The sequence below is a fragment of the Phocoena sinus genome, chromosome 3, assembly GCF_008692025.1.
Source record: "Phocoena sinus isolate mPhoSin1 chromosome 3, mPhoSin1.pri, whole genome shotgun sequence".
Taxonomy (NCBI): domain Eukaryota; kingdom Metazoa; phylum Chordata; class Mammalia; order Artiodactyla; family Phocoenidae; genus Phocoena; species Phocoena sinus.
In genome coordinates, this window is record NC_045765.1 from 824,862 (window position 1) to 884,998 (window position 60,137).

General features: G+C 64.3%; 5 protein-coding genes and 1 long non-coding RNA gene across 16 annotated transcripts; 3 read left to right on the plus strand and 3 right to left on the minus strand.

Annotated features, from left to right (window-relative positions):
• Positions 1-3,571: 3,571 nt before the first annotated feature.
• Positions 3,572-6,116, minus strand: LOC116750707. Its single transcript, XR_004349069.1, has 3 exons — positions 5,992-6,116; positions 5,595-5,671; positions 3,572-3,847 (listed from the first exon to the last, which is right to left on the minus strand). It is a non-coding gene; the product is annotated as an uncharacterized LOC116750707 (long non-coding RNA).
• A 271-nt stretch (positions 6,117-6,387) lies between these two features.
• Positions 6,388-25,471, plus strand: STK11 (serine/threonine kinase 11). Of its 3 annotated transcripts, none has more exons than XM_032625678.1 (10): positions 6,388-7,759; positions 15,870-15,953; positions 16,763-16,852; positions 17,543-17,675; positions 17,766-17,902; positions 18,657-18,784; positions 20,952-21,009; positions 21,232-21,425; positions 23,385-23,603; positions 24,405-25,471. In XM_032625678.1, exons 1-9 carry the CDS (start codon positions 7,470-7,472, stop codon positions 23,585-23,587), a joined length of 1,317 nt encoding a protein of 438 aa, XP_032481569.1. In that variant the 5' UTR covers positions 6,388-7,469; the 3' UTR covers positions 23,588-23,603; positions 24,405-25,471. The 3 variants fall into 3 exon arrangements, with proteins under 3 accessions (XP_032481569.1, XP_032481567.1, XP_032481570.1); XM_032625676.1 differs by having other exon boundaries at positions 7,434-7,759; positions 23,390-23,603; positions 24,405-24,946; XM_032625679.1 differs by lacking the exons at positions 23,385-23,603; positions 24,405-25,471 and adding an exon at positions 21,536-21,687 and having other exon boundaries at positions 7,434-7,759.
• On the minus strand, positions 25,312-34,203 carry CBARP (CACN subunit beta associated regulatory protein). Of its 5 annotated transcripts, XM_032625671.1 has the most exons (11): positions 34,077-34,203; positions 32,214-32,327; positions 31,995-32,134; positions 31,665-31,729; positions 31,180-31,324; positions 30,809-30,980; positions 30,453-30,590; positions 29,826-30,036; positions 29,426-29,455; positions 28,338-28,530; positions 25,312-27,333 (listed from the first exon to the last, which is right to left on the minus strand). In XM_032625671.1, the coding sequence occupies exons 2-11, from the start codon at positions 32,304-32,306 to the stop codon at positions 26,283-26,285; spliced, it is 2,238 nt and encodes a 745-aa protein (XP_032481562.1). In that variant the 5' UTR covers positions 32,307-32,327; positions 34,077-34,203; the 3' UTR covers positions 25,312-26,282. The 5 variants fall into 5 exon arrangements, with proteins under 5 accessions (XP_032481562.1, XP_032481564.1, XP_032481563.1 ...); XM_032625673.1 differs by lacking the exon at positions 34,077-34,203 and having other exon boundaries at positions 30,453-30,549; positions 30,809-30,904; positions 32,214-32,863; XM_032625674.1 differs by lacking the exon at positions 34,077-34,203 and having other exon boundaries at positions 27,115-27,333; positions 29,209-29,455; positions 32,214-32,863.
• A 2,242-nt stretch (positions 34,204-36,445) lies between these two features.
• ATP5F1D (ATP synthase F1 subunit delta) lies at positions 36,446-38,989 on the plus strand. The gene is made up of 4 exons (XM_032625680.1): positions 36,446-37,057; positions 37,548-37,701; positions 38,194-38,282; positions 38,402-38,989. Exons 1-4 carry the CDS (start codon positions 36,917-36,919, stop codon positions 38,522-38,524), a joined length of 507 nt encoding a protein of 168 aa, XP_032481571.1. The 5' UTR covers positions 36,446-36,916; the 3' UTR covers positions 38,525-38,989.
• A 3,119-nt stretch (positions 38,990-42,108) lies between these two features.
• Positions 42,109-51,495, plus strand: MIDN (midnolin). Of its 3 annotated transcripts, none has more exons than XM_032627549.1 (9): positions 42,109-42,219; positions 43,436-44,063; positions 45,109-45,196; positions 45,383-45,445; positions 47,394-47,522; positions 47,606-47,911; positions 48,065-48,212; positions 48,442-48,687; positions 49,425-51,495. In XM_032627549.1, the coding sequence occupies exons 2-9, from the start codon at positions 43,831-43,833 to the stop codon at positions 49,700-49,702; spliced, it is 1,491 nt and encodes a 496-aa protein (XP_032483440.1). In that variant the 5' UTR covers positions 42,109-42,219; positions 43,436-43,830; the 3' UTR covers positions 49,703-51,495. The 3 variants fall into 3 exon arrangements, with proteins under 3 accessions (XP_032483440.1, XP_032483441.1, XP_032483442.1); XM_032627550.1 differs by having other exon boundaries at positions 48,068-48,212; XM_032627551.1 differs by lacking the exon at positions 47,394-47,522.
• A 2,556-nt stretch (positions 51,496-54,051) lies between these two features.
• LOC116750473 (transcription initiation factor TFIID subunit 4-like) lies at positions 54,052-58,330 on the minus strand. Of its 3 annotated transcripts, none has more exons than XM_032625157.1 (3): positions 58,092-58,330; positions 56,489-56,769; positions 54,052-54,796 (listed from the first exon to the last, which is right to left on the minus strand). In XM_032625157.1, exons 2-3 carry the CDS (start codon positions 56,709-56,711, stop codon positions 54,204-54,206), a joined length of 816 nt encoding a protein of 271 aa, XP_032481048.1. In that variant the 5' UTR covers positions 56,712-56,769; positions 58,092-58,330; the 3' UTR covers positions 54,052-54,203. The 3 variants fall into 3 exon arrangements, with proteins under 3 accessions (XP_032481048.1, XP_032481049.1, XP_032481047.1); XM_032625158.1 differs by lacking the exon at positions 58,092-58,330 and adding an exon at positions 56,981-58,057 and having other exon boundaries at positions 56,489-56,580; XM_032625156.1 differs by lacking the exon at positions 58,092-58,330 and adding an exon at positions 56,981-58,057.
• Between the last annotated feature and the right edge of the window lie 1,807 nt (positions 58,331-60,137).

Genomic DNA, 60,137 nt, shown 5'->3' on the forward strand with positions numbered 1-60,137 from the left:
TCAGCATCTTAACCGTAAGGACCTCCTATGAGTGGAATCACACACTGTGTGTTCTTCTATGCCTTGCTTCTCTTACTCAGCGTTTGTGGTCTCAAGGTCCATCCACGTGGTAACGAGTATCAGTGCTTCTCTCCTTTTCATGGCTGAGGATGACCATGGATGGACCACGTGGTGTGGATGGACCACACTGTGTTTATCCATGATATGTCGATGGACACTAGGGTTGCTTTCACCTTTCAGCTGTTGTGAATCATGCTGCTGTGAACACGGGTGTGCAAATATCTCTTCGAGTCCCTGCTTTAAATTCTTTTGGGTATGTACGGATTTTGGGGTATGTGGGATTGCTGGGTCATATGGTGATTCTATGTTTAATTTTTTTGAGCAACCTCCAGGCAGTTTTCCATGGCAGCTGCACCCTCTTACGTTCCCTCCAGCTGTCCACAAGGCTTCCAAAAATTTCTCTACATCCTCACCAAAGCCTGTTATTTCTGTTTTTTTTTCCTTCATAGCCATCCTAAGGGGCGTGAGGTATGAGCCCCCTAACTCTCTGTTATGGAGTATTTCAAACACACAGGAGAGGAGGAAGTAGATGGACCCCCCCGCCCCCCCGCATCCAGCCTCAACCAGTATCCACCCCTTGTTTTTTCTCCAGTTCACCCTTGGATGATTATTATTTCTTTTATAAATTTATTTATTTATTTTTGGCTGCGTTGGGTCTTCATTGCTGCGCGCAGAGTTTCTCGAGTTGCGGCGAGCGGGGGCTACTCTTCGTTGCGGTGCGCGGGCTTCTCATTGCGGTGGCTTCTCTTGTTGCAGAGCACAGGCTCTAGGCGCGCGGGCTTCAGTAGTTGTGGCACGCGGGCTCAGCAGTTGTGGCTCGCAGGCTCTGGAGTGCAGGCTCAGTAGTTGTGGCACACGGGCTTAGTTGCTCCGCGACATATGGCATTTTCCCGTACCAGGGCTCGAACCCATGTCCCCTGCATTGGCAGGAGGATTCTTAAGCACTGCGCCACCATGGAAGTCCCTTGGATTATTTCTTCCAACTTTTTATTATGAATATTTTCAAGTGTGGAGAAGAGTTGGAAGGATTTTGTGGTGAAAAACTCAAAACCTACCTCCTACGATTAACATTCTACTATATTTATTTAGCACATAACTGAACATCCATCCTTTCCTCTATGTGGCCACATTTTTGTGCATGCCTGTGTGTTAACGTGCCACCTATTTGAATGGCAAAACCAAAACCAAAAAAATTTAGACAAAACGAAGTGCTGGCAAGGATGCAGAACCCTCAGATGTTGCCAGCGGGGATGCAGCCACTTTGGAAGACAGCTCAGCGGTTCCTCAAAATGTGAAATGCAGAATTGCCAGATGATCCAGCTGTTCCACTCCTGGGTGTTAACCCAAGAGAAATGAAGTCTTCTGTCCACAGAAAAAGCTGCACACACGTGTTCATAGTAGCATGACTTGTAATCACCAAAAACTGAAGACAACCCAAATGGTTCTCAACTGGTCAAAGGATGAGAAAAAACCCTACAGGAGGTCCGTACGAAGGAACATCATCCAGACCTAACAAGTAGTCAGTGCTCTCAAGAATGTTGATGCGGGCTTCCCTGGTGGCGCAGTGGTGGAGAGTCCTTCTGCTGAGGCAGGGGACGCGGGTTCGTGCCCCGGTCCGGGAAGATCCCACATGCCGCAGAGCGGCTGGGCCCGTGAGCCATGGCCGCTGAGCCTGCGCGTCCGGAGCCTGTGCTCCGCAACGGAGAGGCCACAACAGTGAGAGGCCCGCGTAACGCAAAAAAAAAAAAAAAAAAAAAAAAAGAATGCTGATGAATCGCAGATGAATTATGTGAGGTGAAAGAGAGCAGGCTCCTACTGTCTGATTCCACCGCGTGACATCCCAGAGAAGATCAAACTAAGAGGCCAAAACTTGATCCGCACTTGAGAAGGGCTGGGGGAGGGATGTAACTACAGGGGGGAACGGGGGCCTTTTTTTTTTTTTTCTTATTTTGATAAACATTTATTTAATTTTGTCTGCGTTGGGTCTTCATTGCTGCACAGGGGCTTTCTCTAGTTGCGGCGAGCGGGGGCTACTCTTCGTTGCGGTGCGCGGGCTTCTCACTGAGGTGGCTTTTTGTGTTGGCAACACACACACACACACACACACACACACACACACACACACACACACACTCACGCACACATGCACATGCTCACGCTCGTACCCGGCTAACCTCGGCCACGATCCCCACTCGCCCCCTGGCGGCCACGCTGGCCCACACAGACGCAGCCCCTAATCTAACCGTGGCTGGATTTCTGGCAGAGGCTGACCCCGTTTTTGAAACGACACCTCTGGCTCCTGGGAGCCCCACTCCGCAGGTGGGGGGCTTAGCTGGGCCTCTGGAGAGGGGTGGTCCTGGGGCCCAGGGCCCAACATTTAAGAGACCCGCCAAGTGGGAGGAGACCCAGGGTGGGGCAGCTGGCCAGGAGAGGGTCCAGGAGGACCTTTGCCTCCTCGGTCCTCACGGAAGGGGTGAAGGGGTCTTGCTCTCAGAGCTGAGGGAAGCAAGGGGGTCAGCGAGGGGGCTGCGAGGGAGCGAGCAAGTCTGGGGCCCTGCTGAGCATGACGTGTCTGTGTGCGACAGTTGTGCGGGATTGGGAGAAGTGAGAGGTGAGAGGGATGGGGTACACAGGAGGAGACAGGGGCAGAGGAAAGTCCTGAGCCCTAGAGGGCTCCATGTATAACCTGGGGCCCCCTGCTATGACCTGGGGCCCCAACATATAACCAGGAGTCCCCTACCTGTAATCTGGGGCTCCCATCTGTAACCTGGAGACTTCTATTTATAATCTGAGGCCACCCACCTATAACCTGGGGCCCCCTGCTATTACCTGGTGCTTCTACTTATAACCTGGGGTCCCACCTCAAACCTGGGGCCCCTCACTTGCAACATGAGCCCCCCTACCTATAACCTTGGGTCCCCCACTACAACCTGCGGCCCCCGTCTATAACCTGAGGCCTCCCATTGTAACCTGGGGCCCCTTACCTGTAATCTGGGGCTCCCATCTGTAACCTGGGCCCCACACCTAAACCTAGAGCCTCCACGCATAACCTGGGGACCCCACCTAGAAACTGGAGCCCCTCAATGGTAACCTGAGACCCCATCCTGGGGCCCCCCACCTATATAACCTGGGCCCCACCTGTAACCCAGGGTCCTTAACAGAACCCGAAGAATGGTGAGGGTGAGAGCATGCTGGCAAAGCATTTTTCCCAGGGCTCCCGTAAATATTTGTAACTATGACTTAGGCCTATTACTAATCCCATTTGTCACAGTTTACTGTCCCAGAGGTCATGCTGCCTCTCTAGGTCCAAAGTGTCATCCCTGGCCACTAAGTCTTTTCTTTTTGTGGTGATTCATAAAGTAAAAGTATATCTCACTTCCCATGGCTCTTATATTTGATGACATACGGTATTGTTACTCCCCCACTCAGAGAAATGGTATAGGAGAAGCCAGGAACACCCCCAGCACTCCACCACCCCCCACCCCGCCTCCCCCCACACCAGCTCCGCAGCTGAGGCTTAGAGCAGCCCTCACAGGGGTCTCAACCTCATCGTGCTTGGGAAGGTCCCCCAAAACTGGCTCTGTGCTAGCCTGGCTTGGGTTTGATGCTTGCTATGAACCTTACATAAGCACGACAGCTGGGCAGCTCCAAGGCCTGCATCACCCGCAGAGGATGAGGCTAGAATTCTTACTGGGCTCCTGGGGGCTCCCAGGCTGGGCACTGAGATGTGAGTGCCCGCTCCACCAGGCACCTGGTCGGGGGCTTCGCCTCTGCAAACCTCAGTCACCTGTAAGGAGGGTGGAAGGAGGATTCTAGAACATTCTATCACCTGGAAAGGAAACCCCGTCCTCATCAGCAGTCAAACACCCCCAGCCCCTCCCCCAGCCCTTGACAACCATGAATCCACTCTCTGTCTCTGCAGATTTGCCTGTTTTGGATGTTTCCCATCAACAGAATCACACTGGGTGGCCTTCTGTGTCTGGCTTCTCTCACTGAGCACCGTGTTTTCAAGTTCATCCATGTGTGTCAATGACTCATTCCTTTTCATGGCTGAATATTATTCCAGTGTGTGGATATGTCATATTCTGTCTATCTGTCATCTGTTGATGGACATTTGAGTTGTTTCCACTTTTGGACTACTGTGAATCATGCTCCTGCAAGTATCTGTGTACAAGTTTTTGTGTGGACATATGCTTCCATTTCTCTTGGGCAGACACCTAGGAGTGGAATTACTGGGCCACGTGGTCACTCAATGTCAAACTTTCAACTTTTTTTCCAAAGTGGCTGCACCAACTATATGAAAGTTCCAGTTTGTCCACATTCTTGCCAATACTTGTTATCATCCTTTCTTTTTTTTTTTTTTTGACCATAGTCATCCTAGTGGGTATGAAGTGGTTAACCTAATAGAATTTAATTAATTAATTTTTTTGCTGTGCCACACAGCTTGTGGGATCCCTGACCAGGGATCGAACCTGGGCTCCCAGCAGTGGAAGTGGAAAAGGTGGCGTCTGAACTGAGATGCACCTTCATGGATTCTTTCTGCAATGGTCACCAAACATTTCCCGAGTCCCTTCCATGTGTCCTGAACATCAGGAGAGGGGTGGAGTGAAGAAGAGTGAGGCCTACAGATGCCAAAATTATCAAATACCCCAGATTCCAAGAAATTTGGGCGTAAGCCAGCAGTCAAAAACGTAGAAAATACCAAAAGGAATTGGAGTTGGGCAATGTTCCTTCTTCTTCAGTTTTCTGGAAGAGATTGTTTGAAACCAATGTTATTTCTTCCCAAAATGTGTGATGGACATTCACGAATGAAACCATCTGGGCCTTAATTGTCTTTGTTCAAAGGTCTTTCCCAGGAATTCTCTGGCAGTCCAGTGGTTAGGACTCTGTGCTTTCACTGCTATGGGCCTGGGTTCAATCCCTGATGGGGGAACTAAGATCCTACAAGCTGTGCAGCCAAAATAAGAAAGGTTTTTCTCTACAGATTTAATTTCTCTAATAGATATAAAATGATGTAAATTGTCTATTTCTTCTTGAGTAAGCTTTCATTTTAGTGCCTTTTCAGGTGTCGGTCCATTCCATGTTGACTTCATGGGCATAGAGTTGTTCCTATATCTAATCCTTGTAATATCTGCAGGGTCTGTAGTGATACCCCCTCTTTAATTCCTGATACAGGTCATCCTTTTTTCTTGGTCAGTCTGGCTAGAGTTTTATCAATTGTTTTGATCTTTTCAAAGACCGATCTTTTGGCTTCATCAATTTTCGTTATTCTTTTTCTATTGTGTTTCAGTGGTTTCTGCTCTGATCTTTATGATTTAGAAATCTCGGGCTAATCCACGTGTTCTGATTAGGACTTGTTGGTATGTTGGTGTGACTTGTGGCCCCCACCCCCAAAGCCACAGCAATCCCTCTTCTGTGGGTCATTTGAGAATCTGATGAAACTCACGGATGTCCCCAAGAACAAGCACATGGGCACACTCAATTTTGCACATAGGTTTAGGTAGTTCACAGGTGTCAGGCTCAGAACCACCAACCTGGAGCTCAAATCCGATGGTGTCAGCTCCCAACGTTTCCACTCAAGACAAGCAGTTTGTTCCGGCAAAGTAAGAATCTAGTGATAAAAAACAGAAAGGTAAAAAAAAAAAAAAAAACAACACAGGCCTGGAGGTATTTTCAGTTTCATTAAGGCGTAGTATTTTGCCAACTGTTTGTTTTTCATCCAAAGCACTTTGCTGGCACCATCCCAGCTGGGTTCTGAATTTTAGCCCGTGAGTTTCTTTGGGCAGACTCCGCCCAGCGCACCTCTCTCCCGATCTGGGCCGAGAGATTCTTAAAGGCTTTTTGCCTCGAATTGGCCACTTTCGGCTACTTTTTGACCCTTGACCTAGTCTCAAACGGGGTTTCGGGGGAGAGGACCTGGTAGGCACCCACCAGGGTCCCCGAGCCGCGTCCCGGCCGCGAGGGCTGCGCTCCGACCCCGCCGGTTCCGAGGACGCCGTTGGCACTAGCGACCTCCACCTCCCAGCCCCCAACCCCTCCCAGGTCAGCGTTGTGGCCTCGCCTCCGCACGCCTGTTTCCCGCCCCCTCCCATTGACGGTCGCCCCCGCGGACCAGTGATCAAGGAGTATCCACCCCTGGGGCGGGGCCGGGCTCCAGCCAATCCCCGCTAGGGCGCCCGCCTGGGTCCAAACGGCCCAATGGGGGGCGGCGGCGGGGCTCGCTTAGGGGGCGGGGCAGGCCGGCTCGGCCAACGGGCGTGCACGTCGGTGCCGCGAGGGGCGGGCCCGCGGCGGGCGTGCGGCAGCGCGGCGGCCCAGGGCGGGGGAGGAGGTAAACAAGATGGCGGCGGCGTGTCGGGCGCGGAAGGGGGAGGCGGCCCGGGGCCCCCGCGAGTGAGGCGGGGCGCGGCGGCAGCGGCGGCGGGTGCCGGCCGGCAGTGCGGCCTCCTTGCATGGGCTGGGTCCCCGCGCCGCCCCGCCTGCTCCACGCGCGCGGCGGCCGCGGCGGGGGACGCGCCGCCCGGGCTCCGGCGGCCTCCGGAACCCCGGCCCGGGGCCTGCGGCCTGCGCCTCCTCGGCCGCCCGGAGCCCCGCGCGGCCCGCGGCCCGCGGCCGACGGCGTTCGGGCGGAGAGCGAGCGCGGGCTGCCGTTTGGGGAGGGGCGCCCGCCGGGCCCGCGCGGCCGCTCGGGGTCCCGGGCCGGTGTGCGGGCGCCCGGGCAGTGGGCGGCTCGGACGGGGCTTGTTCCCTGCGGCCGACGGGCCCCGGGCAGCCCCGGCGCTGGCGGGAGCCGGCTGGGCCGGACGGAGGTGCCCCGCGCGCTCAGGACACGCACCTGCCGGCGTCTTGTGCTCCCCGGACGGCGAGGCCGGCGGGAGACGCCCCCGAGAGGCGCGCCCGGCCCCCGGCTAAGCTCGCCTGCCCAGCTCTGGGGGCCCCGGGGCCGGCCTGTACGGGGCCCCCGGCGCGCGCCATGGGCCGCTGGTAATGGACGGCGCGGAGAAGACTCGACCCTGCCGCGTCCGTGTTCGTTCGAGGGTCTAAAGTCCCTGGAGAATGACCTAGCACTTCCCGGCCCCACCGGCCTCTCGAGGGCCCCCGTGGACGCGCCGGCCCGCCTCGAAGCTGCGAGGCCGGGCGGCCCCCAAACTTGGGACGCTGCGCACGCCCGGTTGCCCGGGCTCTGGACCAGGCGCGCCTCTTGAACTCACGTTCAGTACAATCGTTTCTTTTCCAAGAAGGGTTTTCCTTTTTTTTTTTTTTTTTCCTTTTTTTGAGATTTTGTTGACTTTTATTTTTGAAGAAGGGAATTTGAGGGGGGGGGGGTGACAAACGGAAGAACCGTCCACCGCGAAGCTCAGAAAGGCGATAAGGGACCGCCGGCGGGAGTCGGAGGCCTGGGGTCTAGGATGGAGGTGGCGGACCCGCAGCAGCTGGGCATGTTTACAGAGGGCGAGCTGATGTCGGTGGGGATGGACACGTTCATCCACCGCATCGACTCCACCGAGGTCATCTACCAGCCCCGCCGCAAGCGGGCCAAGCTCATCGGCAAGTACCTGATGGGGGACCTGCTGGGGGAGGGGTCGTACGGCAAGGTGAAGGAGGTACTGGACTCAGAGACGCTGTGCCGGAGAGCCGTTAAAATTCTCAAGAAGAAGAAGTTGCGGAGGATCCCCAACGGGGAGGCCAACGTAAAGAAGTAAGTGCGGGCTTCCTGGGTGGGGGCGCGGCCCGCTGGGAGGCCCCCTCCTTCCTCCTTTCCTCCCTTTCTTCTCCCTCCATTTCTCGCTTTCTTCCTTTCGTCCTCTCTTTCCTTAAGCACCCGAGTCGACCAGCCGGGGAAGGTCGTGGGCAACTCGCTAGGGTACTTTGGTGAAGTCAGGCTAGCTTGTTGCGGTTGGGCGTCCTGTGCTCTCGGCCGATGCGGAACCCTCCTCGGAAGGGGGCGCCCCTCACCCCCCTGCCCTCCCGGCTGTCCGGAGGGCTGAGGTGCCCGGCGGAAGCGGCCGGCGTTGGTTTGGCTGAGAGCAGTTGGGATCGGAAAGGGGCCTGCCCGCCGCCGGCAGGTTTCCGCGCAGCGCGCGTCTCTTAGTAGGGCAGGGGACACGCGGTTTGTTTATCCTGTTGGAGGGGGACCGTGCGGTTGCCAAAAATAATTGTTTGCACCGGCTTATCAGTCAGCAGGGGGGAACTTCGCCCTTTCTCACTTTCCTGGGATGTGACACAGGACACTTCGGCGATTCGCAGGCCCGGTGACTCCTGAGAAGGGGGTCGACTTGTGACCCCGCAAACTTTTTCACGTATTTTTTCAGGCACCCGTCTGCCCCTTGACATCCCAGAGATGGTGGGGTCTGTGTGCAGACCCCACCGCTGCCAGGACAGTGGGAGCCCTGCCTCCATCCCTCTTGCTGGTTTCAGGAGGGGCCACCCCTCCTTATCGCTGCTGCCCTGCCCGAGCCGAGGGGTTTATCTCACGGGCCAGGCGGCAGCGGGACTGGCTGGTGACCTTGGCCGGTACTGGGAGTGCTGCTCCCAGATCCACTTTCATTCCCTCCTCCTGGCCCCCCTGCTCTCATGTAGTGTGACAGCGCGCTGCCCAGCTGTTTTCGCCTGCTCTGGGCTGCCTAGGGTGGTCAAGTCGGGGAGCAGGGTGCTGAGACCTGATTGGCTGTGGTCAGTGCCCCAGCTATGGACCCCCAGCGAAGGTGGGGCCAGGTGCCCCAGGGCCAGTTGTTCAGTTCTCTGTGCCCGTCTCTTACCTGCAGGGTGGGGGTGGGGCAGGGGCCACCGGTGTCCTGGGGAGACAGGCCAGGGGACAGCAGATGCCCTCCTGTGGGCCAAGCGAGGCCACGCCTCTGATCAGATCCCCACTCCCTGTTTCTAAGTCACATTTTCTCATTAAGGCAGAAGCGTGTGGGGGAGACGTGGCCCTCGGGATGCCAGTTGGCCATTGCTCCAGGTTGGGCACCGCCCCCCGCTCTCCAGGGCTGGTCCTCGTCCTCCTGGCTCCTCTTAGGCCTCATCTCTGGATCTGTCCAGGGAACGCGGTGCTGTGCTCTTGCAGACTGGATGCACCCTCCCTCCGCCTGAGGTCAGCCTGGGTCCGTGGAGGTGTTCTGGTGCCGGTGCTTTATGCTGGGCTGCTTTGGCACCCCAGGCCCCAGCCTCTTGGGAGTAGCACCCCGAGGTAGGAGGGGTTCCCAGAGCCCGTCCCCAAGGGGCCAGGCTGCTTTCCAGCCCCAACTGATCTGTCTGGCTAGAGTCGCCCAAGCCCACCCTGCTGGCCATCCCTGGGGCTTCAGGGAGTGCACGCATCCAGGGGCGTGGACTGGGGGCAGCAGAGCTGAGTGGGTCCCAGCCCATCCGCAGACGCGATGGAGGTGTCGAGCGCCCACTTCTGCCAAAGCATGATGTACACATGATAAAGGCCCTCCCCACATGCAAATGCACATGCTCAAGGTCAAGTTAGGGGACGTTCGTTCACCACCCGAAGCGTACCCTCGCGCTCTGCTGCCCCACTGGAGGGTCACAGCCTGCTGGCTCCCAGTCCTCGTTTCCTGAGCGGTCAGCCATGGTCCCAGGAGCTGTGGAGACACAGTGTCCATCCGAAGAACCGGAGGGGAAACTGAGGCCCAGGAGGCAGAGTGGTTGGCGGTCCACAGCCGGCCTGGCAGTCAACACGAGGTGTCACAGCTGCAGGGCCTGGGCAGGTTCCTCCAGCTTAGCCCTAGAAGCGCAGGTCTTCACCTCTCTGAGGCCCCTTGGAGCGCAGCGCTGGCCCCGTGCGTTCGTCTCCCGTCTGCAGCGTGTGGCATGAGGACTTGCTGGGTATGCGGCTGCGGGTTAAAACCCACTGCGCCTCCTTCCTTGGGCGCTGTGAGGGGGCGCGCCCTGCTCGGAGGCACCCTGTCCCCTTGTTCTGAGTCTTGACAGAGTGCCCCGGGTTGGAGGCTGGAGGAGGTGAGGCCCTGGGCTCAAGCAAGGGCTGGGTGTCCACTCCCTGGCCCAGAGATCCAGGCTTCTGGGTCAGCCTTGCCGCCAGGCGGCTGCAGGGAAAAAAGGCTCCTTTGTCTTGGAGAGACTTAATGAACTCAACTCCAGACTCTTCTCTTGGAGTGAAGCATCCAGAATTTTCCAGACAAGCCTCAGGAGTCCTCCAGCTCCAGTTGGGATGGGAAGCTTTTCCTTAAAGAATGCACTTTGTGTTAAAGGAGGTCCTCCCCCCTTGTGGCTCCTCCCAGGAGGGCTGCTGTGGGTCTGTGCTTGTCCCCCTCTTGCTCACAAAGACTAATGTGCTCTTATTGTAAAACACGAAAGTTCTGAAAACCACCAAGAAGTAAAACAGAAATTACTCATCGTGTTAATACTAATGCCTTTGCCACACTCCCTTTGAGCCTTTCTTACCATGTTTTCGTTACCTATCCAAGCACTTTTTTTTTTTTTTTTTTTTTTTTTTTTTTTTATGCGTTACGCGGGCCTCTCACTGTTGTGGCCTCTCCCGTTGCGGAGGACAGGCTCCGGACGCGCAGGCTCAGCGGCCATGGCTCACGGGCCCAGCCGCTCCGCGGCATGTGGGATCCTCCCAGACCGGGGCACGAACCCGTGTCCCCTGCATCGGCAGGCGGACTCTCAACCACTGCGCCACCAGGGAAGCCCTCCAAGCACTTTTTAATGAAAAATTAAACTCCTCTAAAGATCATTTTCAACAGTAAGTTGTACCTGCTTGCTTTCCCGGTTGGCAGCAGAAGCCGCGCTGGCGCCTCCCTGGCTGGGGGCAGCCGTGGGGTTTTGCACCCATACAGACGGTGGGCACACGCCCCTCTGACGCAACCCCCCGGGGAAGTTGGGTGGCAGATGGGCCCCGCTCACGGGATTCTCACCTGTCCCAAGATACTGTTCTTTGTGGGTTTTCATCAGCTGTTTAGAAGCGTACAGTGGCCAGGGCAGTCTGTGTGCCCCACGGCCCGTCTGTGTGAGGGCAGGTCAGGGTCTGTACCCAGTGTATGCGGGGTGCGGGCACTTAGCCGTGCGGGGCCGGCGCTGGGCGGCTCGCAGCCCTGCCAGCCTCCTTCATCGGCGTCCCTGCCCGTGTGGCTGGGGCCCAGCAGGCCGACGCCAGTCTCTAGGCTGGGCCTCCCTCGGCCAGGCCAGTAGCGACTAGCAGGTACTTAAACCTGGGGGGTGAGTGGTTGGGATTTTAGCACGTGCAGCAGAGCCTGGACTTCCTGGCCTTTGTTCCCGTCCTGAGTGGCCTCTGCCAGGTCCTGGCATCTGCTGGGGCACCTGCCCCCCACCCCCCATTGGGAAGGATTCTGCCTTGAGGCCAGGCTGGCAGCGATAGGGCACAGCTGGTCCACTGAGGCGCCCCACACTGAACGTCCTCGCGGCCTCCCTGTCTGGTCCTTCCCTGGACAAGGTGGGTGACTGTGAGGTGCGGTGGGAGCTCAGGGGCTGTTGGGATACACCCCAGGCTGTGGCGCAGGGGGTGGGGGGGGGACCCTGGCTCCTCACTCAGGAGTGTGTTGGGAATCACAGCAAAGCTGCCCTTTATCCCATGTTGACCTCGTGCTGCACGGCGATTTGTTCTTTTAACGGCTTTAATGAGACATGATTTACGTGACGTAAAATTCAACTATTAGCGGGTAACTCGGTGTCATTTAGTATTTGCAGAGAGTGCGACCATAACCTCTAATTCCAGGACATCCCTCCCATCCCCTCAACAGGAACCCCGCCCCCATCAGCATTCACTCCCCCAGCCCCTGACAGCCAGGAACCCACTCCCTGTCTCTATGGATCTACCTGCTCTGGACGTTTCCCACCAGTGGAATCACACACCGTGGGTCCTTCTGTGTCTGGCTTCTCTCACTGAGCATCGTGTTCTCAGGGTCCATCCACGTGGTAGTGAGTGTCAGGGCTTCACCCCTTTTCAGGTGATGTTCGTGGGTGTGGAGGGACGTGGTGTATCCACTCAACTGTCAGTGGACATTCGGGTTGTCCCCACTTGGTGCCCGTTAGGAATTGTGCTTCTGGGAAGCTGCGTGAGCGAGTGTTTGTGTTGAACTTCACTTTTAGTGAATTCCTCCTCATTTTAGTCTCTCTCCCAGATCCCCGATGGCCTCTTGCCATATGATTAGAAGCATCAGCAGAGAGGCCAAGGGGTGGGGGGGGGGTCTTGCTCAGTGTCCCTCATCCAGAGCTGCCATCGTCCCCTCCCCTGCTGTCTGTGGACCCATGCCTGTCACCATCCCCGTCTGGAGGGAATGAGGTGGGTGCCTCCCCGGCGGCTGTGGGATGGGCGACCGTGGTGGCAGCTCCTTTGCATTCCTCTGTGAGCTCCAGGGGCTCTTCCGTTTCCCTCCTGGGTAGTCAGTGAGTCCATCCCCAGCGTCCGCTCTGCTCAGGCGGCCCTGCAGGCAGGTCCCTGTGACACCCGCCCTGAGCAGCTGCGGCCAGGCCGGAAGGCTCGGCTTCCTGTCACTTTACTTCCTGCATCCTGGCTGAGCGCCTGGCTTTTCCTCTTTCTTTAAATACTGCTTTTCTATTTTTCCAGTCAGTGGTGTGCCTTGTAGGAGACGGAGAACTCAGAGAAGGTATAGCAGCTCCTCCCTGGCCGGGTCTCTGCAGTGAATGTCTCGGGGGTCCTCCTGCACGCCCCTTTTACCCGCTCGGAGCGCACATCTCCATGCCGCCTGTGGGTGTGGTTCTCCTCTTTCGGAGGAGCTGGACACTGTAGCCACTTCTCTGGTATCCATACTGGAACTTACACATTTTCCTCCAGGAGGTTTCCATCACGGTTAACTGCCCACATGAGCGCTCGATGCACCCACAGCGCGGGGACCTCCCTTCAGGGCTGGCTTTGTCGGCGTCAGAGTAGGGGGTGAGCTGTTTAATAGTGGAGGGAGGGGTGCTGCCGTCCGCCTCCTCCCGCACAGAAGTTTGCCCCAAAGGCAGTGGGCGGATGGGGAGGCGCGGCCCGGAAGATGGTTCCAGGCCCAGGTATCTCACGGCACAGAAGGCAGAGCCGTGGGGCTTGTCCTCGCTTTGGAAGGCCTGGGGTGAGCTCCCCGGGGCCCCTGGACTAGCCGCGGGCCCCCCTCCCGGAGCTGCCACGTGTGTTTTTGGCAGCCTGTGTCTGCGTTCAGGCGGGTTCCCACACTTGGGTCGGCAGACGCTGCTTGAAGCCTGGCTGTAAGCGCTCCAGGTGGTGGCCACGTGTTGGCTCCAGGTACGAAGGGCCTTCTGGTGTCCACACGTGCGGTTTAGTTAGCCCCTGCAGCGCCTCTGGATGGAGACGAGAGGGAGAGTGCCCGGAGCCAGCTTCCTGGGGAGGCTGGCACAGGGTCAGAGTCTGCGCTGGGCCCTCCCTCAGCCCCCCCAGCTTGTAGCTCGTGACAGCTTGCTCCCCATGTGACACCCTTCCCTTCTGGGCCTCAGACCCCATGGCGGCTCTGGCCAGGTAGCTCAGCAGGTACTTGGCTGGCTGGGTGGACGGCAGGTGCCAAACACTGGTCTCTGAGGGGAGCCGGCTCTGCACCTGCCCCTGGAACCCCTGCCCCTGGGACCCCTGCGAGGAGTTCTGTACTCAGTCCTGGCAGGGACCCCAAAGGCCTGGTCACCACTGTCATGACAAAGGCTGCTGTGCCGTGTGGCCTGGGGCAGCCACCAGCCCTCGACTGTCAGAAAGGGAGGGGACTTGCCCGCGGGGGAGGGTCCTTGAGTCCCCAGAGCCGAGCTCTGGCCCCGGAGAGCTGACAGCAAGCAAGGCTGGGAGTCAGAGCTGTGGGGTGGTCTGGGCGAGAGCGGGAAGGACGCCTGGGGGCACAACGCTGCTCCCTGGTAAGTGGTGGTGGACCCGGAGCGTCAGAGGTGCACCCAAGCCCCCACGGACAGGGCACCCACCTGACCGGGGCCTGACCCACAGGGGCCTGGTAAGGCCCGTCCGTTGCAGGACTGAGTGAGTGAGTGGGATCTGGGGGACCAGCACTGGGGCCCGAGGTGGGAAGGTTCAGGGAGCACTTGCCAGAGGTCAGGAGGGGCTCACAGGCCAGAAGGGGCGGTACAGAGTCTGCTCCCCACACCCCAGGACGTTCCTGGTCCTTTATAGCAGGACTCTCACCTGGGCTGTCTTGCCCCCAGGGATACCTGGCGATACCTGGGGACATCTGTGGTTGTCACGATGAGGGAGGGGGGCTCCTGGCATCAAAGGGGTGGAGGTCAGATGCTGCTCCACACCCCATAGAGCCCAGGACACCCCAACGTCACAGTGCTGAGGTGGAGCTACTGTGTGTCATTTATTTGGGGGAAAATTGAGTGTGATCCCTGTTCACACTGGACACCAGGCTAAATCCCAAAGGTCAGGTGGTGTAAACCAGGGTGACCCCAAAGTCTGTGAGTCTCCTCCCCTCCCTCCCACTCAGGTGTGGATTGAAATGTGTGCAGCATCCCGGACCTCAGAGGTCAGGTGGTTAGGGGTAAGCGCGGAATGATGGGGGGAATGAGGGCAGAGTTACTGCTGTGCCCCGCAACCCTCTGGTGAGGGTGGGAGTGGGGTGGGGGGCAGGCAGGCAGTGAGCTCACGGGAAGCAGCTGTAAAGCTGTGTTTCCTCCAGCAAGTCGGTGGCCTCCTGTGCTATGGGTCTGGGGAGTGGGTGCTACACAGAAATGCTGTTTCCGGGGCATCCTCCCTTCAGAGGCTGCATGAGTGCTGGGCTGGGGAATCTGCATGGGAGGAGGACCTACGCTTGGGAGGGTGGGTGGTGTCGAAAGCACAGGATCCGCGCTGGTGTGCGAGGGTGGGGTGTGGTCAGGAACGGCCTCCTGGAATAGGCGACCTCTTCATGGAATGTGGACAGTGGGAGGCATGCGCCTCGGGTCTCATGACGTTGGGGACCCCTCACCTGCCCGGCTGGTCTTATGTTTCATGGTTGGGCTTCCCGGTGAGGACTTTAAAAAATCTTTATTGACGTATTATTCACATACCATGCAACTCGGTGACATTTAGTATCTTCATAGCAACTCTCATCTTTGTCTAGTTCCAGAACATTCCGTTACCCCAAAAGGAAGTCCTGTCCTCATCAGCAGTCACCGCATCCCATCCCCAGTCCCTGACAACCAGGAACCCACTCTCTGTCTGTAGACTGGCCTGTTCTGGACGTTTCCCATCAATGGACTCACACACTGTGTGTCCTTCTGTGTCTGGCTTCTCTCACTGAGCATCGTGTTCTCAGTGTCCGTCCACGCTGTAGCGAGTGTCAGGGCTTTCACCCCTTCTCAGGGTTGAGTGATGTTCCCATGTGTGGAGTTGTATCCGCCCTTGGGCTCCCGTGGACGGTGCCGCCATGAGCGCGTGTGACCGGGTCGCCGTGCTCTTGGTCCTCCCGGGCACGTGCCCTGATTGGAGGTGCTGGGTCAGTTGGTGACTGTTCAACCTTCCGTGGAGCTGCCCGGCCCCCCCCGCCGCCCCCAGCTCCTGTAGGGAGTCCTCGTGGAGCTGCCCTGACAGCGGCGGGGAGCCTGGGCTTCAGTTCCAGAGGGAGGAGTGGGTGGGGGGATGCGGGGACCTGGCTGGAGCCCCAACTCCCGCGTGCTCTCCTGCTGTCCCCTAGCGGCCTTCGCTGTGGTCTCTGTGCGTCTTCAGTTAAAATGCGGGTACGGGGCCTGGTCGTGTTGCTGGGCTCGAGGACATGCCCAGGACTAGCTGCCCCTGTGTGGAGCTGCTCACTCCAGTGCTGCCCTCTGCACGGTTCCTGGGGGCTGGCGGCACTGCCGGGCCGCAGGGCTTGGCTGACGCCTCCGTCCTCTGTCTTCAGGGAAATCCAGCTGCTGAGGAGGTTACGGCACAAAAACGTCATCCAGCTGGTGGACGTGCTGTACAACGAGGAGAAGCAGAAGATATATCCTTTTGGGGCTCGGGGTGCCAGGTGTTCCCTGAGCGCTGCCGACCTTGGGGCCGGGGCCCCTCTCCAGTGAGTGCCCACGGGGGGCGCTGCAGGATGCAGGCTGGTTCTCTGCTTAGACCTCCTGTTCTCATGTGGAGCTGGGGCCCTGCTGTCAGCCTGGTCCCTGGAGCGGGACGCTTTCCTGGCTTCTGTTTGGGGGGCTGTGTGCCCTGGCCTGTGGCGGATGCATGGGGGAAGGGATGGGGAGTGTGTCACTGCGGCAATGGTGTACTGGGAGTGTCCTCGGCCTTCGCCCTTTACTCCTGGACTACAGCTCCGAGAAGCAGGGTATAGGGGCCCGGGGGCCTGCTGAGGGGCCTGTGTCGCAGAGGGGCCTGTCACTGACTCGCTGGATGCAGGGTGATGGGGGTCCTCTCCATCCTAGTCGCAGGGCTGCCCCTCCACGGTGTAGATGCGGCTGGGGGGCTTCAGCCTGGCCCTGGGCTCCCCACCCCTGCTCCACAGCCCCACCCCTGTGCTGCCCTCGTCTCTCCCTGGCCTCCTGCCCCTGCTCAGGCCTTCTCTCCACAGGGCCAACACGCCCCTCCCTCGCTCCTTTGGGGGCCAGGGCTGGGGCTTGAGCTCCTCCTCGGGGTGTGGAATGACCGGGGGGCTTCCTGCAGCACCTGTGATCCCTCTGGGGTCTCCAGCTCACTGCACTAGTTCAGCTTTCACGCCCTAGCATCTGTCTGTTCCCTGGGGACGGCCCATCTGGGGCAGGGTCTTGGCTGAGTGTGCTTTCCTTAGCACTGCCGCTGCTGCACGTATATGGTGATGGAGTACTGCGTGTGCGGCATGCAGGAGATGCTGGACAGCGTGCCCGAGAAGCGCTTCCCCGTGTGCCAGGCCCACGGGTGAGCGTGCGGACCCCACTGCTGCCCCCTCCGCCCCCGCCCAGTCACTCACGGGTCCAAGCGTTCGAACAACTTAATTCTGATCATCAGTGAAATGAAAGCTCAAGTGTGTTTCAAAACTCAGGGCTTTGGGGCTCAGTTTGCAGTCCCGCAGCCCCACAAGCTCCTCTCTATGCACCTCCCTGCCCCACTGTGGCCGCCACCGAGGCTTTGGGGCCTCCTGTGCTTGGGAAGCTGCTGACAGCGGCCTGTACTGCCCCGGCTGGCTAGTTCTCCTGGGCAGTCAACCCCTAACACCCAATTGCTGTAGGACCAGCTGGCCTGTGGCGTGAGGGGTCAGTGGGTTGGCCTGGGTCCCTGGCCCCAGGGGGGACGGGGGGGCAGCAGGGCTGTATCCAGGCCACAGAGGTTGGGGTGATAGCAGGGCCCGTGGGCTGCCCAGGCTGGGGGAGCAGCTGGGGCAGGTGCCCGTGGTGGGAGCTACTGCAGCGGGGGCCCAGGAGTGGCTCAGCCCAGCCACTGGCCCTCTGGTTCCCTGATGGGCTGCCCGGCACCGACGGCCCCTGAGCCTCGGCCTCCCATCCTTGGTTCCGCTGGGTCGCTGCAGGCAGCCGTTCCAGGCAGCTGAGGTTCCCGACAGGTGGGGCCGCGCCTCTTGGTGCGGTGGGTCACAGAGGTTGCGCCCTGCAGGTACTTCTGCCAGCTGGTGGACGGCCTGGAGTACCTGCACAGCCAGGGCATCGTGCACAAGGACATCAAGCCCGGCAACCTGCTGCTCACCACGGGTGGCACGCTCAAGATCTCCGACCTGGGCGTGGCCGAGGTAGGTGCCCCCCACCCCCAAACCGGACCCGGGGTGGGGTCCCGGCCCCACCGAGGGCCGCTCCCTGAGGGCTGTCTGGTGCTGCTACAGGCCCTGCACCCGTTTGCCGAGGACGACACGTGCCGGACGAGCCAGGGTTCCCCCGCGTTCCAGCCGCCCGAGATCGCCAATGGCCTGGACACCTTCTCTGGCTTCAAGGTGGACATCTGGTCAGCTGGCGTCACACTGTAAGTGCCCCTGGGCCTGGGTCCCTCCACCCCAGGGGTCCTCCCTCACCCCGCCTGGCCCCAGGTACCCCGTCTGAGCTCCAGGCTTCCCTGACCTGCCCCTCCTGGCAGGTCCCCCGGCTGCTGCCGCCCCCTAGAGTCTGTGAAGGCCACAGAGCCAGGGTCAGGAGCCCCCATGGGTGGTGGGACAGGCACTGGGACTGGCTGTCCTCCTGGCCCCCGCCCACCTTGGGCTTGTGCTGGTCTCCACCTGCGCTGCTTCCCACACCGGCCACAGTCGCTGTTGGGTGGGTGTTTCTGTCCTGACTCCTGGGGCTGAGAATTCTCAGACACCATGAGTCGCCGGCGATGCTCGGCCCACCACTGCGAACCCCCGACCCAGACGCCGCCACGTGGTCATCTGTTCCTCCATGAGCTCAGGCGGCACCGAGTGGGCCTGTGTTCTCTGGAAGCCTCCCCTGCCCGAGGCGAGTTCATGCTGCAGCCCCCTGTGCGCGCAGCTGGTGGCGTGGGTGTCCCGTTTCATGTTACTGAGAGCTGACTCATATACCGTTGACCCACCATGTCAGAGCGTGCCATCCGGTGGCTTTCCATATCTTCCTAGTGAGCCGCCACCACTATGTGTTCCAGAACATTCTCCTCACCAAGTCCAAGTCCCCACAGGTGGGGGTGGTTAAGGTTCGGGACCAGGCTGGCTCCAGGCTGGGGCGTGAGGCAGGCCCTCCTGACTGGTCTGTCCTTCCCGGGGCCGCAGCTACAACATCACGACAGGCCTGTACCCGTTCGAGGGGGACAATATCTACAAGCTGTTTGAGAACATCGGGAAGGGGGACTACACCATCCCGGGGGATTGCGGCCCCCCACTCTCAGACCTGCTCAAAGGTGAGGCCCTCGAGGCAGGAGGCTGGGCTGTAGGGGTGGGTGGGCTGGCGGCGGGTACTGGGGCCCCCGTGGGTTTCCCGTGGGCCGGTCCTTCTCTGTGCAGTTCCCTGACATGGGGCAGGGCGGGGTGGTGCAGAGCCTAGTCGGGTGTGGAGAGCGGTGGGCGCGGGGGCGCCTGCGAGGGGCCGCTGGCTCCTCTGGGCTCCACTGCCTGCCCTGGGCCTTCGTTCCACCCTGTTCTGATCCCCCATCCCTACAGTCAAGTAGCAGCGGGGACCCCAGTCCGCCTGCTGAGTGGGGGTCTCCTGCGGGGGCCTCTTCCTGCTGCAGTTCCCGGCCCGTACAGCAGGTGGCGCTGTCTGTGTATGGCAGGGGCTTGTCTAGGTGTGGATGGGTGGGAGCCACAGCAGCATCCTGGGGCTTGCCTGAAGTTAGTTTTGATGACGCAGCACATGCAGGGTATCGCCCTGTGTGACCGGCACCGTCCTAGGTTCCCTGCCCACAGTCCCCGGGCTCTGTGTAACTGACCTGACCCTCGGCTTGTGCTGGACGCTGGGCCAGTGCCCGGCCTTCGTGTGATGCACAGCCAAGAGGATCTTCACAGTCCTGCGTGGCGCCTGAGCTTTCTGATGACTGAGTCTCGCCGGTTCTTTGGCTTGTTAGTGAAGGTGAAATGAAGCTGGGCGGCCGCGTTCCCAGTGCTCTGCGCCCCCCCCCCCCTCCCCCGCAGTCCAGGCCTGCATTGCCAGCTGCCCCAGGACCCTCAGAGGGGTGGGCATACCGCCTGCCTGGGGTCTTCTTGGAATGTGGGAGGAGCCAGCAAGCGGGAGGCGGTGGCCCGGCTGGCTCAGTCCCAGCCCTCCCCACCTGAGCGCTCCTTAGCAGCTCGTGGGCCCCGTCCTTGGGGGTGCCCGGAGCGTGCCCCCTGGCCTCCTCCAGCTCCACTGAGGGCCGAGGGCTGTTGCAGGCGGTGAGCTGTTGTTTCGGACTCTCCTTCCCTCGCCAGGGGCTGATGGGTTGGAGTTTCCTCTGTACGGAGCTTTCTTTGCTCCAGTGACACAGATGATGATCTGTTGCCACCCTCGCTCTCATAAACGCTCAAAACAGCCCCAAGAGGGGCCGACGAGATGGCAGAGGGCACCTGTGTCCCTGTCCCCAGATCCAGGCAGGGTGTCCCATTCTCGCCTCCTCCGCCCAGGCCTGCCTCGGGGCCTTTGCACTGCACTCCGCATGCAGGCTCCTCCCGGCCGCTAGGCTGTTGAGCCGCCTCCCCCGTGAGTCTCTGGAACACCGCGCTGGCCCTGCCCTCCTGCAGCGAGCCCACAACCCTGACCTTTCCTCCTCTCTCACACCACTCAGACACTCAGCTCTCTTGAGCCCCAGCTTCTGAAATGGCCTCTCGTTTCCTGAGAACAAAGGCACCTCCAAGAGGTGGTGTGCAGAGCCCTGCTGCCCCCATCCCCCTCTCTGCGTCACGGTCGGTCCTCCTGTGGGGAAGGGGGTGGGCACTTGAGCATGGTGGGGGCTGGGGATCTCGGGCCCTGGGCCCCCTGCAGCCCTGCGGAGGGGGGTGCTGCCCTTTGCTGCTTCGGGCCAGCCCAGCCTGCAGGTCAGCCTTGCCCCTTCTGAGTGTCCGGGTGCCGGGCAAAAGGCCCTCACACCAGTGTCTACATATGGTGTGTTGCCCTCGAGGCCTCCGGTTCTCCTGCCGCCGCCTCGGGGGGCTTTGGTGTCCTGGCTAGAATGGCCAGTCACAGGCTTTGCTGGCCAAAGCTGGTGGGCACCAGCAGGGGCGAGCCATGTGCTTTGTCTCCTTAGGGCGTGTGGACGGGTTCAGGGTCACTGGGGTGGGCTGTCCATCCTGCGTCCCAGCCTTTTCTGGTCTTGGTCCTCCCAACCTGGCTTTGCAGTGTCTGCCGGGCAGCCCCTCGTGTCAAAACAGGGAGACGGCCCCAGCTGTGTCCTTCTCCGTTCAGCTGGGGGCTTAGCATCTGCCCCCATGCTGGGCGCCCGGCTGTAGAGGCCAGGCCTGTGGGGGAGGGGGCTCCGTTCACTCACGCCACCCCCTCCCCTGTACGGGCACCCACGGGCGTCCCCACCTCTCCCAGGCAGGGGAGGGCCCTCTGCCCGTGCTGGCCCCTGCACCCACCGCTGGTCTCCCCGGCAGGGATGCTGGAATACGAGCCGGCCAAGCGGTTTTCCATACAGCAGATCCGGCAGCACAGGTGAGTCCCCGCGGGGCTCCCCCACTTGGGGGCCCATGTGGTGAGAGCGAGTGGGGGCAGGGGAGGGGGAGGTCAGGGCTGCGGGGGTCTTGCTGGCTCAGTCTCTCCCGTTGGGCCCCTTCTCCCTCCCCCACCCCGCGTAGTTCTCAGCGGGAATTGGGGGTGGGCCCACGTGGTAAGCCAGGCAAGCCTCCGGCTGCCCTGACCTGCCGGCTTCCGTAGCTGGTTCCGGAAGAAGCACCCGCCGGCCGAGGAGCCGGTACCCATCCCGCCGAGCGCGGACTGCAAGGACCGGTGGCGCGGCATGACAGTGGTGCCCTACCTGGAGGACTTGCACGGCTGTGCCGACGCTGCGGATGACGAGCTCTTCGACATTGAGGACGACATCATCTACACTCAGGACTTCACGGTGCCCGGTGAGTCCCCGGGGGTCACGGAAGAAGTGGGGAGGCCCTGCCCCCGGCCCGAGGGTCCTGTGGCCCTCCCCGCAGTGGCCACCCTTCTGACGAGTGGCCTTCTTCCCCAGGTGGCGAGGAGGCGTCTGAGGCAGGGCTTAGAGAGAGAGACCCGCAGGAGAGCCAGTGCTCAGACCTTTCTGGAGAGGAAACTGAGGCCAGGGCCGCCAAGGAGCTCCGGGCAGAGCCCGGGCCCTAGTGTAGCGCTGCCCCACCCGCCTCCCCGCGGTGCTGTGCTGTCCCGGGGCTGGTTCCGCAGGCTCCTGCATAAAGGTCTGCCCCGCTGAGCGTGTGCGGGTCATGCTTGTTTCCTTCCGGCTCACCGGCCAGGGCTTAGGCGTTTACTGTAGAAAGAGCCCGTGTGCAGGGTGGCCAGTGGGGCCTCCAGGGAGCAGCCCCAGGGTGGGTCCGCGTGTCCCACTCTCCTGGGGGCACACTCAGGCCTCTGGTGCATCTGGCTGCAGCTGTTCCCCATGGGGTCCTGGGGTCAGGTGGGATGCCCCGCCCTGGGAACCCTGGCCACGGTCCAGTCCTGAGGCCTCCTGGATTCTCCATCCTTTCCACAGGATAGAAGCAAGGTGTCCTGTCTCTCAGAGGCACTAGGGCCCCGGGACAGGTGCCTGGGCGTGAGCCTTGCTGGTCAGCCGGCTGTAGAGGCACTGACCACACACCGTCTCTTCAGGCCTGTTCCAGAGGCTTGGGGCTGCTTTGCCTGGGTGGGGGAGGCCTTGTTCAAGAGCGGCTCTCTGGGCCGGAGCCAGATCCCTGGCCTGGGAACGTCCTCCACGTGAGACGTGGGGACGGACGGTCCTGTGCTGAGGTCGGGCAGCCGCTTCTCGCTGACCTGCCCGTGGGCCGGCAGCGGGCCGTGTTGGGGCTTCTCCCGTTCTTGTCCTGTCGTGTGGTCACGGTCAGAGGCTCTCAGCTGCTCCCCTGGGTCCCTGGTCCTGCCGTCCACCCTGAGGGCTGGTGCTGGGCCTTGGGCCGGGTGTTGGTTGGTCGGGGCCAGTGGCCCCAGTGCCTTGAGGGCATGTGGGGCAGATCCCGTGCCCTCCAGCCACCCTCCGACCGTGGTCACTGTGCCAGAGGCTGGGCCCCAGGTGATCTGCGCAGAGTTTCGGTGCTCGGCGCCCCTGCAGCCCCCCTCCCCCTTTAGAGCAGGCAGCTGACACTGCCCCACGCTCTGGGTTCTGACCTGAGACGCTTCCCGGTCATGGGCCGGTGCCTCCCGGCTAGGTTCAGAGGCTGAGTCAGGCACAGGACGCCATTGGTGGAGACGGGGCTCCGTGTGCAGAGGAGATGGGCTTGAGGCAGCTGAGGGCAGTTTCCTGCCGACATCCATGGGAGGGGGGTGCACAGTGGGCAGCACGGGCTTCCCGCACCCTTCCCTCCCCCCACGCCTCAGCAGGGACAGAGCAGGGCGGGCGGCCCCGGGCCAGTGGCCCTGGGACCCGGTGAGCGTTGGCAGCCCACACGGTCGGGGCCGGGGCATGGCAGGCACCTGTGACAGCCTCTCCGTTTGTGCCCGGCGTGGAGAGCCGGGGCGGGCTCTTGTGGGAGAGACGGTGAGTCCGGACATCCGGCCCGAGCCCAGCCCCTCCGAGTCCCACGGGGCCCAGCGAGGTCTGGCCATCGCACAGGTGAGAGAGCCAAGGCTCGGGCCCCAGGTCCCTGATGTCCACCGTGTTCCCACCCACCTGAGTGCAGGGCTCCACTCACACCTGAACAAGCAGGTGAGCGTAGGCTGGGCCCCGCCCCAGCCAGCTCGAAGGCCAGCCCCGCTGCTCCCTGGATGGGGGCCCCATTGGCAGGACCTGGTGGGACAGGTGGTGGAGGTGCCCTGGGCCCGGGCAGGCGGGGCGCTGGGGGCGTGTTGGTCGGGAACCCCCAGTCAGCACAAGTTTGCCTTCTCCCTCCTAGGACAGGTCCCGGAGGAGGAGGCTGGGCGGAGCGCACAGAGCCGGGGCCCGCCCAAAGCCATGTGTGTGAATGGCACCGAGTCAGCTCAGTTGAGCGCCAGGTCGAGGGCGGAGCGCCGGGCCAGTGCCGCCTCCAACCCCGCCCGCAAGGCCTGCTCGGCCAGCAGCAAGATTCGCCGGCTGTCAGCCTGCAAGCAGCAGTGAGGGTGGCCGCCTGCAGGTGGGAAGTGGTGGGGACCGGAGGAATGGGTTGGGGGTGTGCCGTGGGCACTGCCCTGCTTGGCTGGTGTCACTGCCACGGCCTCTGCTTGTCACCCCCGGGGTCTGGGTTGGAGGTCACTTTTATCAGGGCGTTGGCCACACACTGGGGTCGGGGGGCGGCGTGTGCAGGATCAGGGCCCCTAAGCCGGCGGCCTGTCTTGCAGACCTGCGGGGCTCACCCCCACCCCGCCAGGCTGCTTCTGCGACAGGGTGATGCTGGCGTCAGACCAGGCTGGGGGTTGGGGGGTGAGCAGGCCAGGAGGGGCTGGGCTCTGAGGCCGTCATCTCCCCTCCCTGCTTCCTCTTCCCAGCCCTGACTGCCCAGTCCACAAAGGGTGATTGGGCCCCAGAGGCACTGGAGACCCCATCGCCTGCTCAGGATGTGAGCAGTGGGGTAGGGGCCTGAGGCTACACAGCCCCTGTCTAGCCATGTCCCCTCTCCCAGGGAGCTGCCCCGAAACACCTCCCAAGGAATTTGTATGCCAGCAGCAGAACCAGCCAGGTGGGGTAGGAACTCTTTGGAGGGAGGCCCGGTTCCGTGGCAGAAAGGCCGTGCTTAATCCCACCAGGTGGCCCGAGATGCCCGGAGTGGCTCTTGAGGCAGCGCAGCCCTCCCTAGCCTCCTGAGGCGTCTGACAGCACTGAGGCATGACCAGGCCTCAGTTTCCCCACCCTCTGGGCGGCCCCAGGGGGGCCTGCTTCCTGGGATGCAGGGCCTTTCGTTGACCCAAAAGTGACCCACCTTCTGTTCTGGTCTCAGCCTGTCTCCAGGAGCCCCGGCCAGGTCCTGCTCAGTCTTCCCGCCGACTGCTGGCCTGCTGCCCACTGCCCAGGAAGGCCGCCGCTGCACCCTTTGTGCTGACTGCCCCTCCGGAAGCCGGAGGGTCCTGGAGGGCTGTGGTTGGGGGACAGTAGGGACTGGGGTCCGCCCTCCCCTGGTGGCCGGTGGACACGACCTCCTGCTGACTGCAATCCTGTGCTGAGCCCCTTCCCCCCACCGGGGGAGGAGGGAGTGGGCCCGGCACGGCCCCACGCCAGCCCTCGCCATGCACTTTACGTTGAGACTACTGGTTCTTGCCCGCCCCGACCCCTCTTTTTACTCTGCCGCTCGTTAGCGCCTCCCACACCTGGTGATGTGTTCCCACCAACCACAGCCTCAGCGGGACGGGCAGGACAAGTGGGCCTGTCGACCGAGATGCATGCCCAGTGCCCAGGGGAGCCCCGCGGCTGCCTTGTTTTCATTGTTTGGTTGGTTCTTTTTTCTTCTCCTTTTTTAAGAAAAAATAAAACAGGTGGATTTGAGCTGTGGTTGTGAGGGATGTTTGGGAACTGTGGGTGGCAGGACGTGCTGTCAGGTGTGTGGGGGGGGGTCTGAGTCTGAGCCTGAGCCTGGGGCCCTTTGTGGACCCCACAGTGGACGGGCTGGCCCGGGTCTGCAGGTCTTGCTGGTGGTGCCGGGTGGAAACGTGGGCCTCCCACGCGTGTCTGCCTCTGGCCATGCTGGATCTCTGTGCTCTCTGGTGACCCGGCTTCCCCAGAGCTCCACAGGCCCCTCTGCTCAGCCCAGGGGCCACAGCTCCACAGTGCAGTGGCCAGGGGGGCCTGATCCCCTTTCGTCCAAGGCCTCTGTACTCCTGGGTCCCCAGAGAAAACCCAGAGCAAGCAAGAGTATGCAGTAAATATAATCAATCAGAAAACAGAACACAAACTCCATCACTGGATGGTACACAGACAGCACGAAGCTTCGAGGGGCGGGGCAGGGCGACTCGGCCGCTGGCGAGGGCTGCCCCATCTTTTGGCAATAAATAAAGCTTGGGAAACTTGAAACCTTGACCGTTTGGGTTTTGTGTCTCAAACACTGGTGAGTCCTGGCTGCTCTTTGGACGGTGTGGTTACGGGAAGTGCGGCCCGCTCAACATGCGGAGGGCGGGTTCAGGGTGCAGACACCAGGAGGGAGGGGGACCGGGGGGCGTGTACAGGGCTGGGGGCGGCGGCGGCGAGTACGGTTATTGCTCGGAGGGGGCGCGGACTGCCGCGAGCACTCGCCGCGGTGAGGTAAACGGCTTCGGGGGCTTGGAGGCCACGGCCTCGAGCTAACCTCACAGCCCGGGCCCGCGCGCCCTCTCTTCGCGGAGCCTCGGCACCCCTTGGTCCCTGCGCGTGCGCCTTAGCGCGAACTCCGGCGCGTGGTAACCGGCCGCGTGCGAACCGGCCGCGTCGCTAGGCTCGACTGGTGTTGGGAGGGGCGCTCTGCGCATGCGTTTCGCGCAGTCGGCGCGCACTGCCCCTCCAGGATGCAAACCCTACGCATGCGCTTCCCGTTGCGTCGTGCAGTGGACGCGGCGGCCCCGGTCACTAGACCGAGGCCGCTGTCTGGGACCAAGGGAAGTTGAATGTGGTCCTCGGAACCCCTAAGTTGAGAATCCGCCACACTCCCTTTAGTCGACCCGATGAAGTGCCCGGAGGGGACTGTGTGCGTGCGCACTTTGGGCTGGCGCAGGGTGCCTGGGGCACTGCGTGCGTGCTCGAGGCCCGCGGTCCCAGCGCAGGCGCGCCGGGGCGTCGCACTTCAGGTGTGTCCAGCGCCGAGGCCCCGCCGGTGCCGACTAAGCTGACGAGGTGGGCGCGGGGTGCAGGCTTAGACCGGGCTGTGGTCGGGGGACGTGGGCGCGGCCACAGCCAGCGCAGGGGCCACGGCGACAGGCTGGGCCAGGCGTGGCGGGAAGAGCCTGTCGTCGAGGCTGGCCGCCAGCTTATCCAGCAGCGCGCCGGGGGGCCCGGCGCATAAGCCGGAGCCAGGGCAGCCGCCGCCGGGCTCCTCCTCGATGACGGGGATGGGAGGCGCGGCCGGGTCGTCGCCCACACGGACGTCGGGTGGGCAGTCGACGCTGTCTCCGCGGCGCAGGGGTGCGCGTGCGGGGCGGGGGGCGCCGGGCTGGGCTGCGGGTGGGGCGGAGGGTGCGGCACGCGCGCCTGGGTCGCTGTGCTGCCGGCCGCGCTGCTGCCACTGCTTGCGCGTGTGGGGGTGCGGGTGTGCGCGCGCGCGGTGGCGCGCTGCGGCGGGAGGGGCGTCGTCGAAGTGCGGGTCGTGGCGCAGGAACTCGTGGAACAGCGCGTCTGTCTTCTCATCGATGCTGTAGTCGCGGCGCGGGGCGCGGCGAGGCCAGGCGCGCGGGCTGCCAGGCCGGGCGGGCGCCTCGGGCGCGGGACCCTCGAAGCTGCAGCCCACGGTGGCTTCGCGGCCCGAGCTCGTGAAGGAGGAGCGCTTCTCGGGCGCGCTGGGGGGCCCGTCGTCGCCCGCGCCGCGGCCCTCGATGCTGGCGTAGCCGCTGTCCATCTGCAGCAGCTTGCGCGGCCCGCCCGCCTCGCCGTCCGCTGTCCGTGGTGTGGGCGGCGGCGAGGGTGGCGGGAAGGCGGGTGCGGCGCCCCCGGAGCCCGAGCTGTCGCCGCTGCGCACCGAGTCGCGGTCGTTGCCGCTGCTGCTGTGGTCTGAGGCGGTGGCCGCGTGCAGCTCGAGCGAGGCGCGTAGGCTCCAGATGTCGCGGTAGATGGTCTGGGCCTGCTCTGGCTCCGCGTCTCGCTCACCATCTGAGTCTTGCTGCTGCTCAGGCCCCGCGCTGACGCCGCACTCCGGGGGAAACTCGGGGCTTGCTCCTCCTGCGGCGCCCACCTCCTCGGCTGCCTCTATCCTGCAAACCAGGCCGCAGCCGTCAGGAGGCAGCCCAGGCCCCCCGCACCCCCTCCCCGGCCACCCTGCCTCTGGGTCCGGGAGGGTGGGCACGGGTGGGAACCCTCTAGGGTTGGCCAGGCCCTGTGGAAGATGATGGATTTGCATGCTGCCTGTTCACTCTGCACTGGATGCTTTTCGAGTAAACCCAGAGCCGTCCTGGCGCCTGCCGTTCAACCAGGGCCTCTTACAAAATGTGACCAGAGCATCTGCAGCCACTGCAGGAGGTTGGCCCCTCGCCCAGAAAGAGTGAAGGCTGTTCTCGAGAGATGGCCTTCTTTGACTAAGAGCTTCGTGTACCAAGGGGTGGCTGGGGATGGACTGGACCAAGCAGGGTCCAGCTCAGCCCCTACGCCTGGGTGACTCTGAGTGTGTCGCCTCAGCCCCCCACCATAGACTGACAAGTAGGCAGGAGGAAGATACACACAAAGGAAGTGTTAACTACCCAGACCAGGAAATGCCCAAGAGTTGGGAGCCCTGCTCCCGGGATCCAGTTCCCCATCCCACTGACGTGGGCCCAGAGCTTCAGCAGAGTTGTCCTTGGGCTGGGGGAGGGGGTACAGCTGGCAGAAGTGGTCACAGCAGTTTCTGAGTAGCGGCCTCCAGCCCTCAGGAGCATGGACAGACAAGAGGGACCCTGGGGCCACAGCGGAGCCCTTCAGGCTCCACCAGGAAGCAGCGATACCCACGCGGGCACATACCCACAGCGGCCCTACTTGAGCAGGCATTCTGTTTTGGAGGCCCCGCCCGCCCCTCTACCCTTACCCAGTCTCCCCCTGCTTCCCTCCTCTGGTCCGTGCTGGAGAGGTGGCCCCAGCGAGGCAGCCTCCGGGAAGGACGGTGGAGCCAGAGGAACACGAACACGACCGCCTGTCCGAAGGGCGGGGAGAGCGCTCCCTGGGCCACCTATGGGGGATGGGGTGGGGCAGGGGCCCACCCCTAGCACCTCTATCTACTGAAAAATACCTGCCGAGAGTGGGGGGCGGGCTGGCGGGGCTGATGGGGCTGGCCAGAAAGGGGCAGGGGCTCGGGAAGGCCACAGTGTCGCCAGCGCTGGCGATGTACTGGATGAAGTCCACGTGGGGGGCGTCCCCCTCCTCGTGCTCCATGCTCTCGCTGGCTGCCCGCTGCCGCTGGAAGTGGTGTCGCTTGGGGGAGCCTGTGCAGAGGAAGGTACAGCAGCCTGCCTGGGCCCCTCCCACCGCGGGCCCCACCCCCTGACCCCTGAGCCAACAGAGCCAGCCTGGACCAGGTGAGCGTGTACCCAGCCGTGCAGGTGGGGAAACCAAGGCGCCCAGGGCAGAAAGACCAGGACCGAAAGCCCAGCAGCCAGGGCGGGCGGGACTGGAGGTGCCAAGGTGGCAGCATTGGTCCGAGTGGCCCTGGCAGGCAGGTGTGGCCAGAGCACAGCCTTGTCCTGGACACCAGGTAACAGACACAGCCCGGCTAAAGTGCCAAAGAAGGCCGAAGGTGGGGGAGAGTGAGGGACAGGTGAGGGGGGAGAGGTGACGCCCTCTCCTGCCAGCTCCAGCCCTGCCGGCCCAGGGCCAGGACCCTCCCACAAGGGAGGCCTCAGTGGGAAAGCCTCAGGCGTGGGGATGACAGTCACCCAGCAAACAGGTTCTGGGTGCTTCTGTGCCCGCATTTGCCTATAATCAACCTCCCGAATCACAGGCTCTGTCTGGGCTCCCAATGGCACAGTGGGACGAGCCCTCCCCTCCCCTCCCCTCCCCTCCCTGGCCAGGAGCACTTCAGCCAGAACTCACCCCTCCCCCCACCCCACAGCAGCTGGAGCCGGGCTCCAACAAGGGGACTGGCACTGTCACTGGCCACGCACCTTCCCTGGCCTCCAACACTGCTCGTCCCCTCGCCCCGCCTTTCCTGGCAGTGGGACCCACCACCTCCGCCACAGGGCAGCAGGCACCCCAGCGCCTGGCCCTGCCGAGCTCCCATGAGCAGGGATGGTTGTAGCTGTTGGTGCCACCTCCCCCCCAAGACACACATGCATGGTCCTTGGGTTGAGGTTTGGAAGCCCTGTATCCAGGGCCCCGTACCAGGGGTCTGCAGGATCGAAGGCCCACCACCTGTAGTTGTAAATAAAGTTTTATTGGTCAAAGCTGTACTCTTTTACACGCCATCTAGGGCTGCTTTCACGCCACCGCAGCAGAAACACTGACCGCAGAGCCAGAAACACACCATGCAGTGCCTCGTAGGGGACGCTCGCTGATGCCCGCTCTAGCCTGACAACCCCTTGTTTTACCGGGGCTCAGCGTGCAGCCCTGGCTCTTCCTCCTGACCAGCTCTGACCTTGGGCGAGATGCCCGCTGGTAAGCGGGCGATGCCGGCCAGCATGGGGTGGGCGCTGGGGACCCCTCCCAGGGTGCAGAGCTGCCTGCTCCACATTCTCCTGGGGCCGCCCCTGGGCCTCGCTCCCCACCAGGGACCACAGCTCACCTCTCGTGTCCAGACTGGACGCCCGCTGGCTGGGCTCCAGCTTCCATTTCTTGACCTTGAAGTAGGGGCTGGCCCCGTCCAGACTGGCGTGGCGCCTCAGGCGGGTGAAGAACTGCAGGACGGGGCCTGCCCCAGAGGCTGGGCCCGCCTCCCCAGGCCCTGCTGCGGCCCCCGGCCCACCAGGCTTGGCACTCCTGGCCCCTGCGTCCAACTGTGAGGGAAGAGGGATGCTCTCAGACCCCCCAGCCTCTCCCTGCTGCACTAGTGCCAGCCCAGCCCAGGCCACCCGGCACTCACACAGAAGGCAGAGGAAGAACAGGGGGCTGGGGGTGGGCTGGGGCCTCCTCCCCCCGAGACCCTGCCCGAGAGGCTCCCCAGGGCTTGGCCAGGCGCTGGCCACCTCTGTTCCCCCAGCCCTGGACACAGGGGGTCCCGTCCCCTGGGCTGAGATGGGTCCCTGACCACACCCTCTGCAGCTGTTGGACTGCCCTGTGTGCAGGTGAGCCAGCCGTGCATGTGCCCTGTGTGCCACCTGCCCCTCTTCCTCCCAAGCTCGGGGACCAGGCAGAGGGCCCCAGGCTGCCCCGTCCTGGAGTGGGACGGGGGACGCATGCGCGGGGGCCTCACCGAGGTGCCTTCCCCAGAGTCACTGGAAGCCGAGGGGCTGATCTCGAAGTCGGCAGGGCCCACGGCCGAGTTGTAGGGGTCACCTGGCAGGGCGGAGCTGGGGCCCACAGAGCGGCCGGTGAGGGCCTTCCCCGGGGGCTGTGGGACAGAGCCGGGGTGGGGAGGAAGCAGTGACAGGTCAAAGAGCACGGGTGGGGGGGGTGTGTGATGGACCCGCCACCCGCTGGACCCGGCCAGGCCCCACTCCCCACCCGGAGGTGAAGGGAAGGGCGCAGCCAGAGGGTGGGAAAAGTGGTGCCTGCTGGGGGAGGGTGGGCCGCCCCTGAGCTCCGGGCCAGCTGCCACCCCCAACTCACCTGGAATATGGCAAGGCTGGCCTTGGGGGCGGCCGTGGGGTGGGGTGTGGCGGTTGCACTGGCCTCGCCTGAGTCACACTCGTGGATGGTGACGATCTTGAGGGGCGGCAGGTGCAGGTGGGTGAGGCGGGCGTTCTTCAGGTGGTGGAAGTCCCCCTCGGTCAGGGTGTACCTGCGCCCAGCGCGCCTGCCCGTCACCTTGGGCGAGCTGGGTCCCTCTGCCCACACCCCAGCGTCCTCCCTGGCCCCACCGTCACCCTGCCCGCCGGGAGTGGGGGACAGCCAGGCACCGGCGGGGGCCAGCTCCGCCCCACAAGCCCAGCGCAGCAAGGTGACCTCCCAGGTGAGCCCCGGCACCGGGCCCTCCTTACCGGCGGCCCTTGTCCTGCGCCTTCCGGCTCTGCTCAAACAGGGCCGCCTCGTTGAAGGACACCCGGCGGCCGGTGGAGCTGGTGGACAGGAAGCGCTCGGTCTCGGCGTCCTGGCCCTCGGGCTCCTCCCCCCTGAACTCGGGGTCTGCGAGGAGAGCCAAGAGAGGGTGGGCCCCGGGTGGGCCGCGCCGGGCGCCGGCGGGCGGCTGGGCTGCGGGGCCGGGTCGGGAAGGGAGCGCCGAGGGCCCGACTGACCACCGGGGGCGGGGTGGGGGGGTGGAGGGCACTCGCTCATCCGCTCACACACTCACTCACGCAGCACGCGCCTGTGAGCACCTACGCGTGGGCTTAAGGAAACAGAGATGAGTCGGACTCGAGCTGCGCCCAGTCTGGTGGGGGAGACAGACAGACACAGATGGTCAGGCGGCCCGGGGGCGGGGCGGGGGGGACAGACGGGCGGCGACAGGCCTGGCAGGGCTCCTCACCTTGGGCAGGGTGGGCGCCGTTGTCCAGGTAGCTGGTGGTGGTCTTCTCTGCTTCCTCTGTGGCTCTGGGGAGGGGCAGCAGGAGAGCAAAGTGGGCCAGAGGACCCAGGGCGCTGCCCACGGGGTCCCCTGCAGGGCTCGTGGCCACCGGGGCATCCCGAGCTCACGGAAGCCCACTCCCTCGGACCCACCCCATTCTCCCAGACTCCTGTGCAGACACGTGGACACCGTCAGTCAGAAGCAGGCCCCGCGCCCCTGCGGCGCGGGCCCTCAGGCTGACCTGTCCCAGCTCCCCTGCGGGTTGGGGCGTGGGGCTGGGGACCCGCGCACCTGTGGACGCGCCTGTGGACTTCCCAGCAGCGCCTGCAGAGCAGCAGCGCGCCCGATAGCACCACGAGGGTGCCCCCAACGAAGAGCGCCATCACCACCACCAGCAGCATGTAGTTGTCCAGGACAGGGTCGGGCTCCCCCTGCGGGGCCAGCGTCAAGGGTCAGGGCCTGTGGGCGTGGACTCTGGCGGCCCCGCCCCCCACCCACCCCCTCACTCACGGTGGGGCGGCCCGTGGCGTTGTCCCACGTCGTGGTCAGGGCGACCGTGGTGGAGGTGGTGGCGGCCGTGGCCATGGTGGCCGTGGGCTGCATTCTGAGGCTAGGAGGAGGGGCCTGGAGGGGCAGGGCCTGCTCAGCTCCAGCTCCTCTGTCCCTCCTCCCGCTTTCCCGGGAGCTCGAGCAGGGAACCACACAGGGCGGTGACTCACGAAGAGGTGGGGGGGAGCCTCGAGGCAGCCCCCACCCGGGTCAGATCAGACATCCATGTCCCCATCTTTGAAAAGGGGGAGGCGCGTGCGTATCAACAGCTTCCCCAGCCGGTGGGGCCGGCCCGGCAAGGTGGCATGGGGCCGGAGCCCTGCCCAGGAAAGGAGAAGTGCCTCTGCGAGGAATAGGCAAACTGAGGCCGTCAACTCACTCCCGCCAGACCCCAGGGGCCCTGCCTGCACCATCAGAGAGCGGGAGGGGCCGCCTCGGCCCCAGGAGACTGGTTCCAGAATAGCGGGGACTCGGGCCATCCCTGGGGCCAGCCCGGGGAGGGGGCGGAGGGGCTGAGCGCCGGGACTCCAGGTTACGACTCGTGGATGTACAGGTTCCCCCTCCGCCCAGTACCGGTGGGAGTGAAAAGGCCAAAGGAGGCGCATCTGTTCCCAACCCTCAAGAATCTGGTTCCCATGGCGACTGAGCTAGCAGGCCAAGCTGGGGGGGGGGGGGGTGGGTTGCCAGGGAGCACTGGGGAGGGGAGGGGGCGCGGGGGAGGGAGGCCTCCTGCAGGGGCGGCTGGAGCCAGCCCCGGGCGGCAAGATGGCTGCTGCCGCCGCCGCCGCCCGCCGGTGCCCGGTCGGCCGCGCGCCCCCGCCGCACCCGTCCCCGCCCGAGCCGGCCGGGCTCCACGTCTGCCTGGAGCCGGGGGCACTGAGGCAGAGAGGGTCTCAGCTCTCGGGAGAGGGACTGCCTGGACCTTGCACCTGACCGCCCTCCCCAACACGCGGCTCCTCCCGGCGGGAAGGACCGGTGGCCGCATTCTGGAATCTCAGGAAACCGAGTCCGGGGCCGGGACGACCAGCAGCCCTGAGTGGGCACGGCGCGCGGCCCTTCCCCACAGGAAAGGGAAAGCCTGTGTACAGGTTCCAGCGCCCCCAACCCTTTGGGACTTTCACCCTACTCGACAGAGGGGGAAACTGAGGCCCATAGCAGGGGAGGGTCCGGGAAAAGCCAGGTGTCCTCGGCACTTCGGATCAGAGGCTGGCCGCGGCTCCCCTGCATTCTCGGGGGAGGGGGCGCCTCTATGTAGGTCGAGAAATGAGTTCAGGTTAGGGGGGAGGGGGCAGAGGCACAGGGACGATGACAGGAGACCAGGAAAGACAGCAGGAGGCCGAAGGGGAAGGGAGGTGGACTCCTAGGGAGCAGGTGGGGACGGGAGACCAGGGCGGAGGTTGCCCACGGGCCACCCTAAAGTCCTGCCGGGCCTCGGCTCCCGATCGGGCTCGCCACCGCGCCCACCCCCGCGTCCCCAACCGGCCCGGGGGACCGGGATGGCGAGCAATGAGATGCAGAGAGCCGACCTCGGGCACATCTCAACCCCGGGCTAAGCCCGGGGGCGGAAACGCCACGGCCCTCGCCGAATCTCTCAGGGGGAAACTGAGGCTGAGGAAGGGCGTAGGCGAGGGTCCCTCTCCGGGCCGCCGAAGACGGGTGCAGAGCCTGGCAGGTTGGCCCCCACGCCGGCCCTGGCCCCTCCGCTCCCTGCCTCTGGCCTCGCCGCCTCGCGGGAGAGGGCCGGTGGTCTCTAGCCAGGGCGGGCCGTGCGGCCTCGGCCTGTCCCCCGCCCGCCCCGGTGCAGCCCCAGGCCCGCGCGCCTACCTCAGCGCCGGGGCGCGCGGCCCATGGGCGGCGGGCGGGCTGCTGCACGGCGCTCCCGGCGGGCTCCGGCGCCCGGTAGCCGCGGAGCAGGCGGAGAATTTATGAATGGAGAGCTCGGCGCGCGGGGGAGGCAGGCGCGAGAGGAGGGGTCACACACGTGACCGCGCTGGCGGCCAGCCCGCTCCGACCCGCTCGGTGCCGCCCGGTGCTGCCGGGTCCCCGGCCGGCCGCCCCCACCTCGCTCGCCGCCGCTTCTCGCTTGCTCCGCGCCGGCCACCGCCTCCCCGTCCCTTCCGGCGGGGGCGGGGGGCGGAGCCTGTGCTCCTGGGCGCCCCCTCCCCACGCGAAGCCGCCCTCTCCCGAGGCAGCTGAATCTCCGCCCCCGGCCCCGGAGGCACGATTCCCCGACCTTCCCTGGATCCCCGGGGACGGGGGACCAAAGGGGTGTTGGTCCCAGGGCGCACGACTCCCCGCAGCCTGGAGTCCGGGGGTGCCCAGACTCCCTATGCATCGCTTCCCCGGTTTGGGAGTCTCCGGGGTGCACAGCCTAGGGGCTCCAGGGCACATGTCCCACTTTTCTCCCCCTACGTGGGCAGCACTGTCAGGGTTGTCTTGTCGTTAGGATGAGCAGCAAAGATAATGGAACACAACGCATTCTGAGTGCTACCAGGGCTAGCCCGGGGTGGGGTGACAACAGGACTACCCCTGCAGAAACCCCATGCCTGGTCAACCCCAAGCTGCTCTTTCTCAGACAGTTGTGCCTCATCTTTCTAGATGCTCAGGCCACCAATCTGCCACCAGCCAGGTCGGGGTCCCATCCCAGCCTGCAGTGAAAGAGGAAGGCCCAGTCCAACCCCAGGGCCTTTGCACGTGCAGGTGCCAGGCCCGGACAGCTTGTCCCCTCCAGAGCTTCCTTCACCTCTTTCCCAACGACAAAGTTTTCATCTCCTCTTGACTCCCTTTGCTAACAAAGCAACTCCCACCCCACATTCCGGAACTCTGCTGCGCTTTGCTTCTCTCCGAGGCCCTGCACTTCGTTGCCTGTTACTTGTTCCTCTGCGTTGTGTCCCTCCTCACCCCTGCCCCCACTACGGTGACCTCCAAAAGCAGTTCATTTACAGCTGGGTCCGAGAGCAGAGCATAGCACAGAGGCGGCACCCTGGAGAGAAGGTGTGTGTCCAGTGGATGAAAGGGTGACACTGCCCAAGGAGGGCAAGGGGGCAGTCAAGTGGACAATTACCCGGGAAGGCTGGCTCCAGGCGTGTGGGAACTGCATGGGCAAAGTCCCTGAGGTCCCCAAGTGTGTGGGCTGAAGGTGAATGTGTTGGAGGACCAGGGGGAGGCAGCTTGTGTTCCCAGCAGGGGAATGATGTGGTCCCTCTGGCTGTTTGTGGAGAAGGTGCCCTGGTGAAGCTAGGGGAGGAGCCTGTGGCCATCCAAGTCAGTAAAGGTAGCTGCAGGGGCCGAGCTGGGTGGCTTGTCGTTGGGTACACCAGAGAATTCCAGGATAAACCCGGGTTGGGGACCTGAGTAACAGGTGATGAGCCGACCCCTTGGCTACCCTGGAGTGGGGATTAGAGACAAGTCCAATAGATGGGTCTGAGAAGCATATGAGAATAGGCCTCCATTCCAGTAGGATCCAGGGTTCCGGGACGAGCAAGCCGTGCACAGGACGCACCCCTAAGAAATGGGAGTAGAGCTTCCCTCTGCACACACCTGACTAGGGCCAGGATGCCCAGCGCATAAGGACTGATTCCACGAGTACCTCTCACAGCGCTGACCTAGAGAGGGTGCGGGGGCCTGGGCGCCAGGCCCCGGTCCTCCCTGGCGTGGGAGCCTCTTTCGGCCACAGCACCTGCCCAGCCACGAGCTCAGGTGTGACCCACCCCCACCACCCGCGCCCTGCACCCGTCCGCTCCTCACCCAAGGCCCTTCCGGATGTGGACCCCAGCCCGGTCTAGCCGGACTCCACGTTTTCCCGGAGCCCAAGGTGGGGGGTGGGGGGTGGGGGGGTGGGGGGTAGGGCCCAACCCGGGGTGCCGACCTGCCCGCGCGCGGGGGCGGAGCGGTGACGTCAGCGCCGCGAGCGAGGCTGCGCGGGCCGAGGTGACGTCCGCGGAGCCCAGGACCGCCCGCGCACGCGCCCCTGCGTCAGCAGCGCGCGGAGGCGGTGGCCGGGAGGGGCTGCGGGGGGCGCATCTCCGGGCGCGGCGCGCCCTCTGCCGGCGCCCTTAGCGGTGCAGCCAAGAGATTCCTACACCGCTGGACGCTTACGGGAGCTGGACACTCCGCCTGGGATACCGTTCCCGGGACGCCTGCACCTCCTACAGTCACTGCCTGTCCCATCCGGCCCCCATACTCTGCTTTTTCATTTTTAAGTATTTGTCACCTCCTAACATACTGTACAATTTATTACGTTGAGTGTCTGTTAAACGCCCCCACCACCCCAAACTAGAGCAGGAATCTTAATATTTCCCTGATGTCTCCCCAGCGCCTGACATCCAATGAGCGCCCCCAAAATCTTGAAGTAAGTGTCTCTTTCTCCGCGCGGGCTTCTGGTGCTCCCCGTGCAGAGCCGTGTAACCGACCCCCGCACCTGACCATCGGGCTGGGAGCTCTTGCCGGAAGGAAACTACAACCCCCAGCATGCCGCGCGTCCAGGCGGTTCGCCGTCTTCAACATCGCGCACAGCGCGCCGGTAGTCGTAGTTCGCGCCTGCGCCCTCGTCGGGATTCTTCTCCCAGAAGTCCTCGAGCGTCGTCTTCCTCGACCTCCAGGCCGCTGGCGTTCAGCTGGAGTCCGCCCGCCCCTGCTCTGCTGTTCGCCGTTCGCCCTCCATCATGCTGCCCGCTGCGCTCCTCCGCCGCCCAGGCCTGGGCCGCCTCGTGCGCCAGGCCCGCGCCTACGCCGAGGCCGCCGCCGCCCCGGCCCCCGCCGCGGGCCCGGGACAGATGTCTTTCACCTTCGCCTCACCCACGCAGGTTCGGACGTCCGCCGGGCTCGAGACCCCATTCTGGACCCCGCGCCCCTCCCCCGTGTGGCCCAGGATCCGAGCCCCCAACCCTCAGGTCGGCGACCCCCATTCCCGACCCGCGCCCCTCCCCCGTGTGGTCCGGGATCAGACCGTCCAACTTTCAGGTCGCTCCTCAGCCTCCCATTTCGATGTGCGCTCTTCCTCACGTGGTTCAGAACCTGAGTCCCTGGGCACCTTTCTTGTACGCTCCTCCCCAGGTGGCTCGCTGGTTCTGCCTTGACCGCGCCTCCTTACCCGAGGGCTAGGGTGCCTGGATTCCATTGTCAAGTAGACGAAGGCGCTGCAGTCCTGCACGAGGACCCCACCGAAGCATCGGCTGCCTCCGTGTCCCCCGTCAGCTTTCAGTCTTGCCTTGGCTGTTTAACTGCGGGGGAGACTGACTGCTGTTCCCCGAGGGACTAGACTGAAGTGACCCTTTCTTTATGTATCTTGTCTAGGTGTTCTTCAACGGCGTCAACGTTCGACAGGTGGACGTGCCCACGCAGACCGGAGCGTTTGGCATCTTGGCAGCCCACGTACCCACGCTGCAGGTCCTGCGACCAGGGCTGGTTGTGGTCCACGCTGAGGACGGCACCATCTCCAAATACTTTGGTGCGTTGATTGGGAGGGCAGAGGAAAGGGGCTGGGTGGGAGATGCTTGTCTCAACGGGCTAGTTCTCATTTCATTTGGCAGTGTCAGGAAGGGCACCAAGGATATAGATCTCCCCGGCACTGGGCTGGGTGTGGTTAGGGATGTAAGTGGTCAGCAGTGGGCCGGGCGGGGGCCCATCGGAGGAGAAAGGATCCTCAATTCGGAAGAGGTTTTCCACAGCGTGGCCCCAGCGGTACAACCCAGACTGGAAATCAGCTTCGGCTCACTCCTAACCCTGGCTCAACTCCTGGGCTGCTGGGCAAAAGGAGGGGGCCCTGTCCCCATGTCCAGTCTACAGTAGATACACTTGGTGGCCCCTGTTCACTTGTGTGCTGGGGCCTTTGGATCCTGGAGCCACGCTGTGTGGTCACCCTCCTGGCCCTGCAGGGGCTCTGGGGCTGACTGTGTCCCCACGCCCGTACATGGACCTCTCACTCCCCCTCCTCCTGCAGTGAGCAGTGGCTCGGTCACGGTGAACGCTGACTCTTCGGTGCAGTTACTGGCTGAGGAAGCTGTCACACTGGACATGTTGGATCTGGGGGTGAGTGTCCCAGGGGAAGCTGGTGCTCCGAGCTGCCACGAAATCCCCAACTGCAGGGAGGGAACAGGTACCGGGCTGGGCTCCTTGCTTCGTCCTCACCCGCCACCCACCCCCTACAGGTGGCCAAGGCGAACCTGGAGAAGGCGCAGTCGGAGCTGTTGGGGGCCACGGACGAGGCCATGAGGGCCGAGATCCAAATCCGCATCGAGGCCAACGAGGCCTTGGTGAAGGCCCTGGAGTAGGCGGTGCATGTCCCGTGCTGGCTCCGGCAGGGAGACTGGGCCAGAGCTGGGCAGGGGATGGCCTGCCGTGAGGACCCAGTTCCTGTGGGTGCACGATGTCTGGAAGGCTGGGGGAGTGATCCTGGGGGAGCCATCCTCTCTAGGAAGCCACCAGGGGGCAGCGCAGTGCCGGTGCCTGCCCAGAGCGCCTTTCAGGGCTCTGCCTCTCTGTGGTGAATAAACCAGGGAAACAAGCCAGCTCTGGCAGGCCTGGGGGCTGGCATCAAGGTCGGGCACTTGCCCTACCCGTGAGGATTACTCTCACCCCGGAAGGCTCTTCCACCTCCTAAGATCTCCCCAACCTGACGTGCTGGCCACCGCTCCTCTGCCGCATCTGCCGCAGAGACCTCTGCTCCCAGCCACCGGCAACGGACAGCCTGCTCCCTGCCCGAACCCTCATTAAACACCTGGAATCCAGTTTGCATACGCTGACTTTATCCTGCTTGGTGGTGCGCTTGGGACCCAGCGCGGCCTCTCCCCCAGTGTCCTGTGTCTGCGCAGCGAGGTGGGGCAGCCAGCCTCAGCCTTCCCAGCTCAGCAGGCTGTAGTCTGAACCGCTTGGGGTGTTGGTGGTGCGGGCTCAGCTCGCAAAACTAGGCTGGGTTGTGGGAAGGCTGTTGGCTGTCACGCCGGGAGGGTGGGCACAGGCGAAGGTCACCAGCCAGGGCTGGGGATGGCAGGCAGCAGCATGGCTGCCACTTCTGGGCTGGGCCTGGGCTGCTGGACAGACATGAGGCTCTGCCAGGTTCCAGACTGTGACGCCTGTCCCTTGGGCTCCCCGGCCCCGCCCCAGCTGCACTGGGAGGGGGTGGGTCCTGCCTGCTCCCACGGAGGCCCTGCCCTGTGCCTGCCTGGCCTGTGGGTGGCCCCAGCTGGCCAGGTGCCCGATCCCTGGTGGTGTTGGCACCTCCGTGGCACCCAGGCCCCTGGACTGGCCCCAGATGGGTGGGGTGGCCAGGCGGGGGCGGTCCTGGCACCTTGAAGCTTCAGGGCTGTCCTATTTCTTTCAGCCAGTAACTCACTTTTGCAACCATGGGGGTGACCCAGGCACTGGCCACCTCCTTGTCCCCCTCCCCGGCCCTGGGTCAGAGCAGAGCTGGTGGGCATTTCAGGGGGGTGAGTGTGTGGGAAAGCTTGGGCCTCTCTGTGTGTCACCGGCAGCCAGAAGGTGACGGAGAGGCCACTCCCGGGCTTGTCATTGGCACGGGTGGGCTGTGTGGTCTTGTGTCAGGATCTTATGCGAATGACTGTCCTGTAGCTGCCTCTGAGGGAGTCTCCAGGCAAGCTTGCAGCTCTGGGTGGTGTCCGTCTGGGGCTTGCTCTTTCTGTGCAGGTGAGGTCCAAGCAGCCGGCCCCCACTTCCTCAGGAAACCCCAGCTCAGCTAAAGCTGGGACAGCCGTGGGGTCACAGGTGCAGCCCCACTCCTCCCCTCCTTGTCTCCCGGCTTAGAGCCCAGGTCTTCGAGTTCCTGGACTGGCTTCTCATCTGTTCTATAAATAAGAGCGAGGACACAGCTGGGGGCTGGTGGGGGCTTGTGGGAGGAGACCCTGGACCAGTGGTCCCCACACCAGGGAACCTGCCTGCACCATCACCCCCTGAGGCCACAGCCCGGGGCTATGGGACACAGCCACACAGCTAGGGCCCCCCAGCATGGTGCAGGCCCCCTGGGGGATGTGCACGCCTCAGAGCCCGGCCTGGGGACACCTGCGCCCTGACAGCTTCAGGAACAGCCTGTGCTGGCCAGGCTGCGTCCTGGGGTTGGAGGCACCCAGGGTGGGATGGGTCACAGGGCCAGGAACCAGGGGTCACGACCCCTTCTGAGAGTGCAGGCCTTGGGCCTTGTGGGGGTAGGCGGTGCCCAAGGGTTCATCTCCTTCCCAGGAAGGGGTCCCCTCGTGCTTTGAGTGCGCTCACGGCCTGGGACTGCCCCCCATAGCACAGGGATGCTATGAGTGGGAGAGAACAGGCCTTAGGTTGATCTGGCACGTTTATCAACTTGGACTTGCAAAGCCAGGCAGGGGCCACTGGTCTCCTGTGTGTGTGACCCTCAGGGGCCCCATGCCAGGAGACAGCCCACTTCCCTGCAGGCAGACGAACCAGCCCCAGTGAGATCACAAACCCGTTGGAGGTCTCAGCCGCACCCCACCCAGCGCCACCTGCCCACCTGAGGGTCCCACCTGGCCCGTCCCTCCGTGAGCCTTCCAGCGTTCAGACGCTCCGGCTTCAGAGCGCACGGTCCCCTGTGCTGCCTTCCTGCTCTCTCTGCAGGCAGAGCAGGCCGGGCCCGCAGACCCTCAGCCCGGCCCCATCACCGGGTCTCGGGGCACTTGTGAGAGCCTCCGGTGCTTTGCGCTCACTTGCTTCTCATCTGAGCACTGTTCTGTTTGTCTGGCAAACTCCTATCCTTGCCTCAACCCCAGCCTCCTGATCCCTCCCTCAAGCCCAGCCCTCCTATGGGGCTGGGAGTGTCTGGGTGTGCCTGTGAGAGGGTGGGGGGCTGCAGGAGCCCTTGGGTGGGAGCAGGAGGCAGACCTGGAAAGGAGCACAGCCCTGGGAGGGGCCCCCAGGGCAAGGCTGGGGGCGGAGGTGGTCAGGTCAGATAAAGGGAGACACCAGATAAGTGGACAAGTGGCCTGGGGTCCCCCTCCCCTGGACAGAGAGGGAGGGACGACTGAGAGGGCCCTACCCTCAGCCAGGGTCATTCTTAGAAAGCCCCCTTACACAGGGCGACCTGTAGGGACACACCTGAGGACATGCCAGGCTTCTGCCTGTTAATGGCTGTGTGGCCTCAGTTTACTCACCTGTAAAATGGGTAGGGTGATTACGCCCACCACAAAGGCAGGATACCAGCAGGTGAGCATGCCTGATGGGATGATGGCAATATTGCCAGGCCTAGGTGAGGGCCCCACATCCCCAGGCTCCAGAGTGAGGTCTGCTGTGTTCTCTCACTTCATTCTACTGCCACCCTGCAGAAACTGAGGCTCACAAAGGTCAGTGCCCTACGGGATCACAAAGCCCAGTGGGTGGTGACTGGATGCACAAGGCAGGCCTGGCCCTGGTGAATCGCTCCATAAATGCCCTCTGAGGTCACCGTTAAGGGATGCAGTTGGCTGGGCCGCCAGGGCAGCTGGCTGGGGCCCCCCCACTGCAGGCAGGTGACCCCAGCCTGTTTTCCTGGACCGAGGCCGCTGACTCAGGCCCCCCTTACCGCTCCCCCACGCGGGCGCCCCCAGGCGGAAGCACTCGGCCAGAAAGGGGGCGGGGCAGAGAATCCAGCTGTGCACCCCGAGACCCCGTAGCATGGGCCGGAGTGCCGGTGCGCCCGAGTCGTCAACGCGGCCGACCGTGACCCCGGGTTCGTAGCATTCAAGGAGCGCCACCCCCTCCCCGTTTAAAATGCGAGATTTAGGGGGCGGGTGGCCCAGGCCCGACGGCGCCCCAGGGCCCTGGCCGGCAGGCAGGGGCGGGGGCCGGCCTGCGTCACCGCCTGCCCGGCCCCCCGCCCCCTGGCCGCCCAAACTCCACCCCGAGGGAAGGCGGCGCGGATAAAGGCTCGGGGGCCGCCCGCTCGGCCCCAGACCGGCTCCGCCACCGCGCACTCGGCGCGGACGTGGGTACACTCAGGACAGTTGGGACTTCGGACTTGCCTCTCCCGGTGAGTGGGGGGCGGGACCTCGCGGGCCGAGGAAGGGGGTTCTCACTCTAGGCTCTTGAGGGTGCCTCACTTTTCTTTGTTCTTTGAGCAGGCAGTGTTCAAAGGTGTCTCCAGCCCTGGGAAGCCCCCCGGGACGTGGAGTGGGAGGCACTCGGCGCAGCCAGCACAGCCCGGGAGGGACCTCTGCCCCCGCCCCGCCCCCCGGGCACTCCCCTCCCCGAGAGTGACCTTGAGCTAGTTGCCTTTCCGGCCTCAGTTTCCCCGAATGTGAGACCCCAGTCTCCTGACTTGGAGGCTTCATACCCCTAGCGAGGCTCCCACAACGTCCGCAGTCCCGTCGGACTGCCCCCGTCCCTGGAGGCCTCGGCGACCCTTCCCCGGGTCTCCGGGCAGCGCTCCCAGGTGGGGCCGGCAGAGGGCGCGCCGGCGCTGCTGACTCACCGCAGCCCCAAGCGGCGCGCGCGGGCGCAGCCGGGGACGCCGCGTCGCGTCACGTCACGGCTCGGGCGGGCGCGAGTCGGGAAGCGGGCCCGGCCCGCCGGACGGGGGTGGGACGCGAGGTGGCACCGGCGCGGGAGGGCCTCTCCGGCACCGGCCACGTCACCACGGCACCGGCCACGGGGGTGCAGGCCCCGCCCGCAGCTCCACCCTTTGCCGGGGCTTCACGCCTCACGGGTGGGGGGCACCCCGGACCCACCCTCCCGCGAGCCCCCCAGCCTGGGCTCGGCCACGAGGCGCGGGGACAGCGTCCAGCTTCCGCTAGCGGCGGCTTCCCGGATCGGCGCTTGGGGAAGGCCCCGGCTTCCTGCTCCTTCGGCGCGCAGCCACTGCCCTCCCCCACGGCGCGCCGCCCCAAGCCCGGGTCCCGCGCCCCCCGGGCCGGGCCGCTCGCCCTTTGTTGCGGGCCCGGGCCTTATGAATGGCCGCGGCGGGGCGGGGGCGCGGAGGCGGGCCAGAGCGGTACCGGCCCCGCCCCTGCCGCGCTCCGCTTGGCCAACGGGACAGGGGCGGAGCGAGGGGCGGGTCCGCGCGGCCACGTGGGGCGGTGCCGCGGGGGCTCCCATTGGCCGGCCCGTGTGGCCGACTGGGCGTTCAGCACGCGCTGATTGGTCGGCGCGGGCCGGCGGAGTAAGTAGTGAATGGGAGGGGGCGGAGGCCCCGCCCCTCGGGACGTTGATACATTATAACTTTTTTTTCTTGTTACTTTCACCCCCAGATCCTCCGGCGGCGACGGCGGCGGCGGCTGTTGCTAAGGGAGGGGACGCGCGGGGAAGCTCGGCCCGAGCGGCAGACGGCCCTGAGCGCGGCCGGCTGAGTGGCGCCCCCTCCTCCGGGACCCTTTCCCGCGCCCGCCGCCCTTGAAAGGAGCTGAGAGTGTAGTCCCCACCCAGGAAGGTGGCCCGACGAGCCGACGCGACTCCGGAGCGCCACTCGGATTTTTGATTCTTGATTCGCCTTCCGCTCCTGGGACCTTCTCGAAGGGAAAGCGCGCTGCCCCCCGCCCTCAGGGGCCCCGAGGACCCCTGCTTGGGGAGCCCCCCCGCCCTGCCCGGAGGCGCGGCAAGAATTGGCGGCGCCCCGCGGACTCCAGCCCCCCAGCGCGGGCCGGGGATGGAGCCGCAGCCCGGCGGCGCCCGGAGCTGCCGGCGCGGTGCCCCCGGCGGTGCCTGCGAGCTGGGCCCGGCGGCCGAGACGGCGCCCATGAGCCTGGCCATCCACAGCACGACGGGCACCCGCTACGAGCTGTCGGTGCCCCCCGACGAGACGGTGGAGGGGCTGCGCAAGAGGCTGTCCCAACGCCTCAAAGTGCCCAAGGAGCGCCTGGCGCTGCTCCACAAAGACACGTAGGTACCGCGAGCCCCCAGCCCCCGCGCCCCCCGGGCCCGCCGCCCCCTCTGGCCCCGGCCCCGGGGCGGGAACAAAGAGCGCGCCGCTCGGGGAAGGAAGGGGGCGGCCAGACGGGGGGCGGGGGCGCGCCGCGCGCTCTCGGGCGCCCTCTGCTCGGCCCTGCCAGTCTTGGCCCCCTCCCCCGCCCGGGGTCGCTGCACAAAGGCGGCTGCGAGGGCGCCTCGGGTCGGGCTTAGGCGGCGTCCCCCACCGGAAGGCAGGAGTCCCGGGCGGCGCGGGGGTCACAGCTACGGGGGTGGGGGGCGCGGCGGCTGCCTCCTCTGCCTGCGACCCGCCGGCTTCCGCATTTGCTCGGCGGCCCCCTCTGCGTCTGGCTGCCTCTCCCCCCACTTGCGTCTCTCTGCCCCCCTTTGTTCTCGCCACCAAGCCCTTCCCGCAGTCTCCCCCTCCCCCCCCCCCCGCCATTTAAATCGCCTCCAAGCCGGGAGCCCTCCCTCCGCGGGCCTCCGGGGACACGCAGTGTCCATCCCCAGCGGAGGGGCCCCGGTGGGGGAGGGGCGGGAGGGGGAGGGTCTCCTTTGTCTGAGCGGCGGCCGCGGCGGCGGCCTGCGCCAGGGAGGGAGGGAGGGAGGAGGGGAGGCCCGCCCGGCGAAGCCCGGAAAGGCTAAGCGCTTGGCCCGCAGGGACAGCCCAGGCCCCGGTGGTTGAATTACAGGGGGGCGGCCCCAGGGTTGGGGGAGGGTGCCAAGGGACTCGCTGGGCCTAGATGGTGAAAACGTGCCTCGCTGAGGCGCAGAGGGAGTGCCCCCAGTCCAGAGTTGGGGTTCCTTGGAAGAAGGGGTCTGCACCGTCAGCAGGGGCTCCCAGAGTCTGACCTCAACCACGCACACACTCAGGTCTCTGGATCTGGAGACCAGGAAGGGGTGGGGGTGATGGACGCCTGTCTCTACCCCACGAGCCCAGCCCTCCCCCGCGGACTCCGCTTCCGAGCCCCTGCCTTGTCTCGGTGTAGCCTCACCCTCTTCCTTCCTCCCCACTCAGCCGGCTCAGTTCGGGGAAGCTGCAGGAGTTCGGCGTGGGGGATGGCAGCAAGCTGACGCTCGTGCCCACCGTGGAGGCGGGCCTCATGGTAAATGGCTGGGGCAGTGCGCCTCGAGGCCCCACACTGACAGGCAGTCCCCTCCCCTGCGAGCACAGTCCCCATCACACACTGGACCCCTTCCCCTCAGGGCCACCCACCCCACCCATCAAGCGGGGCCCTCCCAACCCCGGTGTTCGGGTGCGCCCTCAGGGTCTCTTCTTCCTCTCTCTGTAGTCTCAGGCCTCCAGGCCAGAACAGTCTGTGATGCAGGCCCTCGAGAGCTTGACTGAGACCCAGGTAAGACCCGCGCCGGCCCCCTCCTGGCCCTTGGGGGCAGCAGGCCCAGTGCCCGGCCACTCTGGAGAGCCTGGGGGTTGTTTGTGCTCCCAGCAGGCCTGTGAGGAGGGGAGGGGACGCGCCACTCCGCCTTCGTGCCAGCTTGGCCTGGTCACCCAGCTTCCTATTCCTCCTCCCCGCCCCCCCAGCACTCACCACCTGACCTTGAGAGCCTTCTCTCCCACGGTGGCCGCCATGGGGGAGGGGGCCTAGCTTTCACAAGCCTGCCTGCGGGGTGACCTTGGCCCATGCTCCCACACCACCGGGCCTGCGTCCCCAGCCCCACCAGCCGTGCCGAGGCACTCTCCCCCCTGCCCCACTGTGGTTTCCCCAGAGCGACCTTTTTAACATTTCTGATGGGGGGGGGAGGGATGGGACTGGGTGATACTCTTTCCGCCTTCCGTGACCCCATTGCGAGGGGTGGGGAGTCACCCCTCCCCCTCCTCCCTCTGCCCTTTGTTCTCTGCCCCAAAAGGGGGAGGGGGTGGGGGCGCCCAGCCCCTGGGGCCAGCACAGACCAGACAGGATGTTAGGAAAATATTTAGTAAGCGCCCGGGAGGGGGATGAGGAGGAAGGCTGGGGCTGGCCCACACTGGGTTCCCGGTTTTGTTGCAGCTTTTTTCTTTCCTCCTCCTTTCCTCATTTTTCTGGCAGCAGGGCCCTCCTCCCAGGAGGGTGACACAGGCCTCAGCTATCTGCCCGCTGCCAGGGTGGGGGTGGCAGGTCCCCGGCCTCAGGAACCTGCTCAGCGGCTTCCCTTCCTCCTGCCCTGAGGCCCTTGCCCCCTCCCGGCGTTTAGCATCCTGCCCTCACCAGCCAGCTGGCGCGGAGGAGGGGGGGGGGACCCAGGAGCTGGGTGGTCTGCCGTCAGGAGGAGCAGTGGGGTGGGGGGAGAGCCAGGGTCCCTGGAGTCGGGTGAGGCTAGTGTGTGCTTTCCTGGGGCAGATGTGAACTGAGCTCCCTGCTCCTGGGGGGGCTGTGGTTGGCAGGGGGCCCCTGGGCGTGTTTGGTTCACATCCGCTGCAGGGTGTCTACGTCAGGAGGGAGATGGGAGGCTCTGGGCAGAGTGACTGGGCTCCCAGAGCTGCTTCTCCGCCTGGCACCGAGTCATGCCTGCCCGTTCACCCTCCCCTGGGAGGAAGTTGCAGGGTGGAGTGTGGGGGGGACACCCCAGCTGCTCTTGGGAAGCCACCCCAGGCCCTTCCTGCAAAGGGCATCTCTGGGGCTGGGGAGGGCGTGTGCACAGGGACTGCGGGGTGGGGGCTGCACTCGGCCCGCCTCCTTTGCCTTCTCCCCATGGCCCCCAAGCAGGGAAGGTTACGCCAGCCGCTGCCAGCAGGGAGGGGGTGGTTCTGAGTCATCGCGGCCTGTGTCACTTCTCAGAAACCTCCGCCCCATCCCTGCCCGGGGAGAGCACGGCACTGGCCGGGCCCCAGAGGAGGGGTCCAGTGCAGATGGGGGTCGTATGCACCCCTCGCCCGCTGCGAAGGGGTTGCCAGACTGAAGGTTCACGTTTGAATGGGCTGTGTTGAAGCCCTGGGAGACTCGGGCCCCAGGGAACCGGTCAGGGTCCCCCCAGCGCCCGCGGAGGCAACGCCTCCCCCTCAGCCTCGGCCCCGCCCAGGACAGATAAATATTTATCTTGAGAAAGCAAAGGTTAGGACAAGAATTTGTCCAGGAATTTCGCCCACTCGCTGTTTCAGTGGCTTAGCTGGGAGGGGGCCTGAGCTAGGCCCCTGCAGTGTTCACAGGCGAGAGAGGGTGGGGTAGAGGTGTGAGGTGAGGGTTCTTTGAGAACAGTGATTGCTAGCTGGGCCCCGCCCCCTCTGGCCTCGGTTTCCCCTTGAAAGAACCAAGCTGGCCAGGGCGGGCCAGGCCCCCCGTCTCACCCGCCTCTGTCCCCCCACAGCCCCCAGCGGCGCCCAGCCCGGGCCGGGCTGGCGGAGGCAGCTTCCGGAAATACCGATTCATTTTATTTAAGCATCCGTGGCACCGACAGGGACCCCAGAGCCCAGAGAGGGGCGGCGAGAGGCCCCAGGTCACACAGCGCGGGGGGCCGGGCCGGGCCGGGCTGGGGGCACCACAGGCTGGAGCCCTGGGCTGACGGGCCGCTCTCTGCAGGTCAGTGACTTCTTGTCGGGCCGCTCGCCGCTGACCCTGGCGCTGCGCGTGGGTGACCATATGATGTTCGTCCAGCTGCAGCTCGCAGCCCAGCACGCCCCACTGCAGCACCGCCACGTGCTGGCTGCCGCCGCTGCTGCCGCCCGTGGAGACCCCAGCGTGACCACCACCCCTGTGTCCTCTCCCTGCCGGCCAGTGTCCAGTGCCACCCGCGTCCCCCCAGTGCCCACCGGCCCTGCGCCCACGTCCTCCCCTGTCACGGCCGGCTCCTTCCGCTCCCACTCGGCCTCTGCCACCTGCCCCGAGGTGAGTCTGGGGGAGGACGTGGTGGGAGAACGTCAGAGCCCTGGATACGTCTTTTGTATCAAGGGCCGTCCCCAGACCCTGGGCTGGTGTTGGTCTGGTGGGTGATCCCCTGACCCTGAACCCCAAAGCTCATGTGCCTCCCTCCCCCATCAGCAGATGGACTGCTCTCCCCCCACCAGCACCGGTGCCAGCCCCACGTCCCCCGCCGGGGGCAGCCCCACGTCCCGCTCCCGCAAGCCTGGCGCAGTCATCGAGAGCTTCGTGAACCACGCCCCGGGGGTCTTCTCAGGGACCTTCTCTGGTAGGTGTCGTGGCGTGCCCTGCGAGCAGTCACGTGAACCCACGCCAGGCATGGGACACACTCCCCGGGATCCCCACGCGTGTGCCCGGCCATACAGCAGGCCACGTGTTCTCATGGGTGGGTGCGAGTGCCTGTGTCACCCAGCGGTTCCGCCTGCACATGTGGGGCCCGGGCACTGCCGAGGCCTCACATCCACCACTGGGGTCCTCATCCACACCCCTTCCCGCAGGTACGCTGCACCCCAACTGCCAGGACAGCAGCGGGCGGCCGAGGCGGGACATCGGCACCATCCTGCAGATCCTCAACGACCTCCTGAGTGCCACGCGGCACTACCAGGGCATGCCCCCATCGCTGACCCAGCTGCGGTGCCACGCTCAGTGTGCCCCGGACCTCGCCCCCAAAACTACCTCCTGCGAGAAGCTGGCGGCCGCGGCCCCGGCCTCCCTGAGCCAGGCCCGCCTGTGCAAGCCCCCGGGTGAGTGTCCACCCCCACCCCACCCCGTCCTGGGTCTCTCAAGGCCCCTCTGTGCACCTCTCAGAGCAGCTGAGCCGCTGGTGGCGGGGAGGGGGCTGCCAGCTGCCACTCGCCCTGCTTTGCAGGCGGGTGTAGAGAAGGGAGCGTGTGTGCTGGGGGCACACAGCATCTTTGTGCCCTCCCCGGGGGGGGAGTCCATCCTCACTTCCTCCTCGCCCCCCTCGGGCACCTTCTCCAGATGGTGCGTGGGGCCTCTGTGAATGGGCCAGTCAGGCTGAGGAGGGGGTTAGCTTCCCCCTCCTGCTCAAGGGCGGCCTCTGCCGCCCCACCACCACAGCCATCTCGTTATTCCAGACGCCTCCGGAGTCCTGTAGAACCGTGATGTGGGCCCCCAGGCCCGGTCTCAAAGGGGAAACCAAGGCACAGCCTGAGTCCTACCCTGGGTCACAGAAATAGCCTAAAGGGTTCAAGCTCCAGCTCATTTTTATGCTAGCCGTGTCCCCGGTGCCTGGCTCAGGCCAGCCCCTGCCCTCATGGAGCTCACAGCCTGCTGTTCAGCAGACGTGGAATTAATGACCTAAAGGTTCGGCAGACCCTCTTGACCCACTCACTCGCTGGCGGGAGCGTTCACGAGAGCTGGACCGGGCCTGATGCCCATCTGCTGGGGGTCCTCGCGTTTGGTTGGGGGTCTGGCCTCCAAGGGGCCCTCACGGTCATGGTAACTGCCGCCTCTGCAGGGGACCGGCTGCGGCAGACAGAAAACCGAGCCACCCGCTGTAAGGTGGAGCGCCTGCAGCTGCTGCTCCAGCAGAAACGGCTCCGCAGAAAGGCCCGGCGCGACGCCCGGGGCCCCTACCACTGGCCGCCCAGCCGCAAGGCCGGCCGCAGCGATAGCACCGGCGGCGGGGGAGGCGGTGGCCCCAGTGAGGCAGCTGGCTTGGGCCTTGACTTCGAGGACGCCGTCTGGAAGCCAGAAGTGAACCCCGACATCAAGTCAGAGTTCGTGGTGGCCTAGGAACCCTGTCCCTCGCCCAGGGTGGCCTGTGAGCGTGGCCCCACGCGGGAGGGCCAGCGGCCGGCTGGTGCAGTGGGGCGCTTCCCCCTCCCGGTTACGCGGCCTTTTTTTTTTTTTTTTTTTTGAAATTTCACTTCCTACCGTGGTTTTCCGAACTCTCCATGGACTTGGGTTCCTGCCTCCTCGGTTTGGCTCACACTGTCCGCCCCTCCCTCCATCTCCCATCCTCATCCCCGACCTGGCGGGGTCCCTCCCGCCCACCTTCCCAAGCTCCAAATATGTAGCAGTCTTTCCAGATGGTTGAGAGCGGAGACAAGGAAGCCGCCCCCCACTTCCGTTCTGCCGCCCTCCCCACCCTTTTCAGGTTGAAGTCAAAAATGTAGATGCCTCATTATGCACTTTACAGACAGGGGAGGGGGCCGCGGAGAGGAGAGGCCCCCACCACAAACCCTGGCCCTAAAACAACTCGGCAGGTGCGACCTTGACCACCAGGGACTGTTTCTCTTCCACATCCGTACTCTTTTCTCTTCCTGGTCTCTCCTTTTCCATTTTTCTTTTTCCTGGGAAAGAAAAGAAAAGCCGTTTCGGGGGAGAGGCTGGCCAGAGCCTGCCTTTCGGTGTGGGCTGGGGTGCGTGGCGGGGGGGGGGGTACCCCTTCCTGCCAGGAAAGGAGAGGGAGGGAGGGGTGGTGCCCGCCGCCAGCCTGCACCCCGTCCACGCACTGTGCGACTTCCTTCAGCGCTACCCCACCGCCCCACCCCGTTTTTCTGAGCTTGGGGTATTTATAGACTATTAATTTTCTGACTGAGCCAATAGTGGTTGGGAATCTCTTGAAAAATACGGAGAGCAATGGCTGGGGGGGCGGGCTTGACGCCCCCAGCCCTCCTTCCCCACCCAACCTGAGGGATCTGGGCCTGTGGACTGTGTCTGGGGGCCCTCCGGCAGCTGGGAGGGGAGGGGAGGGGGTGCTGAGCTGTGAAACCCCAGGAGGGGCAACGCTGTGTAGCATTAACCCCCTTGGGGGGGGGGTTCGCTGCTGGTCTAATTTGGACCCTCCCCACTCATGCCCATGCCCCAGGGGCATCCCCCAGGGCAGAGGGACAGACCTCTCCCCCCTTACTGGGGCCATTTCAGTGGGGTAGAGGGTTTTTTTCATTCACTTTTATTTTTTACTGATAAAGGAGATGTTTGGGCCCTGCCCCCCCACCTGTCAGTCTCGTCCTGGCCCCGCCCCTCTGTGCTGCGCAACACCCCTCACCCTCTGCCTGCCCCTCCCTCCTAGATGAACCCCAAGTCCTCACCCTGCCCCCGATTATGTGTTTAAAGTTAATGGTTTCAGATGTGAACATCTTGTGTTAACTGTAGCTCTGTACATTTTTTGTGGGGGGGGGGTGGGCAGGGAGGGGTCAGAGGGTAGGGGTCAAGGATCTTTGTTTTTGTTTTCGTTTTTCCAAAAAAAAAGAAAAAAGAAAAAAAGGGGCGGGTTTGTTTTTGAAGCGCTGTCTTGGATATCTATTTAATGTGTGTTCTGATGGGGTTTTTTTTTTAACGATTTTTAAATAACGTCTGTGCCTCCGCTGGTCTGAGAGTGGAGGCCCCAAGCAGGAACCGCCCACCCCTCTCTGCCCTCTCCAGGGCCCCCCCAAGAAAGCATTACCCACCCTCGGGGGGTCGGGCTGTGGGGTGTCCCAGCACCTTGCGGGAGTTTCCTGTATGAAAACATGAAATTGGAAAAGAAAAAAGCCTCCACAAACACCGTGATTTCAAGGAATAAACAAAATGAAACGAGTGAACCTCTGGCCTGCTCATCTCGGGGGGCCGGGTGGTCTTGGCTGTCACAGAGTGCGCTGAGTACGGTAGGGGGTGATCTGTCTCAGGAGGGTCGGGTTGGATGCTGGGGTAGCCCGCCTCCCCAGGGAGTGGGAGGCGGAACGTGCTCCCAGGGCGCCCGGCGGGGGGAGGGGCGCGTCCCGGAACAGTTCCCACGCCCCCTCCCCGCTTTGGGGTGAGGGTGGGCAGGAAGCCGCCTGGCGGGGGAGGGAGGGCCGGCCACTTCCCGGTACCCAAGGCCGGAAGTCCTGCAGGGTGTGGGCACGGGGCTGCCAGCCTGCGTGCCCTGGGTGGGGCCTCTCCGTTCTAGGCTGTAAAGTGGGCTGCAGGGGGCTTCCCTGGTGGCGCAGTGGTTGAGAGTCCGCCTGCCGATGCAGGGGACACGGGTTCGTGCCCCGGTCCGGGAAGATCCCACATGCCGCGGAGCGGCTAGGCCCGTGAGCCATGGCCGCTGAGCTTGCGCGTCCGGAGTCTGTGCTCCGCAACGGGAGAGGCCACAACAGTGAGAGGCCCGCGTACCACAAAGATAAATAAATAATAAAGTGGGCTGCAGGCGAGCCCAGGGACTCAGTCTCCAGGGATACCTGGCTGCAGGCTCTGCGCCACGGTTTCGCCAGCCCCAGAAAGGGGGAAGCAGCTCCATCTGCCCGCCCAGGCGTGGGAGGCCCAGCCTGAGGACCCCCTGACCCGAGCCCCCCCCCCCGGGGTATGGCGCCAGGCCTCCAGAGCACCCCTTCTCCCTCCCACAGTCAAGCCAGGGCCTGGGGCTGGCGCTCGAGGCCTCCCGGTTTGGCTCCACCCCAGCCCTGCGTGGACTCCCTTCGGCCTGCCCGGCCTTGCATTCCAGCGCTCCCTATCCCTGACCATCGGGATTAAGCCTCCGGGCCGTGCCCTACCCAGGAACACCCCTAGCCAGCGCCCCTGCTTTGCCTGGGAACTTCCCCTGTCTGCAACTCCCACCCCTGCCCACCTGGAGCTCCCTGAGGGCCGGGCCAGGTGGCGAGTCCCACCTTCATCCACTTTGGGGCTGGGCAAAGACACACAATCACAACACTGAAGGTCATTTCACATGTATTTCCTCACTTAACGCAGCCACCTAAGAGAACTAATTACCCTCCCATTTGGTAGATGAGAAAACCGAGGCCCGAAGAGAAATACCGTTTGCTCCAGAGCACTGGGGTGACTGTTACATTAGCGACCACCATCCCCGGGCTGATTTCTTATAGCCCAAGACCCTGCCCTCCCAAGCTTCAGTTCTAGGAGTCTCGCCCATGGGGAAGGGAAACAGGTGCAGTCCCAGGAGTGTCCTGGGAGCAGCTTGCTAAGGACTTTCTGTCCCTCCTGCCACCCTGTCACCCCCAAATCATCGCACGCCCACGCCAGGAAGGTAGGATACCCAGGTCAGGCTGATCCCGTCAGACCTTCAGGTCAAACGTACCCGCGGGCCCGGAGGACCGCAGGGTGGAAGTACGGGTGGGACAGCTCAGGTCGAACCCCCTGCCCACGCAGCCGGGTCCCCGGAGGTCAGGGCTGTGACCCAGGTGGCCGCTACAGGGCTAGGTGGGAGATGCGGAAGGAGGGAGTAGATGGCGGCACCCGCTGAATCACGGGGGCTGTGTCTGCATGCTGCAGAGCAGGGGGCACTTGGTCTACTGCCGGGGAACTCACTCTTCAGGGCGCTGCCTGGCGCCCAGCCCTGGGGTCCGAGGGTCACAGCCCTGCCCGGGAGTCCTAGAAGAACCCCACCCTGGTTGGGTGCTGCGGCCATTAGCCCCTTCCCACTGCGCGGGCCTGAAACGCACACACCTGAGGCGGGGGCTGAGTGGAGAGGTGCCCAGCCAAAGGGGTGCAGCGACCGGAGAGGCAGCACGCCAGGCCACGTGGGCGTGGGCAGCACGGAAAGGTAAACCGAGGCCCAGAGTAGGCAGGGGCCGCGGAATCACAGGGGGCGGGGACAGCCCTGCACCGCCCCCTCCCCCCATTGAGGAAAATGTTGAATGGGAGGGGGCGGCCCCCGGAAGCCCGCAGGGATGGAAACGCGGCTCCCATGGCAACGCGCCGCGAACCGGGCCTGACGTCACCGTGGGGAGGGCGCCCCGCCCGCCCCCGTCCTCGCGTCGGGCGGCCCCGGCCCCGCCCACCCCTGGTTCGCCTCATTGGTGGCCACGTCGTTCGCTCTTCCGCACGCACCAATAGCTGCGCGGGGTTGCCGCCCGGAGGTGGGACTGCGGCGTGGCCCGGCTGAGTGCGCAGGCGCGGCGCGGAGGCGTGCGGCCGTCCTCAGCTTGGAGGCGGGATGCGCGCCAAGGGGTCTGACGCCTGCGGCAGCTCCGGGACGGAAGAGGGGGCGTACCCGGGGGCGCCGCACGTGCACCCCCCATTCTAAGCCGGGCCATTGTCAGTTGCCCCCTCCCCACGACGCCGTGTGCGCGAGCCCCGGGCTGGGGGGAGCGCAGGGCGAGGAGCGGGAGGAGGGCACTTGGATTGAGGCCCTGCCAAAGGAATAGGACTTTGCCAAGGATAGGAAGAGGGAACTGGTGCCCCAGGTGGGGGGCATGGCGTGTGCAAATGTCTGAAGACGTGAAAGCGAGTGCATTTGGGGAACAATTGGGAAGTCCATTTGGGGTCCTAAACCAAAAGGCGAAGGCAAGGACTCGAAAGGGGTGATTCCTCAAGTCTGGCTTGGGGGCGGGATGAGATGGGAACCCCAGGGAGGAGGGGCGGGTGGAGAGGGCAAAGGCCAGAACGTCCCAGGAGCTTTCTGAACGCTGTGCTTGGGCTTCGGAGAGGCCTGGGAAGGGACCGATGGTGCATTGTCTGAACGTGGCCTCTGGTCCACAGTGAGGTGGTTGGCAAGGGGGCTGCAGGGAGCTCGGAGATTTGGGGGAGGGGAGCAGTTGGAGACGCCCCTGTGCACCTGGAAGCCTACAAGCCAGGAGCCGGGACAGTTGGGGGCCTGGGGGGGGCTTATGGCGGCAGGAAGTCCTCGTCGCTGCCTGGCTGAGGCGCAGTTTTGCTGTGGCCAGGAGTCCACTCTGAAAAGGCAGCAGGCCGCGGTCGGCGTAAACAGGGTCGCCTTTGCCGGGTGGCGAGGATGTGAGCAAACCTTTGGTCCGAGGTTAGCCCCTGGGGCTAGCCGGACGGGCAGAGAGCCCTGAGACTGATGGGGGTTGGAGCTGGCGGTGTGGACAGGTGTGGCTACCAAAGTGTGGAGTCCGGACGGAGGCCTGGATCCAGGTGCTGGCTTCTGGGATGATGAGGCGGCTGTGGGCGGGCAATAGAAGGTCACTGGGGTCACGTCTTTCTGCTGGAGGCCAGAGTACCCTGGGGGCGGCCAAATGGGTAATTGGGGCAAGCTGCACGGTTTTGAAATGCCAAAGGACGCCGTGAGGGGTGGCTTGGGAAGAAGGCAGGGAGGAGCCAGGCCCCTAGAAAGATGAGAGGGAGTGGTGCCCCGCTGGGGCCAACTCCGGCACCCCCAGCACCCGGAGGCTGCCCCAGCACAGCCACCCCTACCGCGCCTGGCGGGAACGCCCTCCTTTCCAGGCACCTTGGGAACGGGAGTCGCCGAGCTACGGCCGAGGGTGCTGGGGCCCCACCCACGGCCGCCCAGACCTGGGAGGGCAGAGGACAGGCAGCCGCCGGTGTCACTCGGGATGGGAGAGCGTCCAGCCCGCAGGTGCGGGCGGGGCCGCTGTCACCTGGGGCCCTTCCACGACTGGAGACTGCCCTTCGGAGGGACCTCTGTCCTTGGCCTGCTGCCTCTGTTCCCCCCCACCCACGTGTGCCCCTCCCCCTGCTCCCTCTGAGTTATCTTTTCCTGTGTCTTTCTGTTTTCCCTTTTCCGCCTTCCTCGATCTCTGGGCCTGTCTGTATTTCTGTCCGGGTCTCCATCTCTCCCTGGAGGTCTCTTCTCTACTTTCCTCCCGTCTCGGTCTCACCGGCTCCTCCTCCCGGCCCCTCCCCCGCTTCCGCCCCCTCTCGGGGGCACCCTCCCTCACCCCCCGCACACATTCCAGCCTCCACCCCCGCCTCGCCGCCCCTCCCTGGGGCCAGCTGCTGCGGCGTTCGGTGCCCGGGATGTTAGGAGTGGGCTTGAGCCGGGGTCAGAGGGCGGGAGCGGGCGGGGGATGGGGAGGGCACCCCCTAACTCTTCTGGAATGTGGGCGGGGCCGGCCCCACGGGGTCGGGGGGAGGAGGTCGCCCGCCGGCAGGCGGAGCCGGTGGCCCGAGACAGCTGGCTACATCTGCCCTGCACACGGCCCACACCCCAGACGCTATCCATAGGCCTCGCGGAAAATCAACACAAGCCCAGACGCCCACGCAGGGCCTCTTACCGCCACCAGACCCAGACCAACCCGTCTCCCCGTCCCACACACGCGCTGCACACCCTCCGCAGTCAACGGGTACATGCCGATCCCACCTGAGTGACAGGCTCCGGCTCTGCAGCACAAGGACCCCAAGGCACACCGCCCCCACACCCCCAAACCCGCCCCAAGCTACACTTTGGGGGCCACAACCTCAATCAACAGTGTGACCCTCAAAACCCGCAAAATTGAAGGTCACACCAGGCAGCCCAAACTCAGACCCTCAGAGACGCAGCTCAGCCGAGGCGGCACCCAAACCCGCGGACGCTCCAGCCACAAACACTACCCACGCACCGTGCGCGCCTGCAGGCCCAGCCGAGCAGAGCCGGCCACTGGGCTGGGGCAGGTACAGGGGCCTGTGTGCGCCCACAGAAGAAGTGGGGCTTCCTCCGGCATGGCCGGCGATTCCCTGAGTGTCCTGAGACACGGAGAAAGGGGAGAACAGCAGAGAACTGGGAGCCCCTCCGTGGTGTGTTTTTGTCACCGGCTGCCCTTCCATCACCCCCGCTGACCCCAGGAGATGCTGCTGCTGTGCCCGTTTCTCAGATGATGCCCCCTAGGCTCAGACAGGAGCCCAGACACCGCCTACCTGCACAGCTGGGCACCGGGCCATCGCTGACACTCAAGGGTGGGATGGTGATCGAAGGCTGGACGAGATCCATGGGCACCTGTGTCCTCCTGCTTGGGTGTGGGGGCCAGGATGTGAGACTGCTGTGTGCGGCCGCCTGGACACACACAGGTGTCTTCCCTGAGTCTCTGGCAGCTGCCCCAGGGGGGTGTGCTCTCCATGACTGCCACTCCAGTGTTGCCATGGAGATGCCACAGCCCCAGTCAGGGGTGCTTCGGCCCCTCTGTGTGCCTGCAGGGAGCCTGTACGTGGGGCCAAGGTCAAGGGAGCGGACAGGGCATCAGTGGGGGTCAGCTCCTCCCACCCCTGGGGCGGGGCTGTGAACCTCAGCCCTCCCCCCGTCTCGGAAACCCAGGGGGTTGCATCCCCAGCCCCCACCGAGGCAAGCTTTAGGGTTTCCACGAGCACACAGGGGTCTCTGCGCATGCACAGGCCCTGGCGTTTCACACACACCTGACGTATGTCCTCTGCATGAATGCATGTTATTGGTGTGGGCCTCCGGGTGTCCCCCGGGTCCCATTCCACAGCCCGTGTGCCTGCCATTGATGGGGACTGCGGTCACCAGCAAGGCCGATGTGCTGCCTGGCCTTTGCACTTCTGGGATGGGGGCTGGGGCAGGAGCAGAGTGGCAGCTTCCACATTCCTGGGCCATGAGTCACAGGGAGCTCCACCCAGGTGCCCCCTCCCACGTCCCCCTCCGCCAGGAAGACCCCTCCTAGGAACAGGAGGTAAACTGAGGCCAGGGCGCAGGCAGCTGAATCTCCTGCCAATTCACAGTTGGCAGCCACCTAGGGATCTCAGATGTCCCCACCTACTCATGCAGGTGGGAAACGGGGTGGGTGGGGACGGGGGAGTCAGTTAAAGTTAAACTCTTCCTCCTGGCTTTTGGGCTCCTGTAGCTCTCCTCTGCCCTACAGACCCCGGCGGCTGCTGACAGCCCGTGGCATGTTCGCACCCCAGGGGCATGAGTCACGCCACCAGCCATGGGCACATATGATCTGTGAGTCCCGGTTCCCCCGCGCCATGCACACGCAGCAGCGCTGTCCCCGGCTGATCCCACATCCTGGTTATGCACATGCTTTGGGGTCCACGCACAACCCCTTGTGTTCTTGCACGTAAGGCATGACCATGCAAACATGTTTCCATGTGTGCACACGCACACACACACGTGTGAGTGCTATGCACACACTTCCACAGCCATGTGCACAGGCACAAGGCCCCATTTTCATGTTCACACAGGCATGGTCCCCAGAAACCTTGTTTCTCCATCTCTGTACCCACGAGTCCCCTGCCCACGGCACACATGTGCACCACACCTGGCAACGTACACACACATCCAGTCCCCGCTTCCCCCTCCCTGGCTCTGAGCCCCGGGGATCTGGGCCAGGCGGGCGGGCTGGAGTCTCTGCCAGGGCGGTCCCCTTCCGCGCCCGCGCCGGGCGGCCTCCAGGTGCACCGTCCCTGCCCCCGCCTGGCCGGCCGGTAATTACGCGGCCCCGGGGTTCCCCCCCACCACGCGCCTTTCACCCCGTCCACGCCCGACCCGAGCCCAGACACTCATTACCGCCTCTCGCCCGGTCATTAGCCGGGGTCGGGGGAGGACCCGGCGTCCGGCGGGCCCGACCCCGCGGGGAGGACAGAGGGGGCGGTGCGGGAGCAAGGAGGCCCCGCCCCCGTCTCCGTGGCAACGCCGGCGCAGCCCCGGGGGTGGTCTTCGGCGGGCGCCCGGGGAGGGGCGTCTTGTGAGTGTGCAGACGGGGACCTCCGGCCTAAGCCCCGTCCCGCCGGGCAGGCGTTGAGCACCGCGCGTCCCGGCCGTGAATAGCAGCCTCGCCCCCGCCCGCGGCTATTTTAAGTCCCCTCCTCGCCGACCACCCCCAGCGCTTGGGCGGAGACGCGAGGGCGGGCCTGAGGGCGGGACGGGAGCCCCCTCCCACGCTGGTGCTCGCGGCCGTCGGCTGGACGGCGGGGCGGGACCGGGAGCCCCCGGCCAGGCTGACAGCGAGGCCGTAGCTCCCCCTTGTGTCCGCGGGGAGAGCGTGGAGTCGCGGCCGAGGGAGCTGGCATCACCTTCCAGGGAGGAAGGTGGTGCCAGCCCCCTGAGACCAGTCCCCCATCTCGCCCCTCACGGGTTCACAAGGTCCTAGGTACACACCGAGTCACAGGGACACGCCGACGTCGGTAGCCGCAGAAACACAGGTGGGCAGACAGGTAACACACCTGAGACGCCAGCACACAGTTCCCACACAATATCCGGTGCAGGCGCACCTAGGGACAGGTATCCATAGGTAAAGGTACGGTATCCATAGATATCCATAGGTAAAGGTCCACACCGTGATGGGAACCCAGGACAGTCGTGGGTACGCATGGAGCCCCGTACCCAGCAACAGGCTCGTAGTAAGTACACGCTTGATAACTGCTGGTGGAATGAATGAATGAACCAGGGAACTTCACAAAACCAGGAGAAGGCAGACTAGGAACCACAGAACAGTGAGGGCGGGGACGGGGGGTGGTGCAAAGAGTGATGAGGGGCCCCGGTGACTGCAAGGACCCCTTCGCCTGGTCTGGGGACAGGAGCCGCCGACCTGACTTTGCTGGGGGAGCAGATGAGAAGGGAGGGGATTACTCCTGGGCTGGGCATGCCTGGCCCCAGGTCCCCTCCACGGGCCCTGGCGGGAGGGCGAGAGCTGAGTGCTGATTCTCTCTGCTCCTTTTAGTAACCGCCCTGCGTGAGTGGCTGACGCAGCAGCGGGCTGCGGCTGACGGGGAATTGTATGGGGGGGCTGTGGCGTGGGGGGACGAGGTGCGGACACGGCTGCCATGAGTCATGAGCTGCTGCCTGGGGGAAGGGGTCCTGAGCCCGAGGAGGGGGTCCCAGCGGCCTTGTCACAGGAGACAGTGTCCATGCTCTCGTTCCTACTGCGTCAGCTAGACCCACCGAGTCTGGGGCCTGGAGTGGGGCTGGAACTTTCCTGGGGTAGGCAGCAAAGCAGGGGTCTCTGTTCTCAAATCGCCCTAACTTTTTTGGCTGCGCCGTGCGGCATTCGGGGTCCTAGTTCCCCAACCAGGGATCGAACCCACGCCCCCTGTATTGGAAGCGCAGAGTCTTAACCACTGTACAGCCAGGGAAGTCCCTCAAATTCCCCCTAACTTTTATGCAGATGGTATGCCCTTTGAAGACTTTCTGGGGCAGGGGTATAGCTTGGGCCTCTGGTCTGGGCAGGCAGGGGTCTGCACTAGCTTCTTCCACCCATGGAAGAGTCCAGGGCCACAGAAGGTAACATGAGCCAAGGCCTGGGCAGGGGGAAAGGAGTGACCACAAGAGGGGCTCCCAGGAGCAGCCTTGGGGGTGAAGATCTCTGCAAAGCTGGTTCTTCCGATAGCAGAGCTCTCAGGACCCCCAGACAGAAAAAAGATGCAGGGGGAGGAACCAAGTGGGTTCTGGGTGTGCTGGTGGGCGGCTGGAGCACAGCGGTGAAAGGGAGATGGGGGGGCTGGGCTGAATTTTGGGGTGCAGTGGAGACTCGAGAGTTGGGCACAATAGTGGATTTGAGAGCCCAAGCCGAGGTCAGCCTGAGGTCCAGAGCTGGGATGCAAAAAGTGTCTGGCC

Coding starts and splice junctions, on each gene's coding strand:
- STK11 (XM_032625676.1), top strand. CDS start 7,470: ATGGAGGTGGCGGACCCGCAGCAGCTGGGCATGTTTACAGAGGGCGAG. Junction 16,853..17,542: donor CCCGTGTGCCAGGCCCACGG/GTGAGCGTGCGG, acceptor TGCGCCCTGCAG/GTACTTCTGCCAGCTGGTGG. Junction 17,903..18,656: donor TGGTCAGCTGGCGTCACACT/GTAAGTGCCCCT, acceptor CCGGGGCCGCAG/CTACAACATCACGACAGGCC.
- CBARP (XM_032625671.1), bottom strand. CDS start 32,306: ATGCAGCCCACGGCCACCATGGCCACGGCCGCCACCACCTCCACCACG. Junction 32,135..32,213: donor ACGCCACGGGCCGCCCCACC/GTGAGTGAGGGG, acceptor CTGGCCCCGCAG/GGGGAGCCCGACCCTGTCCT. Junction 31,730..31,994: donor GTCCACAGGCGCGTCCACAG/GTGCGCGGGTCC, acceptor GCCCCTCCCCAG/AGCCACAGAGGAAGCAGAGA.
- ATP5F1D (XM_032625680.1), top strand. CDS start 36,917: ATGCTGCCCGCTGCGCTCCTCCGCCGCCCAGGCCTGGGCCGCCTCGTG. Junction 37,058..37,547: donor CCTTCGCCTCACCCACGCAG/GTTCGGACGTCC, acceptor TATCTTGTCTAG/GTGTTCTTCAACGGCGTCAA. Junction 37,702..38,193: donor CACCATCTCCAAATACTTTG/GTGCGTTGATTG, acceptor CTCCTCCTGCAG/TGAGCAGTGGCTCGGTCACG.
- MIDN (XM_032627549.1), top strand. CDS start 43,831: ATGGAGCCGCAGCCCGGCGGCGCCCGGAGCTGCCGGCGCGGTGCCCCC. Junction 44,064..45,108: donor GCGCTGCTCCACAAAGACAC/GTAGGTACCGCG, acceptor CTCCCCACTCAG/CCGGCTCAGTTCGGGGAAGC. Junction 45,197..45,382: donor CCGTGGAGGCGGGCCTCATG/GTAAATGGCTGG, acceptor CTCTCTCTGTAG/TCTCAGGCCTCCAGGCCAGA.
- LOC116750473 (XM_032625156.1), bottom strand. CDS start 57,000: ATGCAGAGGACATACGTCAG. Junction 56,770..56,980: donor ATGCAGAGGACATACGTCAG/GTGTGTGTGAAA, acceptor CCCCACGTACAG/GCTCCCTGCAGGCACACAGA. Junction 54,797..56,488: donor CCCGGTGCCCAGCTGTGCAG/GTAGGCGGTGTC, acceptor GCCCGCCCACAG/CCGCCTCATCATCCCAGAAG.